The sequence below is a fragment of the Chlamydotis macqueenii genome, chromosome 9 (genome assembly GCF_036417535.1).
Source record: "Chlamydotis macqueenii isolate bChlMac1 chromosome 9, bChlMac1.mat, whole genome shotgun sequence".
NCBI lineage: Eukaryota > Metazoa > Chordata > Aves > Otidiformes > Otididae > Chlamydotis > Chlamydotis macqueenii.
The window spans coordinates 1,368,772-1,440,860 of record NC_141564.1 but is presented as its reverse complement, the minus strand read 5'-3'; the positions used below and the strand labels follow the sequence as shown (position 1 = coordinate 1,440,860).

Sequence of the window (72,089 nt, the reverse complement as noted above, 5' to 3'; positions counted from 1 at the left end):
ATCAAATAGATCACTTATTATTTGCTCATTTCCACATTAAGTGATAAACTACTTTCCTCCACCTTGATTACTCAAGTATCTCCTTGCTATGCTTCCTTCCTTGGCAGCTGCAATTGGGTTTTAGCCTGAGCTTTCCAACTTTTCCCTACCTGCCCATGAAATCTGTCCTCAGCAAGCAGAAATGCACCTTTCCTGGTTTTTTTTTTTTCCCCTCCAACGTAGTAAATCACGCTCTTCGGGATCGTTTTGCCAAGAGCAGCCGCGCTGCAGAACAACCCTTGCGCTGCACAGAGGGATTGGATTACGGCACGGAATAACCACGTTAGCAGCTGACAAACCGCGTTACCTCCGGCTACAGCCGATGCGAGCAGACAGGGCCGTCGGTTCAAGGGAAAACACCACCCACCTCGCCTCAAAGGTTTCTGCGTTTGGACAAGGCTTGAGGTGGGGTGACACTGATGTTGTGACTCAAATGTCCTGCGCAGTCAAGAGGAGCCCAGAGAGTGCGATGAAGAGATGGAAACTCCGTTGAAATGAAACAAAAGCAACAGGTTGCACGGGCCTCACTGCCTTGAGCTCTACTGAGAACGAAGAGGATGAGAAAGTTTGACTCTTCCAAGATTTGGTTGCTCCTTCTCTGCTGTTACAGGAGACCCTGTGTCCCAGAGCGGGCACAGGAATGCTCAGAGCCGCCCATAAAACTCCAGCTCACCTGTTAATGGGACAAAAGGTTTCAGGCAAACCCAGACAAAATGGATGGAGGGATCCTATTCATCTGTTTTACAAAGGGAAAAAACATTGAGAAACAAATGTAAATAGGAACAAGCTGCAAGAAACGTTCTGCAACCTTAAATTAACGGTCTACGAGCACGGCAGGCGTCTCGCTGGTAGTTCTGCACGTCACTTAGCTGCTACAGTCATAGAATCCTAAGAACTTCCGCGGAAAACAAACGAAAATCCTCCAATCCTTAGGGAAAAGTCACAGTTTATCTCTAGAAAGCACGAAGCCGCAAATCTGAAAAGATGCCAAAGTTGACAGTTAACTGCCACATACTACTGAAGTCTTTTTTTTTTTCCCCCCTCCTTTTTCTTGAACTCTTTCTTCCCATTGCCAGGCCAGAGTCAAGTTTGGAAGGCAGTGAATGAATTCCACAAGTACTACAGTTTGTACTTTCACAAACGGCTCAAAAGCGGAGGTATCCGATTTCATGGCCCGGCGAGGAGGCTGGCACCGCCTCAAAGCGCGGCTGAGATATCTGTGCCTTGACTCTGAGGAGACAATAGCCTCTCCTGAAACAGCCCTTCCCTCCGAAAGCCGCTTTCCACACGCAGAGTCTCCGCTTCGGCAAAGAAATAACAAAACGTCTGGAATTTCACAACCTGATGCCGAGGCAGAACTTACCTGTGAAGTCTGAAGCAAATTAGAAAGCATCGGAGATCTCGAGATTTTTAGCGAGGTCTTAGGCCTGTCACAACTCAAAAAGGGGCTGGATTGGAATCCCAGATTTGCTTCCATGTGGAAAGCAGGTGGTTTCGACAAGCCTTTTTAGTTACTAAAAATAGCTCTGTGTTACCTTAGCAAAACTACATCACCTTTCATTTTTCTCTTGACTCTAGTTCAATTTTAAAGAGACAAATCTCAGAATATTTCAAGACAGGTCTCATAAAACCTTGCTATCCTGAATTATTCCGTATACAGCCATTTTTAAAAGACATCATTTTCTACTTTCTCCTTTGCTATTAAGAAAAGTCAACTTTCCCAACTTCCTGCACAGGTAGAACACGCAGGATTTTGTGTCCTTTTTGCCAATCAGTTTACAATCAAACCCTTCTCAAGAACAGTTGCAAGTGTCACCTCCCATAAAGGCAAGGGCATGCCGGTGGCAGGGAGTTTTACTAGAAATAGCAAAATGGAATAAGAAATAGGAATATAAAAACCCAGATATAAATATACCAAGAGCAGCAAAACTGACTAAGCAAATACTGCGCTGAGAATACCCTTCCGAGCTGCAGGTCAATGGAAAATTTTGATTTACCACTGTATCATGTGCAAGAGAGCTGCTACAATTCCAAACATGACAACTGGGTGATCGATGCCATTTCCCGTGTTCTTATATGTCCTAGTATTTCAGTTATTAAATGACAAGCTGAGACACAGCAATACTGGCAGAAGTGACGATAAAGCTGCTGAAAGGACAGTCAAAATTTGTCAAAGCGCGATGGAAACTATGGGGAGGACAAAACACGAGCTGCATTGATGCTTGGAGAAAAGTAAACCCCAAACCACTTGGGAATTTGAGCCAAGGACAAAATGAAACACTAGACACGTTCGTGAGGCGAGATGGCATGTGTTTGGACGGTCCTTGGTAGGAAAGCTTGAGTGAAAGGGAAAGGGAAGGCCAGCTGAAAGCACGGCACTAACGCTCCATCGTCCCCTCTCCCTCTTCAGAACCAACTGGAACAAACTCCAGACGGGGCAGAAACAACCTCAGCACTGCTGTTTAATCATTGCTCTCCTTGCTTGAGAACAGCAGATTTTCCACAGAGTTTCTCAGGAAAAGGAACTCACCCTGATCGCTTAACCCCATTTTATCCCGCCGATCCGGTGCTTTGCATCTGCGCGGCTGCAGCCTGGTCCCCGGGTGACAAACTCCTCACACGGCGTTCCCACTGCCACCGTCCTCCTCACAGCACCTCGGAAATGAAGGGCAAAGACTTTTCAACCAAATTAGTTCTATCAACTCGTGGTGGTTTTCCCCCGTGGGGCTGGGCAAGGGCTGGAGGCTGAGGAACCTACCCTGCTCTGTCGTTCCCACCCGTGACTGACGTAACTCCATCAACAAACTTCAGGGCCGTTACAAAAAGTGTGGGGTCTGCCTCTCAGAGCCTCAGCCTTCAAGCCACTTAAAAGGTATGAGCTGTTCTTAGACGATGCTACTAAATTTGGGAATCTGACTCCAGTACCGAACGCAAAGCTGATAAGCCCCACATCCAGTCCACCTCTTCCCGCATCCTTCCCAACAATCTCATCGCGTAACCTTTATTTTTCCTGAATGCCAAATGCTGCAGTAATACTTCAAGCCAAACACTGTAAGGTCAAGAAGCAGCTGTATGTTCTGTGAAGAACCCCACGGTCACAAAATTCAAAGGCAAAATAGAAGAAAGAATCTTTGATGGAAATATAGATTGCTTTCTCCAATGAGTCCTCAAAACCAGTAATGGGGAAAACAAGTTTTTAAAAAAAAAAAAAGAAAAGTAATTATCTTGAGATAACATTAAAATAAAAAAGTAGAATCTGAAAAGACAGCAGGTAATAAAGACCAGCTACAAACCACAGCACTGGCTACCGTTTAAACTTATTTAAATTAGGTATGCTGTCTCTTCTTCAGCTGCGGGGTCTATGAGCAAATTTTTTCCCATGAAACCATTCCCACCCCGGTTCGGAGACAGGAGTTACGGCCGAGCCATGTTCCTAACGATCATGTTTGGTTTGCCAACCGCATCCTGGGCTGCATCAAGAGAAGCGTGGCCAGCAGGTCGAGGGAGGGGATTCTGCCCCTCTACTCTGCCCTGGTGAGACCCCACCTGCAGCACTGTGTCCAGCTCTGGAGTCCCCAACATCAGAAGGACATGGACCAGTTGGAGAAGGTCCAGAGGAGGCCACGCAGATGATGAGAGGGCTGGAACAGCTCTGCTGTGAGGCCAGGCTGAGAGAGCTGGGGCTGTTCAGCCTGGAGAAGAGGAGGCTCCGGGGAGACCTGAGAGCGGCTCCCAGTGCCTAAAGGGAGCTGCAGGAAAGGTGGGGAGAGGCTGTTCAGCACGGTCTGTTGTGACAGGACAAGGGGTAATGGTTTTAAAATAGAGGGGGGTAGATTTAGATTGGATATTAGGAAAAAATTTTTTACAATGCGAGTTATAGAACACTGTCCCAGGTTGCCCAGAGAGGTGGTGGATGCTCCACCCCTGGAAACGTTCCAGGCCAGGTTGGCCGGGGCTCTGAGCAACCTGATCCAGTTGGAGATGTCCCTGCTTCTGGCAGGGGGGTTGGATGGGGTGAGCTTTGAAGGTCCCTTCCCACCCAAACCATTCTGTGATTCTATGATTCTATGGTGTGTCTCAGTGTGGTTACCTTGGCAAACAGAGACTCCAGCATTCCAAATCATTTTGATGAAACTTCAAGCGTGCTACGAAGGGAAAGTCATAGCTGGTAAATCACCTGGAAAGTGCCGCGAAGGACAGGGCTCGCTGGCCTCACCCTACCAAAGAGATAACACGGGGATGCTGAGCTGTTACAAGTTGGAAATGCTTACAGTAAACGCAGGGTGCTTTTTATTGCAAGAAGACATGGAAATACATACAGTGCACAGAATAGCAATACGACCCTGCAGCAACGCGCGCCGTGGAGCAGAAGGATCGTAACTCTTAGGAGCAGTCAGCACTTAAGTTCATAAAGTTACCGAGGTGGTTTTCACAGCATTCCTCTCTCTCCCTGTTTAAAAATTGTTATTTATGTGCACGCACATGTATGTGCACGGATGCCCCGCATGCTTTTAAACATGTGGGTTATTAACTTAAAGGCAAGAGTTCGCAGCAAGCAGGAGGAGAGAGCTGCTTCTTTATCAGACTGCCTCCTTTCAACAGAACAAAACAGAAAAAAACACTGCAAATCCTAAGAAAATAAAAAGAAGATAGACTTAAATCCCCAAACGAGCCATGATAGCTCAGGCAAACATGATTTTTATTTTTTTTAGGTCTATTGCTCTTTAATGGTGCTGTAAGAATTGCAGTATTTTTCCTGAAAATACAAGGCTTTTTGCAAGTAACTCACAACATCCAGGAATGACATAAATCATTTTTACAGCCCTGAATACCGTAAGAGGCTCGTTTCAGAAGTGCAGAAGTGCGGCAAACGGCTCGGTTGGCAGAAATGTGCCGCAGCCTCGGAGCCCGACGTAAAAGGTAGCATCTGCCATCGCTGCGCGCTTGTGGAAATCAGGCCAACTCGAAAACCCGGAGATAAAAAATAAAGATACTTTCTGTGTCTGTCGTAAGCAATTGTCACAATTACTTTATAAAAATCTATAGTTTTAAATAGGAAGTTCGTGGTTCTGGTTTGCATTGATGTAGTTTTCCCCACAAACATTCAGCTGCACCCCTCCAGCTTTTCAGTTGTCCTCACTAAGAATCGCAGACATGAAATACCCGCTTTTCGCCTTCCCCCAACCCAACCGCTGATGGCTCGGAGTTAAGAACAGCAGCAGCGAGCTGGCAGAAAGCTGGGGAAAGGAGAGCATTTGAGAATTAACGCTCAGATTTGCGGCATTATCCATAATTTAATATCTTTCATTGCACATGTATTATAAATAGGAACAGGAATTAATATGCAATGACTACAATGTAAATATAATCATAGAATCACAGAATGATTAGAGTTGGAAAGAACCTTCAAAGGTCATCTAGTCCAACCCTCCTGCAAGGAGCAGGGACATCTCCAACCACCTCTCTGGGCAACCTGGGCCAGTGTTCTACAACCCTCAGTGTAAAAAATTTTTTCCTAATATCCAATCTACATCTACCTCCCTCTATTTTGAAACCGTTACCCCACATCCTGTCACACCAGGCCCTGCTGAAGAGTCTCTCCCCACCTTTCCTGCAGCCCCCTTTAGGCACTGGAAGGCTGCTCTGAGGTCTCCCTGGAGCCTCCTCTTCTCCAGGCTGAACAGCCCCAGCTCTCTCAGCCTGGCCTCACAGCAGAGCTGCTCCAGCCCTCTCATCATCTGCGTGGCCTCCTCTGGAATCACTCCAACAGCTCCACGTCCTTCTGATGTTGGGGGCTCCAGAGCTGGACGCAGCGCTGCAGGTGGGGTCTCACCAGAGCGGAGCAGAGGAGCACAATCCCCTCCCTCGACCTGCTGGCCACGCTGCTGGGGATGCAGCCCAGGATGCCGTTGGCCTTCTGGGCTGCAAGAGCACATTGCCAGCTCATGTTGAGCTTCTCATCCACCAGCACTCCCAAGTCCTTCTCCTCAGGGCTGCTCTCCATCCATTCTCCACCCAGCCTGGATTTGTGCCTGGGATTGCCATGACCCAGGTACAGGACCTTGCACTTGGCCTGGTTGAACTTCATGAGGTTGGCACGGGCCCACCTCTCCAGCCTGTCCAGGTCCCTCTGGATGGCATCCCTCCCTTCCAGCGTGTCGACGGCACCACACAGCTTGGTGTCATTGGCGAACTTGCTGAGGGTGCACTCTATCTAAATGTAAATATTTGGCCTCTTAATTTCAGAGACATTGTTCAGCTATCATCCCTCAGATTGTCTTCTCCAGAGCAGATATCCCTCAACTCAAACAGCAAGAGAAGAGGGTTATCTAATTTATGAAGCAGCTCGCTATAGAGGTGAGAACCACGGACTGACCTTTTACACACACCGAGATCCAGGACGGCGAGCACCTGCGGGAAAATAGCTCCCCTTGGCTCAACAGAAACTGCTGAACGGCTCCCCGCCGATGGAAACTGGTCTGTTACTGGAATCTAGTCCTGGGTGAACACTTAACATACTCTGAAACACAAATACTTCAGCATTTCCTCCAACAGGTACCCATCTTCAAACACATCCCACAGAACACGCGCGTCACAACGGCAACAGAACGCAAACCGCAGCTTGAACCCCGTACAGAAACCATCGCTGCACGCCGTTCGCTAATGAGTCAATGCCTACTGAACGCAGACGTTAAGGCTGTCGTGCGATAAAAGTAGAACTGAGTTTTCAAGGGGATTTGTGACTTTTGGTGAGCTTGCACTCAGCACTGTTGGAGTATTTGTCGGTTTTATACACATTTACAGACTTTGTTAAACACAGTCACTCCGCAATGCTTTTTTCATTTCCACTTTCCTTATCTTCTACAGTTCCACCTCATTCCCTTTTGCCTTCTTTTTATTTTACTCTGAAGAACCTTAGTGCACTTTAGGTCCTTAGAGAAAGAAGAAAGTAAACACAAATAATTTAGACTAACCTCTGCACAGAGAAACACCACTTTGGACGCTTCCATGGAGACCTTAGAGCAGCCTCCCAGTGCCTACAGGGGGCTGCAGGAAAGATGGGGAGAGACTCTTCAGCAGGGCCTGGTGTGACAGGACGAGGGGTTATGGTTTGAAAATAGGAGGTAGGTTTAGATTGGATATTAGGAAAAAATTTTTCCACTGAGGGTGGTAGAACCCTGTCCCAGGTTGCCCAGAGAGGTGGTGGATGCCCCATCCCTGGAAACATTCCAGGCCAGGTTGGCCGGGGCTGTGAGCAACCTGATCTGGTTGGAGATGTCCCTGCTCCTTGCAGGGGGGTTGGACTGGGTGGGCTTTGAGGGTCCCTTCCAACCCAAACCCTTCTGTGATTCTATGATACAGCCCATTTCAGACACATTCGCCGATAGAACAGATCCCGCCCAGGCAGCCGCCGCGGACTCCAGACAGCGTTTGCCATACAGCTACGCAACAGATGCCACAACAGCGCCCGGGTAGTCACATTATCCGGTCTCCACAATGGAGCTTTTTGGTAGACGGGCGATCAACACGGATCCGTGCTGGTGTCCAAACTCTCTGGGCAAGGCCGAGCTGCATGCCCGCGCAGAAGTTCCAATATTATAGCGACCGCAGAAGCGGTCACTGGGAGTAGTTCAAAACGTTCTACAGGAATGCTTTGATGCTATCCAGAGCAGCACCAGTGGCCGGTAGCTAAGCTATAATTACGCTAGCTGGATCTGAAGGGCAGGGCTGAGTTGCACGAATTCCCTTCTCAGCTCACCCATTCCAGACCTCGATCAAGGCCAACGTTCTTTTGGGAAAGTTCCATTCCAGTGAAAATGTAAGCCTACAAGCTGAAAACCTCCTCAGGTTCAGTTTTGGTTTAAAATCCTGGGCAGCAGGACCTGTCACATCAGCCTTGCGAGCACACGTGCTCCACGGGGACGGCCAACGGCACGGTCACGGACGTGACCCGGGACGTGGCGCACCTTGCTCCGGAGGTCGCGTCTGCTGGGGGGAGATCAGATAAGGCCGGTCAGGAGAGGATCATCCCCCCCGTGCGAGCGGGGTTAAGTTCAGCAGACAAGCTCCACTTTGATCCTGCTGTTTCCATGGGCAAAGATCAGAGCCGTGCTATTTGTTAGGCTTTTTCCAACCTTTGTCCGCTACATTTTTTAACCTGCTGCATAAACACGCATCCAAGCCTGAGCCTATCGCCTGGCTTTCGGCTCATTCCAGTTTTGCTGGTGTGAGGAAGGGTTACCTCCCTTCCCCGCTCTCTAAACTGGCTCTAAACCAGGGGATCGACTAAACAATAATTATCATCTGGAACGTCTTTATTTGCCGCATGCCTCGTGATGCTGGTTTATGGAAGCCGGAGCACAGCATACTCCCACACCAACCCGGGTACGGTTCCCATTATCGTATAAAAACCTGGCAGGGAACCACAATTTTTTCCCCTCGCCCCCAAAGAATCCTTGTGACCATGGACTCCCTGTTCCTTTAAGCAGCCTCATTTTAAGCCTCACCATTTAAACAAAACGCAACACAAACCACCACACGAACACCTTGCGCACTGCTTCGTGTGGTGGAGAACTACCTTCTGTCAATTCAGCTCCCTAAAGGAAGTCCGGATACCTCATCGTGTTTCTGCACCTCAGTTCACTCCACCATACGTTACCCTGATCAATTTTGGCAGTGACAAATTTGGAGAAGTAATTGAAATTCTGACCATAGAATCATAGAATCACAGGATGGTTTCGGTTGAAGGAACTTCCAAAGGTCCAACCCCCCTGCCAGGAGCAGGGACATCTCCAACCAGATCAGGTCGCTCAGAGCCTCGGCCAACCTGGCCTGGGATGTTTCCAGGGATGGGGCGTCCACCGCCTCATACAGAAGCGTATTGTACGGCAGCAGAACCAGCACTCCTGACCTTTCATTTCCTGAGAAGGAGCACAGGAGGTAAAATGTGTTTCTGAAGGCATGTCCATAAGAGTTCCTGCAATTTGGGTTTTGAATTATTTTCCTTCTTAGTAAATGAAAACAGATACAGCATTGCAGTTAGAGACCCCAGTACTGCAATAGCACCAAACGGGATACTAAAGGTGGAATTAGAGGAGAGCACTAAGGCTGTTATATCAAAGCAAGTCAGTCAAGGTCGAAGGAGGGGATTCTGCCCCTCTGCCCCGCTCTGTGAGACCCCACCTGAAGCACTGCGTCCAGCTCTGGAGCCCCCAACATCAGAAGGACGTGGAGCTGTTGGAGAGGGTCCAGAGGAGGCCACGAAGATGATGAGAGGGCTGGAGCAGCTCTGCTGTGAGGCCAGGCTGAGAGAGCTGGGGCTGTTCAGCCTGGAGAAGAGGAGGCTCCGGGGAGACCTGAGAGCGGCCTCCCAGTGCCTAAAGGGGGCTGCAGGAAAGGTGGGGAGAGACTCTTCAGCATGGCCTGGTGTGACAGGGACAAGGGGTGATGGTTTTAAAATAGAGGGAGGCAGATTCAGACTGGAGAGAAGGAAGAAATTTGTTAAGCTGAGGCTGGTGGAGCACTGTCCCAGGCTGCCCAGAGAGGTGGTGGATGCCCCATCCCTGGAAACATTCCAGGCCAGGTTGGCCGGGGCTGTGAGCAACCTGATCTGGTTGGAGATGTCCCTGCTCCTGGCAGGGGGGTTGGACTGGGTGGGCTTTGAAGGTCCCTTCCCACCCAAACCATTCTGTGATTCTATGATTCTAAAATTTATCTTTGTCAACCATAGAAAACAACAGAGAAGAAACCAAGGAATGCAAATGGGAGGCATGGGAAATCTGACTGCTGTTCGCTGGGTGAAGTTTGCTCTGGAAAAGGATATGCAGGAACGCTGACAACAACCAAGTCTGCCAAGATGACAAAGGGAGAATTTGAGCACGTTGGACTTGTAATTGACTTTCTTTGAGTTTCACGTCTTGTTTCCTCCTCATTTATAGCTATTGAAATATTTTTAGGGCAGTATTGTAATATGACAGTGATCTGTGTCAGTTGTGAGTCATTCTGGCTTAACTCCTCTTTTGAAGAATTGGCCTTCACTATTTTCAGACTAAGCCTGTACTTCCTGTCATTTCCCAAAATAACTTCTGGCGATCCCTGGGGCTAGGAGAGCTGCTGCTGCTGGAAAGCGACACTTGAAGGGTCTACACAAAGATCACACAGGAATTTACTGGAGAGCACCTATCTGAACCTCTACGTGACATGATCAATCATTGATTCTTCCCTGACAAGCTTCTGGAAGCGGTCTCTACTCTGCAGGCACACAAATGTAGTAAGCAGCAAAAAAAAAAAACCAAACTCAAGCAAACAAACAAAAAACACCCCAAAAAGCCATTACATTCTTAGAGATGTTGATCACAGCTCTTCCTAAAAAATCAAATCTATTTGACACCAATTTATGTTCCCGTTTATGTGACAAATGCCCTGCTTAAAAGAACAACACTGCTAAGAAACACTCTGGCTTAGCAAGGATGCGTGGTTACGTCACAGTGATGGAAGTCCCGATCGGAAACAATTTCACGGCGCTGCCAGCTAGCAAGGCATGCCACAAACACGGTGTGTGAAAGGGACTCTGATCCGAACAGGAATCTCATGTTGGATCCCAGGAAAAGAAAGCAGCATGTCCTGTGAGCTGTTAGTCTGCCAGTTCCTTGCTTCTGCTCTTCTAAATCTTAATCTTCTAATAAGAAGATTCTTAATCTTCTAATAAGTTTAAGAGGTTGCTACGTTCTCATTTTGAGTAGTGTTACCTGTGTAATCATGTTCTAAATTGTATTTATTAAATGATGGGGTTCTTTTTGGAAAAAAAAAACTGATCTCACTTTTTGTTTTGGAGGTCTTACATCAAGTGAAATCATTCCATGTATCCAGTCAGGACCAAAATTACTCAGTCAGGTATACCGGGTAACCACCCCGCATCCCATCAGGTCGTCATTTGCCATCATTTCCAGCTGAAGATACCACAGAAGACAGAGCCTTTTAAAGCCAAAATAATTCTACGATGTGGAAAAACCGTCTTATTAAAAAAAAAAAAAAAAATGCTCCAGGTCCATCTACTCACAGCAAAATTGGAGAGGCCGTAGTTTCAGGATCCACTGCCTTCAGCGGCAATTGCAAGTTAAGGATTTCACACTTCCCCCTGTTCTCGGGTCATTTCAGTCCAAGTCAACTCCGCAAGACTGCTCGCAGCGCGTCTCCAGGAAGGTCTGCTGGTGTGCTGTGGCCCTGAGGAGCAGCACCTGCGTAGAGGGCAAGTTGTCACTGCGCCAGCACTGTTCCCGAAGTCAGCATACAGCGGCCAGAGGACACTCAGGTGCTAAAAGTGCTTCACAGAAAAAAGGAAAACAAAGAAAAAGTTTCAGGAAGGCATGAGGAGCTCACCAGTGAGGTGAGAGAGGAGCTCAACAATAAGAAGCTCCCTCCTTGAAGCACCCATGGGAAGAGGTGTTGAGAGGAGGAAGATGACTGGGACTTGTACAAAAGAGGCTTCTGTTTTGACAGGGCACAAAGTCAAGACATAAGCAGAGAAGAGCGTCACACCTTCAAGGAAGCTTTGAAGATCTTCATTTCATAGAGCTCCCAGCTCTCACAATGAAACTAATGGAAGAACAAACGCAGACACCCACACTGTACAGAGGCGTACAGTCATTGCTCATTCAAGGATCTACTCGCTTTAAGGGTCTGTATTTAATTTATAGAATCACAGAAGGGTTTGGGTGGGAAGGGACCTTCAAAGCCCATCCAGTCCAACCCCCCTGCAAGGAGCTGGGACATCTCCAACCAGATCAGGTTGCTCACAGCCCCGGCCAACCTGGCTTGGAATGTTTCCAGGGATGGGGCATCCACCGCCTCTCTGGGCAACCTGGGCCACTGTGCCATCACCCTCAGCTTAACAAATTGCTTCCTAATATCTAATCTGAATTTCCCTCCCTCTATTTTAAAACCATCACCCCTTGTCCCTGTCACACCAGGCCCTGCTGAAGAGTCTCTCCCCACCTTTCCTGCAGCCCCCTTTAGGCACTGGGAGGCCGCTCTCAGGTCTCCCCAGAGCCTCCTCTTCTCCAGGCTGAACAGCCCCAGCTCTCTCAGCCTGGCCTCACAGCAGAGCTGCTCCAGCCCTCTGAATTTTTTTCCCCTTCCAATCTTTTCCATCCTATAGCCCAAAGAATTTCATACAGGCATCCCGTAAGTTCACAGCCAGCTTATTTATGGAATCTTCAAAGTCCTGGCTTAACGAAATTGCTAATAAGCAGGTGAACAGAAGGTGAACTGGACAAGGGTGAATACCATCACTTTACACCCATGAACTAGCCTCAAGGCTTGCAGATTGAAAAAAAACAAAACACCAGCGGCTGCACCCAAAAGATGGGTTGGAGGTCGCACAAGAGATGGGCAAAAGATCTGGCCTAACTTTGCTATCTTCTGTATCACTTCTGTAAACTAAGCCAGCTTAGGTGAATTAAGTTGCAGAACAAAGCACCCCAACATCAATACAGCTCTATGCCACAGACAGGTGACGCGCCGTGCTTAGGCTGCTACCAAGTATCGGCTCCAGCTTACTCATTCCAAAAGCAAACGTGCAGGCTGCTCGTGTTCCCGCAGTCACCCGTCACTGCGGAGCGGAGCCGCGTCACCAAAATACGGCACGCGCTAGGTCGATGGGACCCATGGAAGCACCGACTCCTCATTACGCAGCCCCGGAGCGTCACGGAGGGCACAAATAACGGCTTTAGCCAAAAGTCAGCTGGTAGCCGGACGGACATGGATGCTTAGTCCTGAAACATGCGGGAAGCAAGGCTGCAGCACGAGAATATGCCGATAAACCTGGCCTCCGCTTCCTCATCTTCCTTCCTGAATTTGTAGCTTTGCTGGGAAAAAAAAAATAATTAATAAACACTAGGGGAGACATATGGCATCTTAAATACGCATTGAAGAGGTTAATGTCACAGACTAGAAGGAGGAAAATGTATTTCCAGTTCCACAACATACATACCAACTCAGCGTCAAACGGAGCCCAAACACAGCGATCCCTGCGAAAACCCCAGCGTGTAAGTGTCGCTGGTGCTCTGGGACACCGCTCCAAGTGGTCTTCCCAATCCCATTCATTTTCAAGCAACAGCCCTAAAAAATGCACTCAGCAGTTTCTGAAAAAGCTGCCCCAGTAATGGAACCAGAAAGGAACTCAAATAATAACTAAAAACTTCCACTTGAAAAAAAATCAAAGCAAAATAAACTCCCTGAGCCCCCGAGTTTTACTCGCTGATACAGGACTGATCCCCTTTTCAAACTTCAAGAAATGATAATCTCCTCTGTGGCAGACAGAACAAAGGAATTCATAAAACACGACAGCAGTACAGTACTGTATTTCTGAGGCATTTATGCTTTAATTTAAAATGGCTTGCTTCATAATGGTCTATTTATTAAAGTCTGCAATTTCTAAGAATAAAAATCTACGCAAGAAAAGCATCAAGAGTTTCAGGTCTGGTTACAAACGCACTTTGCTTCAAAAGCCTTTTCAAAACATTTGCTCAACAGGAATGTTTAATTTTACCAGGGAAAAAAAAAACCCCAATTACCATAAGAACAATGCACGTTAACATAATTAACGAGCTGTTTCGCTGGCCACAGGTTTCTGTTAACGTGAACGGAGACCCACCGGGTCAGCACCATCCTCCTCCCACCACCCGCTTCCACAATCACCACTGCCAATTATTTTTTAAAATACGTATTTTATGAAAATTTGTTCATATATGAATCACTGTGAGATACTTTTATCTGGAATAAGCGTACTCACTCACATATTTTAGAACTCAACAGTAGCGTGCAGTACCTACAAACCTATTATTTCAGTAATTGCTGGAGCACACAAATTATCTGAAACAACGCAAAGCACAACGGCCAGAAAATACTGCAGCATGTTAACATCAACACGAGCTAATATTTAGAAAGCAAATCAACACATGAAGCAGGAGGCGGCTGTGGGCAAAGGGTTGGAGGTGAGTTGCTCTGATGTTTTTACTCCAGAGCATATGCAAGTTGTCATTGCAACGAAACTCCATTAATAAAGAAAAAAAAAAAAAGCCAAGAATTCCAAAAGCATCCCCCTGGGCAGCGACAGGTCCTTCTCAGGCTGCAGCCTCACCGTCCTCATGTCTGCCAGCATCCCCACTCACCAATGTTCCCGGCGATCTGGAATGATTTAAATATTCTTAAGCTGTAAGTCCTTTCTTAAGTGGACATTTTGACTTGATAGGGTCAAAGCGGCTACGTATCTGCAATCGTACCGGGATTGAAGGGACTGGTAAGCCTCCAGCACAAGGAGAGGTGAAAAATAGCTGTGCGATGGCCCCTTCGTCTGCACCGCAGTCAGAAGAGGACATCGCACGAACCACAGCCTAACCCCAGCCCTCACACACATCTCAGGGAAAAGAAACCCCCTCCTGAGGGACTGGCAGCATTCCCGCTGGGAGAGCTGGTGCTCCGCGTGCCCACCTTGTCCTGGTAACTAGAATCCTGTCCAGCCTACACTCGCTGATGGAGCTGCTTCGCAGAAGCAGGAGGAGAGACCAACAGGGACCAGACCTGGCTTCAAGCTCAATTATCACTTCGGCAACATTCTACTTGGAAATCCATGATCTCGGCATTCTTCCAGACCCCAAAAGAATGAAGGCTCTGAAAATGCTCCGCACAAAGTAATTTCTGTCTGCACAGAAGCAGAGCCGAGTACAGGAGAGCTGCAGAAAAATTCTTCCTCGTCCTTCCTCTTGCACTGATTTCCAGTCATCTGGGCCATTCTTTTTAGATTTTACGCTGTCGTCTCGCGATGGCTTCCACTGATTTCACTCACTGTGAACTCTTCCACTGGCTTGAGCCAAAGGGGAGCTGTGTCCTGAAGATTCTCCGGAAAACCAAAACACGACCTTTAGGGAAATAACTCAAGGAAGCACACTCCCTACTACACCTAATGACGCTCGGCTTTATTCTTAGGCTGTGGTGATGCACAGCTCAGTTACACACAACCGAACATCAAAACAGCGTGGTGGGACAATCTGAGATATCAGAGACAGCTCACCAAGAAAAAAAAAAAAAACCCAGAAACACCACAGCAGATAAAACAGTATCTAGTTTATTACATATAGAAAGAGATTTCCAGAATTTACAAACACCCACATTGTCATTCCAGGGAAAGAGTCAATTTGAAAAGTTCACCCTTTTTTGTTTCAGTTTTGTTTTGTGGTTCTCTGTTGGTTGGTTTTATTTCTTTACAATATATACAGTGGAAGACTTTGATTTCTTTTGTCTGATTTTTTTTTTGTCAGTTCCTGTGCAATCGACGAATTCAAGTTGACGCTTGCAAATACCATGTACAGTAATGTTTGTCTTCGTTGTCGTTAATACAGACTATTATTTTTACAAGGAGTAGAAAATTATTCTTCTTTTGGAAAGAACTCAACTCAACGTCGGGGTTATCTTACAACTGATAGCATCAGTAAATATGACTGTACAATCAAGGCCCGGGGACCAATGACTCGTATTATATTATTTTCTGAATTACAATCTTAAAACAAGAATAGTACCCTACTCTATTCTTAGAAGCCTTGTTTTAAGCAGGTTTCCCACTCTGTTTACAACAGAATATAGTATACCTCAGTTCCACATCAAAAAAGATGTGCTGTAGGAAAAGTTACATTTTAATTAAAAAAAAGTACATGTATAAATCCAAACCTATGTTAAATATTTAATACTCTTCAACCAACATGAAGGTTTGTATGTAATAATTTACAATGATGATTTGTCGTACAGGATTTCAGCAGCAAATGAAGTTGTGTCAATGTGCTAGTAAAACACCCGCGCTCGCCGTGACGCGGCGGCGGGCACATCAGTTCACTGTGGCCAGCTAGGTCCTTCCGGTGGAGGATGAAAGTCAGACTGGGTGTCCGGGTGTCACAGTGCTTCTGCTTGGCACAACACGGGATGTGCAGCTCAGTCAGCTAACTCCTGAGGTTTGTGTAAGGTAAACAAACGGAACTGGATGCATCGTACCCACGTACAGAGGAGGAGGAGGAGGAGGGGGAGGAGGTGAGGTCCTAGTTGTGATAGCATGAAACGTTTATAGTCTTGATACCCATGAGTTACAAGAAGGATTTGCTGAGGTTGTATAGGTCATCATTCTGAAATTAAGAGAGACAGAAAATTAGCGTCATGGGCACTTTAAAAGCTTTTCTGTAATTATTTCCCTCCCCCTCCATTTTCTTCCCCTTTAAGAGAGCGATCATCCAAACTGAAAACGTTAGCACCTTGAAAAATTACGGCATGCCCAGCTGAACCGTACTAGAGCATCTGAGTCCCTTTTGGGGACTTTAAAACAGACGTTGGCAATAAAATTCAGAGCAGTCAGAAACACGTACAAAACCTGTAAGAGATTCACCTCGGCAGAAACAATGTGAGTGTCCATAGCGATTAACTCTGACAGGCTCCTGTGCCGACAGAAAGAAAAGCTCAAAGCATTAGCCTGCTCTTGGCGTTTTTAGCCACTGCAAGAAAGATTTATTAGATATCAGGCCTCCTGGCAGGGCTTCCTAGCCACCTGCAGAAGCCACCACTCGCGCGAGGATGACCAAGCGTTACCACAGCCCATTGACACACAAGTTACCAAAAAAAAAAAAAAAAAAAAAAAATCGTACAAGGGCTCCGATCACAAGCCCATCAGCCCCACGTCCCCTCGGCACTCTGGCAGCAGAGGCCTCGGCCCACGGCCGGGAGCGGCATCCCCGCGGGAGGGCGTGGGGTCGAGGTCGCAGGCCGGGACGTGGCGGGTTACATTTCAGAAGTTTCACCTCAAATCTGAAGAAGCAAGGCTTCGATTTCACATAAAAGTGTGACGATTTCTACACTCAATATTAACCACGCTCCTGAAGAGAGGTAAACAGCGCGTTTTCCTCAGCACAAATAAAGGCTTCCCGTAGACACGCCGAAGTAAAAAAGCTGAAAAGCCCTCCTGTCCTATATTCTTTAATTGCCCAAGAAACAGAATTTACTTTGTGTGGTCCCTCAAGTGAAAGGAAAGCCTATCCCTGCAAATGATGTGTGGTATGCTGTGAAAACTCCCCGGAGAACGATCTCAGAGATCTCTTATTTGCTTCCAGCTTTCTCCTGCACTCACATTGCGATCTACTGGAATGTTCCTGCCCAAATATCTATATACAGCTTCACATAGCTTTGCAGCTCTCAGCTATGTTGGACCTAAAATTAGCCGGTAACGCCGTACTTCATTAAGAAAGAGGAGCGACAAAGGAGCGGACCAGAGGGTGCCCACGTGCAAGGCCCCACGGCCCAGCACCTACAGGGCAAGCGGAAGGAAAGCCAGCAATAGCTCTTCAACATCATCCTGCTACGAGATTTTATGTACATAAATAATGATTTGCGGTATCAGGGCCCAGGATTATGCCTCTTCACCAGTATTCAGGTCATCTACACTCAAATATACCACGTACTGAACAAAACAGCCTGTCCAATCCAATTCCTCACCAGTTCAAACAACATGGCCAAGAAGTCATCGCAACCACTACCAGCGGGCATTCCTTCCCAGATTCAGACGGCAGGAGACAAAAGGAAGAGGGAGAATAACAAGGCTATTTGAAAAACAATGCACCTCCGAGAGGAATTCCCTAAGAAAATCCCACTGAGGAAAGCCACCGTTACAGAAATCCAGATGCTCACGTATTAAAGCCTTGTGCACGTGTAAAAGGAGTGAAAAACCACAGCAGGCTGAAATATCCCGGAGTCTGAGACTTGGGATGAAGAGCCAGAATCCCGTAGGACACGAATGGTACAGGCTGCATTTCACACAGCCTTCAGCTGCGGAACGAGGGGACGCAGGGGCACGGAGCAGTTCTAATTACACCTCCAGGACCTTCAGCAGCACAGCATGGAAATCTGTCGCTCTTCGATTCAAATTTATTGGTAGCTTTTGTTTTCCTCTAATTTTGTGGAGGAAGAACAAATGAGACTCCTTGCTACAGACCATCTGAAATTACTGATCACCATTCCTGGTTTTCACATTCCAAATTTCTCTGACGAATCTCCTTCACCCAAGAAAAACGGCGTGACTGGGAATGTCAACCTGTGCCGCTGCCACAGGCCAGCCTTGCTGTTCTGTCCAAACGCACAAAGATGCCGAGAAACCCACCACTCAGAGCAAACCTGCTCCTCCAAGGTCGCTGGAAATACAGCCAACCAAGGCCTTGGATGCAGGGAATTCGTGTTTGTGCAGAACTTACAGCCAAAACCGCCCATGCTCAACTTCAGCGTACAAACGCTCTTTGCTGGACTTAAAAGAACATTTCTTAAATTTCTGACAGAGCAATCTGAACCTCCTCTCCCCGCCGTGAGCTGTTACAGCGTGTTTTAAGGCAGAAGGATCGTATCTGGCATTTTCGTCATTGTTTCTGATCAACAGCCACCAGCATTTCCTTAACACCACACCAAAACGCTGCAGAAGAAGTGTTTTCACAGGGAGCGGTAGGACTGCGGCGCGCTGAGGTAAGGTCGTTAAAGCTGCTGACATCACCGTTGGCAAGCAGAGGAAAGGGAAAACCTGTGTTTAATCTATTTCCTGTTCACCGCAGGCTTCAGCTGGAGTCCCCAATAATGCACTTTGTGGTTGGCTTTATGGAAAGAATGAGTGATGCAAGAAAAACGTACCGAAACAAGCAGGCGTCTTCAAAAGTTCCTACGAGGTACCTTTGAGAAGCAGTCCCTGCTCAACATCTGGAACAGCACACATGCAGATAACACTCACGCACGATCCAGCTGGCACCACGCTCTTCTCAAATCTGTTAGTCCAGGCTGGATACGACACGGCTAACGGGAGTTCCTATTACGGCCGACGTCCCATTCTTAAATCCAGTAACTAAAAATAAGTTGATACTTCATTTTATTTCCATTATCGAGGAGCTGGAGAAGGAGAGGAGCACTTAAAATTTAAACTCTCTAAGAGCAGCAGAGTGTCTAGACAACTTAATAATATATCTTTCCTGAAGTTAGCACAATTTTCATACATAAAATAGATGTGCTGTTAAAATACACTTAAAGGGTAATCCTCACTCCTTCCTCACAATCCATTCTCTTTGAAAAGTAACCAAGGAAGAACAAATATATCAAAAGAAATGAAAACAATCTTCCAGTAAGAGACTTTCCAGTCACCAATTCAAACTTCCATTTGCTATTAAGGGCCAACAACATGTCCTGTCCCAAAAACACCAACAGAAACACCCTTCCAAAGGGGTGGATTCAGATTGGACATCAGGGAATTTTTTTTTTATGCTGAGGGTTGGGGAAAACTGGAACAAGGTTGCCCAGAGAGGTGGTGGATGCCCCATCCCAGGCCAGGTTGGCCGGGGCTCTGAGCAACCTGATCTGGTTGGAGATGTCCCTGCTCCTTGCAGGGGGGTTGGACTGGGTGGGCTTTGAAGGTCCCTTCCCACCCAAACCCTTCTGTGATTCTATCAAAGACTGGTTGAGGGCTCCCTGTCAACACTACTTGTTACAAATACAAGCTTTGAAAAGTAAGTGCATTTGGTGTTTCCTTCAGGATCATACAGAGGACCTATCCTGGTCGATTAAACAGCGATGTACTGCATAACGAACACATCCACCTAGCGAAGAATAAAAAGCTCAGGAACAAAAGCTGAAAATAGAAAGATCATGAAAATACAGCAGCGGACCGGTGCAGAATTTCACAAGCTGAGGTCTGCACCCTCTGTCTGGACAGGTATAACCACGCATCTTTTGTAACCTGACACAAAGTAAACACCCTCAGCAGCCCCGAACAGCTCGCTCGCAGCTCCTGTCTGGGTGACATCTGCACGAGTCACCACCCAGTGACAACCAAACGCCGCACATCTACTTCAAAGCTGAATTTATCCTGAATTTTTACTGTTTATGCTCTTGCGTTCCCCACGCTGACGATCGTAAGCAGCGTCTGTTTACATATTTCTTGGCATCACCAACATGCGCAGATATGGGAAGTATCCCATTCGGATAAATGAAAAACACCAATCAAAATGGAAACAAGCTCCAGGAACTCCTTTTCAAAGGGATGCAAACACATCGTCCCTTTCCCCAATCTCACATGGATGTGGAAAGAGTAAAGGAATGCAAGAACCACCAATGCTTGCTCTAGTATGTTAATTGCAGCCTGGGAACTAACAAAAGGAATTCAAAACAGAGCTAAACAAGGTAATTACAGCATTGCTGTTTGACTTGACAGGCTATAATCTACATTTAATAAGCCTCGATAAGCTTTTCTTCATTGTACCCCAAAACGCCTATTTCGGCTTTCTCCTGAACGTCTGCGAGCGGCGATTTGGCTTCACCAAGTCCTTTCCTCTCAGGCTGAGTGACCAGGTTTGGTGTTTTCAACCCCTTTTTTCTTCTTCACGTAGGTAATCACCCACCAATGGAGGAACCTGAGGAGCAGCACAGCGTTTCTGCTTTGGGTTCAGACAAAATTCACTCCCTTCATGTGTAACACTGAAAAAAAACCACATCCTCACCACACGGCAAAAAAACAAAAACTAAGAAACTTTTAGAGCAGAACCAAGTTCTTACATTGAAGAACCCTGTGGGAAAACATAAAGTAAACCACACGCATTCTTCAGATGAGCTTCTGCCCAGCAAAGAACTTTTATGTTTGATTTTAACTTCCCAGGGTGCCAACCTGATTTCAACTCACTCAAGACAAAACCGAACCCATCCCTGAGGTCAGCAGGAACGGCCGCTGCGGCAGGCAGGAAGGCCGGGACCCGGCGGAGGCCAGCGCCGCGGCTGGAGGTCACATCTGCCTGCTGCCACCTGCAAAGGGGAGGAAACAAGCCGGCTCTCCGCTCTGGTACCCAAAGATACCAGAAAAAGGAATTCACGGAGTTTGCATGGAGAAAAATCATTTAGGGGATCTCCTGCTCTGCTACACAAAACCAGCAGCAGTCCAGGGTCTGAACTGGCTTGACCCAAGTACTGCATTTCTGATTACACAGTTAATCTCTTCCATTTTGGGAAAAAAGTTACTGAGTTTTTGCTTTGCTTGAAGACTCAAAGAAACAAGATATGACTAAGTCTAGAAAGAGCGAGCTTAAATTCAACAGCCGGCTTTAGAAAGAAACTCTACAACCTTTCCTGCAGTGATACAGCCAAGTGCTAAAGCAAACCAACTGTCTAACGCTTGCAAGTTACAAAAACCCAAGATGCAGCCCACAGATTTTTGTTTTCTAAGGCCTGAAGCTCTGGATCTTTCCCCTTCCTTTACTAACAGCCCAGCTAGAGGTGGAGCCCAGCTGACATGAAGAGAAATTCCCTGGGTTTCAGGACTGAAAATACCAACGTTGCTATGAAGCCAGGGAATAGAGGATCTCACGAGATCAATACTCCAGGTTCATCCCAAATCTTCTCACGATGCCTCTCTCATACTCCCAGCAGCATTGTTTGTGATTGATGTCCCTCAGACAGCCCGGGGTCTTCTCCCCTCCACCAGACCACAATAATGAGGAGGGATATCCAAACCTATGTGTGTCTGTGTCATCTAGTTCAGAGCTTCAGCCTTCACAGGGCAGCGCTGCTTCCATTTCCAAGATTCAAAGAAGATCGCAGATTCAATGACCAGGGTAATTCATTATTTTGGAATTTGCACCGTTCAGTTCAGCGAGTTTTCAGAGCCTAACCCTGCAGAACGTGGGTCATTCGTGCTTCCCCCGACAATCCAGTAACCCACTCCCAGCTCAAGAAAGCAACGGTGAAACGCGCTTCGTACGGCCGTGTCCTTGAAAGGGGAAAACACCGCTTGGCATTTAATCAAACATACAACCAAACACGGCCATCTTCTCCTGGGCTTTCCTGACCTGGGTTTATAACACTCATTTGCTGCCAGATTTACTTTTCTCTGACGTGTTAAAAACCCCTACGTAATCAGCCTGAGCTACCTTGAAACTAATGATACACGCTAAACTGGGAGAGTTCCGCCTTAAAGCGAGGATCCACACCGGTTCGGCTTGGCTGGAGCCATTTTCCTCCCAGTGGATGAGGGGAAAAAGCAGAAGAAAAATGGCATTTAGCAGGAAGACACACAGCAGCCCCGCGGGGGATAACCTGGCCAGCTGACCTCCCCTTTGAAACCCCGCCAGCACAAATGCAGTAGCTCGTCCGCGGCACTTCTGGCAGCAGGACGGGAAGGAAGCTCCGCAGCGATTCGGGATGAAACGCTTCCTCAATTCCCAACAACAGTGCATTAAACAGCAGAAAGGGATAACAGGGAGCTGCTGGAAAACACGGTCTGGAAAACATGGCAGGAAAACACAGGAGCGGATAAGAGCAACCGAAACGTCATAAAGTTGAGAGAATTGTAACAAAAAGGCAAAAAGCAACAGTAAAGTTTGTCACAACTTGAAGCTGGACTAGAAGATAATTATTTAACCCCAGATTCAGCTTTCCACCAAGATCCCACCAGCAGCCTGCCATCAAATGAATGACATTAACTGCCTCGACCCACTGCTTTCTCCTTTGCAGATCAGGAAGGTAACAAACCCCACGGGTCTGGGACATCTGACAAAAATTTGTTTCCGTAAGAACGTATTTCCACGTACGCCCATATACACTCATCATTTATCTCTGGTTTCTAGTAATTCCCACCCCTTTGACCTGACCTTTTAACCTTCTCTCTGTGCCACAAATTGCAGAACTTCTCCAGGTGGAGCTGTGGGGCATTTTCCCCATCCTAGCCCTTCACACCTGACGCGCAACATCCTTCACCACGTAAGCTGACAACCGAAATCCAAAGCACCAGCCACGCTCCAAAGCTCGTCAGCAACGAAGCGTTGGGGTTGGGGTACGCAGTTTCGGGTAGGTGGATAAGCACACGGCTGGATGCAGAAAGAGCTGCAATCCAATTCTGCTTCTCGGTTTGATTTGCTGTATCATTCTCCTCAAGCTACCTTGTCTTGGTCTCATGTATAAACAGGTAAGGCACCTACCCCATCTATTTTCCACAGGAAATTTTCTGGTGAGGAGGAAGAAGTCAAGATGTCCCAAGCACACCCAGTCACCGTAACATCCAGAGGATGAGGTTAGTGCCCGTAGCGCGGCGTCTCAACCGCGAGATGAGAACTGCTACTCAACAGAAGAGCTCAGACAGCTGGGTGTAAGTGTCCACAGCGCCCACACGATGACGGATGCTGGGCAGCACCCGGACAACTTGCTAGAAATCAAACACTGGGCCAGCCACGAGTTGATGAGAATAAAAATAATTTTAAAACTGCTTCATTCCCTGAACACCACCTACAAACTGAGCAAAAATATGTTCTGTGGGGGAAATATTAGTGTCTTACTACATGGTCTTAAATGATGAGAATGCAGAAGTATGAGGGTGGGGGGCAAAAGTATCAACGCTTAAGAAAATAAATAGCATTTGAGAATTTTCTGACCACGTATCTTGCCAAGCATTATTCCATCTTTAAGGAGATTGATAAAATTAAGTGTAATTTGCATGCAAATAGAATTTTTAGCTGGAAAAAAGCTGGTAAAGCAAGAGCTCTACGTTCCTACTCCCACTGACCTAGCAATTGAGACACCCTGGACCTCTATGGGATTAACCTCAAAAACAGCGCTGAGCACTTGAACGAGCTCTGCGGTATGAACTACTCACCGTACCAGATAAACACCCAAACACTTGTTTGGGGATAGATTAGGTTTTCCAAACAATTGTCATCCATTTGATCTCCAGCAACCACAGTAACAGGAAAACAGTAATACAGGGGATGAAAGGGCACGGAGGAGGTGCGATTCTGACTCCGAGCACAGTGACACAGGGCGCAGCGCCCGGCTCTCCGGGAGGGGAGAGCCCTGTTTGGACGCAGCTGTGAATTAAATCCAAATTACAACGCCCACTCAGACCAACCCAGTCTTTCACTGCTGTTCCTTTCCAGTTTTCACTCAGTGAACTCCTAAAAGCCTGCATGACTACCGGTATGATATTTTAAAGCTACTAACAGCTTAAATGGACTGATCTTCCCTTGCTCAGCTGCCCTCATTTCAAATGGGAAACTCATCAACACCCACAATGTTAACACCAGTTGAGCACTATGAGGCTGTGTAACGGCACAAAAGTCAAAGTAGGTAAAAGTTTTTCTCATCTCAGAATTTGCTTTCAGACATTTTAATTCAATAGCTCTTACTTCAAGTCTTTTTTTAAAAAAAAAACAAGTGGAAATTTCCCCATATAACGATCAGTATCAGCGAGAATCTCACCGATTATAGATAGCGTGTTACTGAGACACACGTATTCCGTTCGTGGTCACATCCAGCATTCAGGAGAAGCCTTTAGAAGCTATAAGTCAACTGAAAATTAAAAGCATATAGTAGATTAAAGGCTTGGTACGCACACAAAAGGATCTGTACCTGTTATCACGTCTCGTTACGACGTCTTGGTTAATCAATGATTGAAAACTTTCACTATACACTGACCTTGATAAAATATATTCAAGTTCAGCCTCATTACATTGTACGACCGCACTAGATCATCTCAGGAAATGTAAAGCTCTCCATGTTCCCGTAACCTATGAGAAGAACTCGCACCATCGGCCACTCAGTCTTCCTAACGAAGAGAGGCATTCTTAACTCCCTTGGACGGCTGCTGGTCTCAGCGATTATAAAAGTCATCGAGGCTACATTCAAACCTCTCCTCAAAATAAATTATATCAATCACCCTTTAATATCAACTTAATTCAAACAGTTATTCAAAATACACATTGCACAGAACAAGGTCTCTTCCCTGGGTCTCTGCCCCATCCCTGGAAACGTTCCAGGCCAGGTTGGCCGGGGCTGTGAGCAACCTGATCTGGTTGGAGATGTCCCTGCTCCTGGCAGGGGGGTTGGGCTGGGTGGACTTTGAAGGTCCCTTCCCACCCAAACCATTCTGTGATTCTAAAACCTAAAACATGCGAGAAGGAGAAGCAAGCAGGATGAGGAAAAAGGATGAACATTGGTTATTACAGAAGTAAGGGTCCTCCAGACAAATAACTGAGTTGGAATGACCTCGTGCTTCCTTTCACCATCAGGTCCTCTCACACCTGCGTACTGAGGTCTGTGTTATAGCTCAGCCACACCGCAGAAAAGCCATTTGGTAAAACACCCTGAAAATAACTGTTCTAGGCACATCAATATCTCCTCTTCCTCCAGAGCGGCTGCTCAGCCCTTGCCCAACCGGCAGCTAAACGTAAGCCAAGCCAGGGGCAAAGCAGAAACAGAGAGCAGACCTTCTGAAGAGGACATAAAATTCCGTTTAACTTTGGCAACGGCAGGAAATTTCAGATACAGCAAGCTGTCCTTCTGAAAAAGCCCATGGCCGAGTGAAGGATTCCTTTTCCGAGGCGCGGTTTCAACCCACAAGGAGCACGGAGCAGGGCGGTCAGCACCCACCATCAGCCCCCACAGCCTTCTCCTCAGCAGCCCCATCACCGCCCGGCACACAGCGCGGAGGAAAGGCGGCGCAGGGCACAGACGGGCCGGTTAATAAATGTAAGAGAAATCAACGGGAGACGGGGCTTCACCAGCTCCACCGCTGGCAGAGCATCTGTTTGTACAAGTGGTTGTGCTCCAAGCAGTGTTTTATCACTATTAGCGATACGTTACGCAAAGAATGAATTAAACTCTTAAATATTACATGAGATTTAACGGATTGTGTATCACGTGCGGGAGGTCAAACAAGGAGGGCAATGTGCCGATCAGCCTTACAGACAGAGCTGAAAACCACAGGCCTGCGCTACACTTCAAGGAGCAAGCGCAGATCAAACATGTGCCTGAGGTGGGAGAAGGCAGCCTGAAAAGCAGAGGGAAATGATAAAATACGATTTACAAAATAATAATTTAAAAAGTCAGTGGTTGTGACAAGCAGCAGTGCAGTTTTCAAGGTTCTCGTCGCTCTGATCTTGCTGTAAGGGTAATCAGAACCACAGAAAACACCTAGCAGGAACCGACTTCCACAGCCAACGCTCCGCAGCCAGGATGCTTTATAGCACAGCCACTTCCAAAATCTTCTCTGCTTTCAACAGCTTTCAGCTACCTACATGAAATTCTCCCTGTACCCCTCCCCTTATCCAACAGAATATTGCATTTGGTTTTTAAGTCCTTGCGTACGTTTGGAATCTGGAACACAGGAAGAACAGCAGAACGGGTCTTGACTTCTACCTTCCGTCTCTGCCTTCGTGCCAGAGCCACAAATTCTAACTCTCATTTTAGGTCTAGCTCTCTTAAATGAATGCTGTAAGTTAAAGCTAGCATTTTTGTTACAAAACTTCCATTTTCATAGCCTTTTGGGAAGAAAAAAAAAACCTAAACCACAACCATATACAGCATGACAACCAAAGAGATCTCAGTCTACGTTATTTTGCCCGCCTGTTTTCCAGCAACAGCAGATTTTTTTGTATTAGTAGAAGTTTTTTGAAGGTACGTTTCATCATTTTAAAATCACATAAAGAACAGAAGAAAACAACTTTGCAACCATGTTGTCCTACTGAAAACACAGCTATCTTTGCCGTTCAGAATTTATCAGCAGGTATATTGCTTATCACACTCTTCTGCGACACGAGCTTTCTACTTATCGCACGCGTTGTACAAAACGTAAGAGCGCACCACCACTGCCTAAGTACATGTTTGTACAAAAAGGAGCTGCAGCAGGCTATAGCAGCATGAAGGAAAAAAAAAAAAGTTCAATTGTATTACTGCAAAAAAAACAAAAAAACCCCTCCCAAACCAGTACAGCTCCCCACCCCAGCCAAAAACCAGAACCAAACACACGGCCACCCGCAAATCTCCATGTTGTCAGACACAATTTATGGTTCTCAGTTCAAATTCCAAGGACTCTGAGAAATAACCTTTCAAACTTTCCTTTTTGTTTGGGATTCTCTCTTAGCTAAACTCCCAGTCGCTAGGAAAAGATCCACCAAGATCCATGGAAGCACACGCACAGTGGGAACCACTCACAGGTGCAGCAAGTCCTCCCATAAATGCAACTTTTCCAGGCATTTTTCAGTGATTCCCAGTACCGACGTTGCAAAGCACGGCTTTCAAACACATACAGCACCTGAGACGTGGCGATCGCTTCCTGCCGAACTTCAAGGTCACTTCAAAATTGGAAAAACATCAGAACTGCCCCAAGCGTTGGCTGGAGGAGATGGAAAAGGAGTAGTGTGCTCACCTCACTCAGGATGGTTACATTCTTTTAGACAAAGCTTCCCAGTGAACAAACCCTCCTCTTTTGCTACTATTTTTAATTTTGGAGTGTCCTCCAGATGGAAGACGTCCATACAGGCTTCCATGCTCTTATTTCCCTTTCTGTGCTCAGCTGCATTATTTCTCAGCTTAAACTTCCAAGAGACAGGTAAGGAACCAAATTTTTCTGCGCTGTTCTTTCAGTCAGAGCAATCTTGTGACAACAAAAAAGCAATGATACATTCCGACTTGTAAGATTTCAAAGCTGTGCATTTTAAACGTTGAACTGGCCACTTCAGCTACCTGATGCTCATGAAATATATAAAACGGACAATTTACGATTCCCAGTTCAAATTCCGAGGACTCTGAGAAATAACCTTTCAAGCTTTCCTTTTTGTCTGTGATTCTCTCCTAACTGAAATTCCCAGTTCCCAAGCGTACCTAACGGCCTGCCGGCTCCCCTGCGCGTCCCCGCACATCAGCTGAGAACTATATGTATCTACTTTTGTCAGTTTGTCTAGAACGGAGTTCTAGATGTATCTACTTTTGTCAGTTTGGGAAGACTACAACTAGGCTTGGGATAATGCAACTGAACTGCCAGTCAATAAAAAACATTTATTGGGGGGGCATGGGGGGAAGTGGGAAGATGTAAACTTCTGACTTTCACTGTATTTTGTTTCCACACGTTCACAGAATATTTTGAAGAAATTCAACTTATTCTTCTTTCCATATCACCCAAAGGCCCTAACAAGGTACTGAGAACAGCTATCAACACAAAACATCACAGCCACACAAATATTGCCATTTTTTCATGCTAAGCGCGTAGCCAAGAAAGAAGCAGCACGAGGAGCCTCACCTGGTTCTTACTCAAGTAGGGAAACAGAGGAAGTAGAGTTACGTCAATAAATCTCACCCTGCAAAGCAGATTTTGAGATGACAAAAAGAGAGATGCGTGCTTTTAAGTAACATGAAATCCAAGAGCATTTCGCAGGGAGCCAGCTACCCTTTCGTAACAAGTCTAAATGCCAATTATATCAGACAATTTCAGCTAAATATAAAAAGCCACAAATCTCACAGGTTGTGGTAACTTCCAATGAGGTGTTAAAGTTAACTCCAAAAGTGTCTAACAAGACTTCAGCCTCCTCATTATTGCAGAACCCCCAGAAAGGGACGACCATGCCCGTCCAAGCACCCCGTGATCTGTGGGAACAGAGAGGCTGAGGGGATTATGCGGATACTTCACATATTTCTCCAAGAGTAACAGGAAGAATTTTCCGCTCACAGAACTTCAGGGGTGAGAACGTGACTGCGCAAAGTATCAACGGCAAGACTTCAGTGAGTAGCTTCAGGAATCTCTGCGCGCGACGGGGCCTCTCCTGTGCCTCTAGCTGCCTGTAGGCTGCGGCTGCCCAAGAAGCCTTCCCAACACGCTACATTACGGTCACCCACCTCATTATTAGAGAAGAGTTATTCAGACAGCTTTTGCCAACTTCTCAAAGCTGAATAACCAAGCAAAGCTTCAAATCCAGCTTCCCATAGGAATATGGATTGGATTTCAGTTTCTGCCCTACAAATATCATTGGAAAAGACCCCAACTTCCCTAGAAACACAGAAACTGAACAAAGTTGCTTGGCTTTTCCAGGCTGTGAGCTCCAGCTCTCTCCTTCTGTGCTGATGAGGCTGTAAGGTTATCTGTAAGCATCCACCTGCAGAAGAGGAACGCCTACACTTTGGGCAGCAAGGCTGTGGAATGGGTACTGAGCGCCCTGAATTCACCGCTGCTGGCATGCAGTTTACAGCTTTACCTCGCCACAGCGAGGACCTCAGCATCCCGCACCTCCTCTTACGCTGTGTTTGTTAGATGCTCTCTCAGCATCCGCAGACACGTACTTCCAGCTCCCCTTGATCCAAAGATGTTGACACCTATCCCTGAGCGCTTGTTCACAATACGCGGGATCAGGCGGGCCTCCGCACGCCTCCCTGTGACAGAGGTGGGCTCCACGTTACCCTCAGAGGTTGGCCAGCTGACACCAGGACCCCATCCCTGCGCAGACCAAATTGCAGCAATATAATATTTCAAAGAGTGGGAGGGCTACTGATGGACCAACACAATCCGAGGAGCTTTACACTGTGGCCTTCCATAAAAATCCAAACAGGTTTGAGGAAGACTTCACTCCACGCCCCTGACTTCTCTCACTCTTCACAGCTGGATTTCTAGGGAGCAAAAAGAAGTCACAAAACGATCTACAGCACCATCATCCTTCTTTCCCACCAATGTGTTAAGAGTGGGGAAAGTCCATGTCTCCAGAGTCGCTCGGGCAAGTGCATCCCAGAAAGGAACAAGAAGCCAAGGAGGGTTTCTCAATATGCTTGTTTTCCCCGGCTGCATGCTGTGACTGGAACCAAACCAACCAAAATCCTAACGCTCCTAAGCTCAGGTCTCTGGTGTCAGTGCTCATCATGTTACCAACCACTCTGTCTGTATTTTCTGCTAGCGCTCTTCTTCCACCCACCAAGAATGGCTTTGAGATCACCTCAAACTCCTTCAATGCAAATTAAAAGCATCAACATTTAAGAGTATTGTCACTGCATTGAGTGGAAACACTAGACTCTCAAAAATGAACAAAAAAAAAAAAAGATACACAGCTGGCTCAAGCAGTAAATATTAAAGACTGCTGATAGATTAGTAAATGTTGATATTTTTCATCTAAGTATTTCATAATTTAATAAGAAAGCATTCTCTTGGCCAAGGAAGAAAAGTTGGTGGGTTTTTTTTTCTTTTCGGTTGGTTGGTTCTGAAGTTATTGAGCAAGCTTTACGTTATACACTTCTATTCAGTATTAAAGGGAAGAAAAAAAAAAAGAAAAAAAAATCAACTCAATCTCCTCCTCCTTCCCCAAACAGAGGCTCTTTTCCTGTATTCTAAGAAGTGTATTGCTGAGACTTACGGTCTCTCTCAAGGCGAGACTTCCATATAACTTCGGATTAATTCACACTTTGGGTGATCAGATTTTACTGCAGAGTTATGGGAAGAGAAAGAGGGGATGGGGAAGGCAGAAAGGAAGCAGGACAAGCTCTCACAGGGCTCATATTTGGTGTTCTTCCAAGACAACTATGGCCCAGCAAGACAAATCCCGATGGATACATCCAGATGAGTAACGCCTACTGCTAGCGTAGCCCCGTCGTGATGGATTCTAGAGCAGCTTGGCGCTAGACTAAGATGAAGCTCGACTGTGTCCAGATTTAGATATAACCCAGCTCTTTCCAGTAATGACGTTTTCCTGCCGGATAAAATACGTCGCAGAACTTGACATTTAAAATGGGACATTTATTTCTCTGTTGTAAGAAACTGAAGTTAAAAATAAAACAGAACCCCACCACTTTTGAAAGGAGTGCTCTCCTCGTTTTTTCTATTTTCCTCATTCTGCCATTTTTAGCATTTGTTCAAATTGCTATTTTTCAGCCTTGCAGTCTCTCCAGTCTTAAAATGATGCAAAACCTCCAAGTTCTCTTTATTAATTTGTCTTTTAGATGATTTCCACCCAAATTAATTCTAAAAATATAACAAAGAAAACCACTAACAGCGCTGGGCTCACTGTCTTCCAGTTACCACTGGTTACCGCCCCGCAAGCCACTGCTATACTGAAGTGAACTTTGTGAGGATTTTTAAAAAAACACCACATTTATTCGAAAACAGTGTAATGTACTATCCCAGCCTCTAACAAAAGAGCTACTTGCATTCTTCAGATTATAAATCAACGCCTTTCCTCTCGCTCGGGAGCAAGGCCCACCCACTTACTTGCCCCAGTCTGTGGCATTGGTAACGCAGAGATGACGAGCGCGCACTTCTTGAAGCGCACCGGGACAGAACCGAACGCCGAGGGCTACGTCGCACCGATGAGGCGATAAAAAGTGTGTTTGGTGTCTTGTTGCGTAAACAGCAGCGTACCTTCTCCCCACCACAAACTGAGGACAGCTACGTCTAAATCAGATCTTATCACTGGGAGCCGAGCTCCATCCCAAACCTCTCCTGGTGACCTGAAAGGAAAATGATGAGTGTGACCCAGATGAATCACATTCTCAGATGAATTTCCCAGTATTTTTTTCCTGGCTAGGAAGAAGGAAATTTTTTCCAGCTTACTACGAAGCAATAGCCCTCCCAGCTTGCAGTACCGACAAGCTTCAGCAAGCAGATCCTGAGAGCTCGGGCTGGGTCAGACCGATGGTTCGTTTGGTCCAGGAAGCATCTCCAAGAGGGCAGAAAAGGTGATGTTCAGAGAGAACCCACGGACCACGCTCCGTGGCACGCTCCCCTCGCGCTCTGCTTGCTGACTGTGAACTCTCTGGGCCCTGCTTTGGACCTGCCTACAGCGCCTGTTTCCAAAACAGCTTCTGGCTGCAAGTTGCTGAATTCCCTACCTGCTACGTAAACAAACACCTTCTTTCATCTGTCTTAAACCGATTCCCAACCGGTTCCACCAAGCGTCCTGTAATTCTGGTACTGCAGGGTTTCCGTCAGCAAGAGTTGTGTGCTCGCCTCACCCACCGACATCGGGATTCTGTAAACCTCCATCGCACTGCACCTCTCGGCCTCTCATCCCCTAAACCAAGCCCTTTGGGCAACACAACTCCACACAAGCAGCGATACCCTCCCCGAGGGTTGAGGGCTGCCCTTCTCCATACCTTCCCTAAACTAAGAGCACTAACTTCTCACGATACGGACACAAAAACGGCGCCAGGCGCTCAGAATGCAGTGGGCACACCACTGTGTCCAACACCGCCACAACCAGACCTTTTCCTTGTCCGCAGTACCTTTTTGTGATGATGCCAGAAGGCACCGCTTGTGGCTGTGCGGCTTTTTCGGGCTGCTGCTGTTCCACGCTGGAGGACTGTCCATGACAACCACAGGGCCACTTTCCCAAGTCGCAACCCTCAGCTCTGAGCTCAGCATCACACAAGCATGGCTCAGTATTATTTTTTCCTTACCAGAAAAAACATATGTTTAAAAACCTACGTTTACCTATGCTAACATTTACCTACCATGCTCTTGCCCACTTAGTTACGTGATGGCTTTCTGGAATTCCTCAGCACTGACACAGCACCTGACTACCCAAAATTAACAATCATACCATTTTTCATCAGAACTGGAACTATTTGAAGGCCGGTGCGAGTTCACAAACCAAGCTGTTGGTCTGAGTGATGTCCTGGAGCCACAGGGTAAGGCAAGTGAGATCAATCAGGTGCACTAGAGGCAGTTTTATCATTGTGGGGAGATTACCAGAAACAGGAGATTTATTAAACAGGACAGAAATTGGGTGTAAAATTTAACTAAAACAAAAAAAACCCCACATACTTCACAGCTCCATGACTGACGACAGAGAACAGTAGAAATCCTTGTTCATAGAACTGTAGGCTGCTCATGGATAAAAAAAAAATTATTCTAATTAAAAATCACACTGAAGATTGAAGCAGATCTTCTGCTAAAGAATTCTGTATTTGGGCAAAGCTGAATCACCACAATACCAAGAGAAACTAAACAAAAACTTACTCAAGTTCGAGGGCTTATCAATTTTTAAAGTTAGTTCCATCAGGAGAAAGCTATTTTTTCAGCTGTACCTAGCAGTCCTGGGAGTCTGTTTCAGGTTTCCTGGCACAGACTGCTTCCTAAGAAATATAAATATCACATTCATGTTATATTTTTAATCTTCAAAGAGGCTTATACATTGCACGTAACAACGAGCATATACCATACTTACTGGAAAATGCCCCAACCCTCACCAAAACCAAAGAGCCCCACTAACTTCCAGTCTCCAGGGTGCAAATGAATTTCTGATTCCACCAGATTTAGGTTTGAAATCTGCTTCCTCCGTCTTCCCCTCCATGTGTGTGTTGGGATTTTCCGAATGCTCTGCTCAGCAGATCTGTTTTCAGAAACCCCTGTTCCCTAAGAATCTTCCATTTGGGATCAGGTGACGGATAGGTACTGACTTTCTTTTCTCGAAATTCTGAATGCTAAGAAACCTTAGGGCAGCAGCCCAGAACAAGTGGTTCTGGCGTACCTGGAACCAACGGGGCGTTATCTCCTGCAACTGGAAGCACTGCACACTCCTGGAGAGTGGCGAAGTCCAGTCTGCCATCTGTCCTCTACTTTCCACCATGGTAACTCTATTTTCCCAGTATGAATGTAAAGTAGGAGATAATGAATAATAAAAGGAGAAAACCTATAAATGAAGAAAACCTACTTTTGGTTCCCAAATGAAAAACCTTGTAAGCTTCCGTGCACTGTCTCTTAAATAGAAGTTTTTGGGTTTGTTTTCCTACAAGTCAGCCAGTCAGAAGTTAGAAAACACGTGAGCAACCTGATCTGGCTGGAGATGTCCCTGCTCCTTGCAGGGGGTTGGACTGGATGGGCTTTGAAGATCCCTTCCAACCCAAACCCTTCTATGACTCTATGATTCTTTGTCCCGTAACAGGTACGGCAAAGTCACGCTAAATACACAGGAGCTTCTGAGCCTGATGAGCAGTGACGGCAGCAAGTCCTCCCTCCACCACCGCGACTGTCCAGCGCCGAGTACGGAAGCTGTGAGCGTGCCGACAGCTATGCAAAGCAACATCACTCTCCTTCCCAGCTCTGCTCAGCGAGGCACCGGCAAATCTGCCGAATAAACTACCAGCGTATTCTCCGTGCATCCAGCACCAACGAGCTGGATGTTAGAAAACACTCCAGGAGAAAGAAACAAAGCCAAAAAATTTCCACTCTTAAATGGAAAGAAAAGTTATTTAAATGACCTTGCTATTAGTAACCTACTGCCACAGAACAAGAAATCTCTTTCTGGTGCTCTCCTGCCAGAAAGCTGATGTGGGAGTTACGGTTCAGCTTCTTTCCAGGTCCTCCACCAGCGTTGGTGGCCAGAGGGTCTTTCTGAAGGAGCCAGAGCTGCCTTCCAGTGTCCCAAGCTGAGGAAAAAGGCAAACCAGCCTGTGGATGGAGTGGTAGAGTTCAGAACAGGAGCAAACCAAAGGCTAGCCAACATGGAAAGCATCAGCAAGTTTGGGGAAGAAGGAAGAAAGAAAAAGGAAGGATTTGTGCAATAAGGAATTTCACAAAGTAGGTTTTAATGCTGTTGCAGTGCCTGCTTACGGCAGAACAGCACTAAGCTGCATGGCGCTACGTGGTGCAGCCTCTCCATCCCGACCACAGAATGAGCAGCTCCAAATTCCTCCGGCGAGTACCAGGCAAGAGCAGTGCAGCTGTATCACTGTTTCTTCACATAATGTGCTTTTATTTTCCAGTTCTAAATAGGGAACGGCGGTTGCCTCAACATTTGAGTAAAAACAATTTTAAACATTACTAAAGGATACAGTTCTCTTGGGGGAAAAACCAAACATTCCTACCTATACAAAATCCTATCTTCCACTCTCCGTACGATTTCAATGAGCCTTGCACTCAGAATAAGTCTGCTTCCATTTTTCAACAAAAGGTGCAAATAATTAGTCCATTAAAATGAAGACATTCTCAAACGCTGCTCCTTTCATCCTCCAAACTCCTTCCTGCCTCGCCCAACTTTAGCTGTTCTGTGCGCTTCCATCACCCAACGCATCAGAAAGCCTTACACGCGACTCCACGAACTGAAGAAAACACAAACTCCACCGCTAACGTCACATCACGCCTGCTGCCTTCTCCTTACGCACAGCTTAAGAGACACATCTCTGACTCCGAAACTCCGATACAGCTTCTGTTTCAGTTCTTCAAGTTTTATTTTCTGTACAACTTTCGTATGAAGAATCTATTTTCAAAACATTTTGACACCTGTATAGGCAACAACAACCTGTTAGCGTGCGAGATGCCCGCACACACGTATTTGCGACGCTAGCACGTGCTGAATCAGGTTTTTGGTTCTTCACCCTGCGCACCCCAAGTCTGCTTAGCTTAGTAAAGCAGAAAAGACTGCTACCATCACATTGACTTCGCACATATATCCAGTGCTCTCCTAAAAAGCAACCTGCCCACCTAAGTCAGAGGAAACAAATAACATCAGGTATAACTTGTTTGAGACAGGCAAAGCTCATCTCTCCTCTTTCCAATTCTCTGCTCTATTAATTGGACCAAATCTTTTGGTTTCCCTAATCTGCATTTGCCAGTAAAAACCATCAGATTTAAACTCCCTTGAAAACAAACAGTACTTAACAAGACAAAACGAGGAGGTGACAAGTGAAATTGAGACGCTGCCCTAAAGCCGCATTTATAACTTGGGTACTTCTTGTTTGATACCTCTGTCCCCAGCGGCAAAGAAACATTCCCAGTCATTCCCAAGGCTCTGAAAGGCCGCCCCAGAACGTCTAAGCGGAACGCAGTCCATCCCACGCACCTTCAGGGGTCACTTCCCAGCGGTCAGTCTAGTCTCAACTCACAGCCCAAACGCCAGGATGGAGGATGTATTTACCCTCTGCCAACCAGCAGTGGTTACGTGGCTTTTTCACTCATATCTGTTCTATTCCGTTTAAGTTAATAATTAATTTGAGGTTCTCTGAACAAAGACTTTCATCTACTAAGGCATTAAGTTATTAAGGGAGAGGAGGCATGCAATGACGACAGCACATCTAGGATGATTATCTGTCACCCCTACACCTTTTATGAACTGGTTGTGCTTGACTACAAGGTAATGGACAGGGTATAGAGGAGTAAACTTCAAACAGTTGCATCCAAGAAGTTTCAGCAGGATCACACTACGCCGTTCTGTCAGTCCTTTCAGAGGATAATGATAACGGGCTCTGCTGGTAGATCAGTACATCCCGGTTATCCAGCCTCAGGAAACCCATAAAACATTTTGGAGACTGCATTATAAGAGATGTGCCAACACCGGTTGCTGAAAAGGCGCTTCTGTAACAGGAACAATACAGACCCTCCGCACCACAGGCACAGCTGGGACTGCACGCGGCACAGCTTCTCAGGAATTACGCTCACAGAGGCGGAGCACTCAAGTTTCCTACCACAGATAACCCCGTCCCTTGCTCAGTGAAACATAAGCCGTGTGGTTTGCACTAAACAAACACAAGATGTGATGGTCTAAGGAACTGGTGTTTCTTAGCACAGGATGGGAATTCTAGTGCTAATTAAAAACTCTGGAGAAAAAAAGAAGAATTACAGCGTGAAACAAGTTGCCAAGTTGCAATTCAGCAGGGCCTGTTGTGACAGGACAAGGGGTAATGGTCTCAAAATAGAGGGAGGCAGATTCAGACTGGATATTAGGAAAAAAATGTTTCCACTGAGGGTGGTAGAACCCTGTCCCAGGTTGCCCAGAGAGGTGGTGGATGCCCCATCCCTGGAAACATTCCAGGCCAGGTTGGCCGGGGCTCTGAGCAACCTGATCTGGTTGGATATGTCCCTGCTCCTTGCAGAGGGGTTGGACTGGGTAGGCTTTGAAGGTCCCTGCCAACCCAAACCCTTCTCTGATTCTATGATTCCATGAAAATAAATGTATATGTATTGCCAGTGATAATTAAAAAAAAATATTGCACATGCACTTTTAAAAAGCAAAGTTAATGTAGTGCTTAGGAGCAGCGTGCTCACCAGCCCGTGCTGACTCAGGAGAACACGATCCTCCGTCCATCCCGGAGCAGGGTTTCCTCCAGCAGCCGATTCCTCCTCCCTGCTCAAAACTCCTGGCCTCTCCAGCAGCAGCCCAAACAAAGCTGTCAGTTGGCCTGGCAGCCAGCTTTAGTTATTTAAAAATAACAACTTAGGATATGAACAGCGCACACCTTAACAAAGGGGGCGAGGAGCGGGAACGGCAACCCAGCTGTGCCGAGGCGGCAGCTGGATCCCATTTGGCAGGGGGGAGCTGCGGCAGCGAGCTCGGGGCGAGGGCCTGAACTTTGCCCCACTTACTGCGCTCACATCCCGCAGCTCCGGGCGAGGGACGGGAACCACGCAGCCCCAGCGCTCGCGGGCAGCAAGGGATTTTTTCCACATTTAAGGCTTGTAAGCGACACATTTCCAGCTGAGGATCCAAAGCAGCCAAGCAGGTAGCACCAAAAGGAGGATTTTTGTCCTGCCTTTCAGGGAGCCGCCTCAGCCCTGTCATGAAAAACATCCATGAAGGAAAAGCAAAGCTGAGCAGCAAATAAACCTCATTTAACAGCTTTCCTGCGCTTCCGACGGTGTCTGGGACCCTGCAGGTCTCGACTTGAGGCATTTAAAAACGTCTAACACCACCCACAACAAAATACTTTATCATTTCTAAACCACAAAAATATAGTTAAAAGGTTGAGCTAGAAATATTTTTAAATTAACTTAGAAAGGCAGGAAACGAGACCACAGCTGAAGTGAAAGGCAAAGGAAAGCTGCATAAAAAAAAAAACCAATCTCCACTGATGCCACAAGTGTAACGCTTCAGTTCCCCGTTAGTTCCTCCGAAACGGTTTATCAGAGCTGTACAGGCAAGGAAAGCTGACACATACCCTCCAGCCCCCCGGGTCACCTGCTCACAAGATACGAAGCATAGCCTTCTGCTGCTTCTCAGAAATCTTTTTCCATCGTTTACGTGACCCCATCCTTAAGGACACTTCTGAAAACAACGTTCGACGCCTTCTGACTCGCAGCCAGCGGTTTCACCGGCCGCCAAACACGTGCACTCCAAAACACTCTGCAATCTAACTTGCAAATACCATACGGGTGTATCAGCTTCCCTTCACGGTTTATGGCTTCTTACATGAGGGGAAAAGCCACTCCGAAACAAACAGAATCAAAGTTCTGCCCTACCTCATGGAAACGACTCCAGTGGTAAAAGGACTGAGACTGTTTTGCCCAAAAAGTTAGCCCAACTGTCTGTCCGTGGGACAGACAGTCAACTGTCAAGTGAGGAGCTTTCAGCAAGAAACAGAGGGGAACTTCTACTGGCAGTGGGTAAAAACATGAAAACAGTAAAAATTGAAACTAAAAGGAAATACAGAGGGGAGAAAAACCCCCAAAACCTTTCTACCCCGTGAAGTACAAGGTGGAATTTAAAAAGTCTTCTGTTTCCGAACGATGGCTTTGGCACCAAGACTCGTAATTACCCCATATTTTCTCCCTCCCTCTCACCTTTCTGCAATTCTAAGCTCATTTTGGAGCTCTCTGAACTCCTTCCCCATGGCAAAGACGCGAAGCGAGTTTTCCCTGGAAGGCCACCCTGCCTCCCCCGCTCTCTTTGAAGCCTGGCTATCAGTGCTGGTACCTGTTAAACACAGCTCTCCCTCCCCACGGTGCGAGCCGTCCCACTGCGCCTTCCCAGGCCTCGTGCCCGTCCGTCCCAGTCGCCCGGCTGGGGCTCCCTCTCGGCTGCCCCCAGAAGAGGAACCTCCCAAGCGATCTGGTTTTGCCCTCCTTGAAATCACCGCAGATTTAAACTTAAATGTCTGCTGCCACAAAATTGAAGAATTAGAAGCTCTTTCCCCCTCTTCCGAACGCTGCCGTTCCAGGTTGTTTTAGGGAGGGTGACCAGATCTGCTGCCCTGCGAAGCGGCTACGCGAGCAGCAGCTCACGCAGTGCACACGCCACACTAGCCGTAAAGTCGTCACAGGGAGAGAAAATACTTAAATATCTGTCATTTGCTTTTTAACTAAATATCACTTGATGTTAAAAAGGATCCAGTTCTTATTAAATAACGAACGATGTGCTATTCTTAAATATCAGCGAGCAGAGACAGCAAGACAGGTTAGAGGGCAACGGAAGCAATCGCACACGTGCTTCGAGGTTAAATACAGAAAGGAAGCCGGTGTACACATCAGATTCCTGGTTACAACCCTTATGATGTAGGCTTGAAAAAAATCCCTCTGCCAGCACTTCTGGAGAAGTTTTGGCCAAAAGAGGATGGGGGAGGAGAAAGCGCGACAACGTACGTTTTGCGAGCAAAGTGAAGCTAACTGATGCGGGGTTCAGGAACAGGTTGAAGCCCAGCAGCGGCAGAACGTTACTAACTGGAGCGATCACCGGTGACAGCGATGATCCATACTGCCTGGACCACGGCTGCACGCGGGAACCTCGGCCACAGCTGAAGGCCTCACTTTATCCGCTGCTGGACAAACACCGCGAAATGACAGCCCCTGCCCCAGCAGATCTCTTGGGACAGGAGAGACAAGCAGATAGCCGCACCGGCTCAGCGCTTGGATGGCCAGGAGTCACAATGCTCAGAGCGGTAACTTACAGCGGCACGGCTTCTGTTAATTTCTTCATGGCCAGAGCCCTTAGATCACACGGTTATCATTTCCAAACTCAGCCCACTGAGCCTGCTGCAGAGGTCACCCATCCCACAGACAAATTTCAGGTTTGTCCTTTTTAAGTAAAAATTTCATTAACTAATTTTGGTCTTTGGGACCCGCTCTTTATTTGGCATTTCCTGAAATGATCCAGAAGGTTTCTCTTTCAAGTTCATTATTTCCCCCCCCTCTACTTCTCTAGGCCTGAAACATGAGGAAACATCTTTTATTTCTCCTTCTCTGAAAGAACGCCTTGAGTTTTAATCATTTAATCCTTGTTACAAAAACAATTAAGCAGACATCTGTTCCTATCTCTCAAATAAGTAGCAAGATGGTAGAAAGTCCGAATCAAACCACTTGCTCATAGATCTGAGAAATAAACCCCAGAATCTGCCTCGTGGCACAAGAAGCGCATCACTTCCAGTGCTTAACAGCAAAGTGAATTACTGATCTGTTCCCTGCACGCCCCAGTGCACGTCCTACACTGGGCAAGGTAAAATACCAGTTTATCTGCTGCTGGTAGTGGCAGGCTTGCAGAATTAGCCTCAAATATTGTACCTGTTGTACTAGAGAACCGTTAGAGAGTGTAGGGAGACATTTCCCAGTGACCAAGAGATTGTCTGTCTCCGCAAGCACAGAGAGAAGGCAGGTGTCCTTCCAGGACAGCTACTCAAGAGAACACAAACCAAACCACCACCACCACACCCCTTCTCTCACTGCATAACTCAGCACAATCATCCTGGTTTCTACTAATAACTGGAATTCTCCTCAAAAAAAAATCTCCGCAGAACTCTCCACAGCTGAAAGACAGGAAGATCACTAGAGCAATCCACCCTCCGAAGCAGAAACTCAGGTTCCTAGCCAGCGGTGCCCAGTGCCATCAGCAGGTACGAGCAGGACCATGTAAGGAGATGCATACCCTCCTGGAGCAGGGGCTGAAAGCTAAACAGGAAGCCGGGGAGCTTCCAAAAAATCCACTAGACTAACCATAAAGGATGAGATTTGGCTGCTGAACATCAAATGGGTTTATACAAAAACAAAACAAAGGAACCTTTGTGCAGCCCTTAGGCTTAGAAAGTTTCTGCGATCCTACCGCAGGAAAAGACGGAGCCCCTTCTGCTTTACACCATCAGTACCAGGCCTGGTGGCACAGTTATCGTCCTGCTCCAGTGAAATTAGCACGCTGAAAAACGAACAGAAACGTCGCAAGGATAGGACAGTCACTGTTCCATGCCTGAAGCCAGCACAAGCTGTCCTGCTGCTGCCCTGAGTGTTCCCACCTACGCAGCATCCCCTCCTCTGCCCAGCACCAGGCACCGCAGAGCAGCGCTTCACGCCGTCATTTTCTTTTTGCCCAGACCAGCCGCTACTGCACCTGCTATTAAAACACTTGTATTAAAATGCTAACTTTCTTAATCCACACTTTTTGTTTCTCTGTGCAAGCCTGTACGCAGCCAGTCTTTAATATCGTAGCGTTTTTCCCTTGCTTAATCAAAGCCTTGTGTGTGAGGACACTGACGCACGATAACTTGGCATTACTCAGCCAAATCAGAACAGCCTCTGTTCACAAAGAGAAGTGTAAAACAGATATTACAAATCCATGACATACACGTCAGAAATATTTCACAAGTGATTTTCATTTCAGATCTTTGATTTCTCTTTTGCTCTGGAAAACAGCGCTCTTGGGGCGACTGGCTGCAACAGCACACAACGCTGACCGTAACGCACATGTACACTGCCACAGGAAAGGAAGAACAAGGAAAATAAACAGTTCAATGGCGTTGACCATCAGCTTTTAAATACCGATAAAGGACCTGTCGTGGTTTTGTTTAGTGAGGGGGGGCCTAAGGTGGTAGCTTCTGTAGGAAACTGCTAGAAGTTGCTCCCCTTTGTTCAGTGGACTCGGCCAGGCCTAGGGCGGACCCGCTGCCGGCCAAGGCCGAGCTGATTGGTAGTAGAATGTTCCGTGATAACGCCTCTGCGATAACGTATTTAAGAAGGGGAAAACAGAAAAAAAAAAAAAAAGAGAGAAGACAAGATGTGAAGAAGCTGAGCGGGGGCGGAGGCGCAGAGGGGGAGGCGCAGGCCTCATGGGCCTTGCAGGCCTCACCCTCTGGCCTCTCGCCAGGCAGCCAACTGGGCCCGACTCGGTCCGGCCCGGCTGCAAGAAGTGGAGAGGAGATGAGAAGTGAATAAGATGTAAAAAGATCCCGAGAGACATCTACCAGCCTGTTGTGAGGAACGGCTGCAGACGCCAAGGTCAGTGAAGAAGGAGGGGGAGGAGTAATGCGGCTCCTGGCCAAGATTCCCCTGCAGCCTGTGGTGACGACCATGGTGGAGCAGGTTGTCCCCCTGCAGCCATGGAGGCCCACGGAGGAGCAGAGATCCACTTGGAGCCCGTGAAGGACCCCGTACCGGGGGAGGTGGATGCCTGAAGGCGGCTGTGGCCCGTGGAGGGCCCGCTGGGACAGCCGTTCTGGAGAGACTGCACCCCATGGAAGAGATGACCCACGCCGGAGCAGTTTCACGAAGGACTGTGGCCCGTGGGAGGGACCCCACGCTGGAGCAGGGGAGGAATGTGAGGAGTTCTTCCCCCAGCGATGAAGCAGCGGCGTGAAACAACATATGATGAACTGACCGCAACCCCCATTCCCTTCCCCCCCCCCCGTGCCGCTCAGAAGGGGAAGGTAGTAGAGATAATGTTAAGCTTGGGAAGAGGGAGGGGTGGATGGAGGTTATCTTGTTCTCTGTCTCATTATCCTGCTGTTTGTAGTAATAAATGAATAGTTTTCCCCAAGTCGAGTCTGTTTTGCCCGTGACGGTAACTTTAAGGATTTCTCCCTGTCCTTATCTCAAACCTCGCGCCGTTTTTCCTTATATTTTCTCTCCCTGTTCTCTCGGAGGGTGGGGGGAGTGAGAGAGAGACTGCGTAGTCTGGTCCGATCGGGGCTGAACTACGACAGGACCCAACAAAAAGAGCACTTCTGGACACGCAGTAGCACAACAGCACTGCAAACCCTACCCACTTCCCCCCCCTACTGAGGAAACCCCACTCCAGGGAAGCCAGTGGACGTTCCATTAGCAATTCTGGAATGATACATTCCCTCCCAACTGCGTGCCAACGAAGTCATCTCTTCCTGCTGCCTTCAGGATAATGGTACAAAGGACTACCTGGCTCAAAAATCTGACTGTGGTACAGAGAAATCAAAACCAAGCCTTCTTCCTAAGGCACTGCAATTCCAACTGCAAACAGACCCAGAAGCAACGGCGGACACAGAAGAAACCCTGGGGAGGTGTGTCTCAAGTAGAAGAAGGTGAAGCTGCTTCAAATGCCAAATGGCTGGGCTGGATAGCCCTTGGAGAGGTGGAAGAAAACTACTCACCCATCTGGATCGGTGGACTTCCATGAGTCTAGGAAGAGGAGGAACATAACCCAAACACAAAAAGTCAAGGGCATGCAACACAAAATTTAAGGTTCTTTTTCCAAAGATGTAGGAGACCTGTGCTTGTGTTCCCTTCCGCATTTTTTTGGAAACACCCTAGACACACCTTTATATTTACAAAAAAGAGGGAAAAGAACTAAACTTCCCTCACTTCCTTGCTCAGAACATACTCATTGTTTGAATGAGCCACTAAATTAACTTCAGCTGTAGAGAAAATGACTCATTAAACAGAACAATCAAAAATTTCACTGGAGAGAGGCGGAGGAGGTAAGGAGGAACTTCAACCTTCCCCCTCTCCTGCCAAATAAATGACACAGTAGTTTGAAAAAACAAACAGGACACAGCAACATTTCTTAATAAATAAGGCTTAAACCAGAAAGCTACAGAAAACTGAGAAGAAAAAAGGCCAAGCTGCAGATGAGCGTAGCAGCTCTTGGAGCGTTTTAATCCTCCAGCTGTACTCAACCACATCTGGAAACGCTGCGCGGAGCAGCAGAAAGGCAGAGCTATCTTTAAGAGGTTACTTCCCAATGCAGAGCGTAACGTTAGAAGTTCAACAAGCAGTTAAAAGCAAGTTTTGTTTTACAATCATGCATCTGCTGGACAACATGTATTCAGTTTTGCATCACACCGCAGGGGACAGCAGGCAAACAGCTTCTTAATAAAAGAACAAAGATTTTCTTCCGCAGACTCATCTGAGTTGCTGTAAGAAATGTTTCAGGGAAACTGATGTTTCCTTCTGTCGGAGCCAGTTACTTACCAAACCCTCCTATAATCACTAAATCCAAATGAGAACTGGGGGCAGGAAGGTGGGGACCTGCTGTTTCTCACACGATGTCTTGAGCAGCTGTACCAGAAGGTCTGAGAGACAGCTGTCTGAAGCCACGACACGTACTTTTCCTTCTCACCTGAAAAGGTTTTCCACATACATATGACCTTATCTCAACGAGAAAGTCTAATTTGTCAGTGTGGGTTTGGGGGTAAAGGTGTGTTTGAGAAGACGGCTAACACAGACAGCTAACTAGCACGAATACTAAAGCAGCAGGTGCAGGTTTGCCAGTAAAAGGCATATTTTCTCAGATACCACTTGCTATTTTTCTCCTCAACAAAAATCAAATACACCTATACTGCACTCATGCTTAAAAGCAGTACCTCCAGGGCCAGCGAAGAAGCAAAGCCTTTTCGATAAAACCGCTCTGATTCGAACCAAACTAGGAGCAAGCTGCTGCCTGGAAAGATGGTCCCATATCCCCTCCTAAATACAAGTGCTCCCCTGCGCCATCACAAGCACAGAGGATGCCAAACCAACTCTTCAGAGGGAAATCTGGTCAAGGAAACAGCAACAAGGAGACACCTGGACAACACAAGGAGAAACCTGGTCAAGGAGACAGAAGGGTGGCCTTCAATTACTTCAAGCTGCCGGCAAAGCTGCGCCCCGCACTCTGCTTCTGAAATGGAATGATCACCCATACTTGTCACAGCTCTTCCTGGCCTTAAATCCGTCACACATCCCTGCGTGAACCGCGCCTGGGGACCCAGAACAGAGAAAGTCACAACAAGGGTGGAAGCTGTAAGTGTGACTATAGGACATGCAGATAAACCAGATACCAGTGGTATCACTCTTGATTTCACAAAAGCAAACCAAAAAAACCTTCAAAAAGGAAGAGGGAAGATGGGTAAAAAGCCACTATAGGAGTGCATCGGTTAAAAACACAAACAGGCTGCAAAGCTCCCGAAACACCAGCGCTCCTACAGCGCACGGGCTCTCACGAAGCGCTCTGCAGTGCTGCTCATTCTAGGCGCGCAGCAGTTCCGCTAACAGTCCTTCGCCTGTACCTGTTCCTTCAACCTAAACGCAAACGCGGAGATGTGACCCAAATCCATAAAGCACCATTAACATCACAGGAGCTGCGCGATAAGGGAGTAAAAGCTGGGGAGCTACTCTGACAAACACAGGAGTAATCAAGCTCGATTCAAGAGAGATCAAACACCTCACCAGTCTTCAGGAGAAGCATTTTTGGAGAAGATGAAATACCCAAGGTAGGAGATAAATTAGCCATTGAATTACAGATCATTTTGTAGCACTTTAGAACTCACTCATTACTATAGCTAATTAAAATTGGTGGGGACTTGCTATTAATTCAAACAGAACAGTGCAGTAACAGCTTACAGAAAAAAAAGAAAAAACCTGTTAAAGGGACACACTCTAAAGTGAGGCGCGTTGCCCTTGTCCCACCGGCTTCAGGCCGGCACAGCAACTTACATCAGCTGAAGATTCCTCCCATTCCCAGCGAAAATGAGGAACACTTCACGGCACGCTCATGCAGAACCTTCATTATCCAAACCTTCCTCCAAAATACGTTTACACAAGTGTTACCAACATCTTACACATGTTTTTTCCTCTAGCAATTCTTGGCACATCGATGCTGCCCGCTACCGCAACCCCACACGTTATCAGCGTAAGTCATTTCACTCACACCTAGGTTTAAATTTTTATAACAGCCTATCAAGCGACGAGACTATGAACCATTCAAGCCATTAAAACCCAATCACATCAACGGAAATCTGAGCTTCCCAGCATTATTCCCATATCTCCTTCTGCCCCGAACCCCCTCCTACACAACTCTGCCTCCTCAAACCTTGTGAGACGTCTCTCACAGAAGCCCCGCTAGCCAGGCAGCCGATTTTCACACCCACTTCTGCACGATCGTATCGGTTCAGATACATTTAATTATCATGTATATACTGACACTCCGCTTCACGGTGGATTAGTTCAAATTAAAGTGATTAAAATAATCAAATTTAGATTAGCAAATGAGGAAACTTATCTTCTTAGGTTCCTAACGGTCATTCTCAAGCAGCGATAACCCCTAAATCGCGCTGATCCGCAATATCACCTTTTAATTCAGCATTTGGTGTCGTCCCTAGTCAGACAACACCCTTAGTGTGTACTTGTGCAGATTCTTGACATAAAATTAATGACCAATGCAGGTCATTATTTACTAGCTGGTTAAATTCTCTATTTAGGGCTTTTTAAAGCTGGGTTTGAATGAAAATCAGGATGAAACTGTAAAATAGTATGCTCTGTATTAAAAAAAAACCTAACTAACCAACCAACTAAAAATTAACAAAATATCCTGAAGACATAAGGAAGGCGCTTAACAAAATTTAAAGATAATTTGGTTTTTTAAAGATAACTTCCATTTAAAGATAATTTGTTTTTTTTTTATAAAGCCTCCCCTGTACTTAGCAGGTGAAACTGAGTGGGCTTGGCTGCTACAGACTTCAACATGCCAGGTTTAGTGGAGTTCACGGGTTTTTTAAGTAAAAACCGTTAGAAAGGAAATCCATTTTCCTGTCTTTTCAGTCTCGGTTGATCTCAATCAACTCTGAATAAGCTACTCAGGTAATCAGGCTAGTCATATACTACAACAAAAATAATATTTTTCTGGATACCTACTGAAGCAGCTGCTGTTCTCAAAAATGAGTTTTTAGCACTTCAGCCCCCGACTCCGGATACTTCACCAGTCATGGCCACTAGAGCAATGGCTTTATTTCCTCTAAACACTTGACAGGCCTGCTTTAATTTAGGTAATATTAGTACATTACGGCAGATTTCATCCTGAACCCAGGTTTATTTTTGAGAAAGCAGTACAAAAATTACTTGAACCTGAACTACCCTGCTCTCTCAACCTCGTCGTGCCTTCTCCAGAGATGTGCTACCACCACCCCAGGGCCAGAACAGAATTTAAAAGAAATGTAAATATTTGCTCTCTTCCTGGGAAAGCACTACAGAGAGGAGGGGAAAAGAGGGAATGTGCTGCGGGGAATTGCCTCAGGACAATCAGAGAGTTTTATCAAGCTGGTAAGTGTCCACGTAGGCAATCCCTTCGCTGTGAGGGGTGTTTCCTAATTAAAAATACGCACCCTATTTTCCAGAGCCTTCCTGCTGAAGAAACATCTCCCCACCGCCGCCCAATTAGATCAAATTGGGTGGCTGGCCGGGTTTGTTGTGCGCAGGATAACACAAAGACTCTCCGAGTTCCTGCTCAACAAAGGCTCGTGTGAAACAGGCTTTGAAGACACAATAACATTCCTCTTGCAGAGTTTCAAGCCCGGAGGCTAAAAGCACCAAGTAACCATTCATTCTTCCATCTTGAGATGCATTCCTAACCCAGTTCAAAGGCTTGAAAAAACATGCCCTCGCTACATGCCTGCACACCTTCTGAAGGGCTTCTCCCTTGTATCCCAACGCGCCAGGGAAAGAAGTTTCATCCAGAAAAGAATTCAAATGTGTAAACGGGGAAACTTTATTCTTAAATGGATTAATGTAGCTGACCAACTTATATGCAAGAGACTCTTGAATAGTTGAAACAATTCAATGAAACAAAACTCTCAAATACGTTGAACGACAACGTTCATACGCCACGCACCGACGGGAGCGGACACCAGTCCTCTAACTTCTGCAGAGGCGGCCACGGCAGACAGGGGCGCACACAGCAGTCGTAAAAGGAAGATGGATGATTTGGAGCTGCTTGGTTTCCATCATGCCTCTTCTATTTAGTTTCATCTGCCTCTGTTTTCCTCTAAAACTGGTAAATCACACATGGCTATCCACCCATAGCCAGATATCTAAGGAATTCAAGAACATTCTGCATCATGCTCACCAGATGATGATAAAGTCAACAACATACAAGATTATTTCCAAAATCCTGACACTAGAACAAATATTAATGTTCAATGAGAAAAATATTTACAGTTTTCAACCTACAGCTTCCTAAACAAACTAAACTCCTCTTTATACGCTTTATTTTGTCATTTCTCTGAAATCTGAACGCCATTATGTGCAAAATGAGGAAATATAAACAGTTACTAAATAATACGTCAGCCTAACTGTAGCTGCCATTTACTGGTACGGAGCAGAGAAACAGCGGGAGCAGGCAGATGAGAGTAAAGGGGGCTGAGATGAGACGAAGTATTTATTATTCTGCAGTTTAGTTGCCACTACTTAAAAAAAAACCAAAAAAAAACCCCAACTCAGCTGTGCTGTGCAGCACAGCACGGAAGAGCAAAAGTGGACCAAGTGCTAAAAATACCCTAACGCAGCAAAGCACGGAGGAAAGGTACGCTGTGCCCCTGCATCGCCAGCAAAGAAGTCAAAAAGAGAAATGGGGTAAATGCAGCAGGTTAAAGAGAGGGCATTTTTTCCACTTTTAACAAAGAGTTTCCTACTTGCCCAAAATATATTTTTGTCCTCCTAAGGATTTCAATAAGCCGCTTTTGTTTTTACCAGGTGAAAATGGTTCTGTTTGAATTTACTGTCACTGCAAGAAGGTGAGTATTGCTCATTTCTCCCTTTGCGCGGTCACCGTACAGATCTTCGTTCCCACCAAAACAAGCAGTACGTTACCTCACCGACACCTACCAGTCATTTCAAATCCTCTGGACAAGCTGGGCTGTCCTACCTCTGTCAAGGACTTTGCGGCTGGGCTACCTGCTGCTGGTCACCTCCAGGAAATATAACTGTACTGCAACAGGACAATCCTCACGGATGTGTTCCAAAGTAGAGAAAAAAGGAAGAGAACACTGCCCTAGCCTCAACTGACTAAACAACTTGTTAGCTTATTTCCTCATTATTCCATGACATTCCCGCTCCACAAATGCTACAGTTTGCTATTTTGAAGCAGCAAGTAATTCGGAATTTGTGCTCAGGAATTACAGGGGACGAATCAGGAATGCAGTAGTACTTTTCAAGGTATTTCAGCAAAATCACTGAACACTATGCTTGGGCACCAGCACTCCCGCGGGGTGCAGCTCCCAGTCTGTCTCGGAATCTGAGACGTCCCCCCTGTCGCTTGCTCCCTGTTCTTTAGGGCTTAACACTTCCTTTTCCAGCACAGCAATCCTCTCTTCAAAACGAAGGCCAGCTATGCTGAAGATGAATTTCCATCCGGTGTTTTAATCGGAAAGATTCCCTCACCGACACCCATCGGCTGTCACTCCAGATGTCTTTCTGCATCTCTCCTACACAGCTTCAACCGCAGCATTTCAAGCTCCCCACCTCCTTCCCACTCCTCTACGATCGCTTAAAAACTGTGAGATCCCAACTGAGATACGCCGTAAGACGAGCAACTAACTCAATCTTCTACCTCCAGTTACAAGTTCCAAGGTTCTTGATTCTCTTGACCAAGACGTCTGCCTCCCCCACAGCTCTGGGCACAGTGCTCAAACATGGACGTTACTAGTGAGGTACAGAGGTCCAGGATCTTGTGAGGAGAACGGAGGGCAGCTTTGTGTTGGGTTTGGATTTGTGTTTTCTATTTTTAAGTCTACAATTCAGCGAAGTAAGGGCAGAAGGAATGCACACAATTCCTGGCTCGTTCCCTCCGCTCCATGTGGCTGAGCTTTTTCCCCCTTCAGGAACTGTTCCATTGAAGGAAAGCTCCCACAGACAGACTAGTTACACGTTTTATTGACTGGCACAGCCAGATTATGGAGTTCCTACACCATTGTTACGTCTTAACAAACCTTTCTGCACCACACTGAAAGCCAGACCACTGAAACTGGACCAGGCTGATAACTAATTCACTTTTTTTTTTTTAATGCACACAGATTCTGTATTTCCAGGAAAGCTTGTCCAGTGCTTAGGTGCCCTAGTGGGTTACAAACATCCAATCTACGCAGACTGAGGAGGGGGGAGAAAGAAGAAACGTAGTAAATTAAAGTTGTAGATGCTCCCAGACTACCGTCTTCCTGCGTTTTATACCAGCCATCAACCAGAGAGTTCAGCTGTGCAAGTAGGCTTCCACAGCTCTGCCGGCTGCAAGGCGCACAGCGGAGCTCCGTTCCTCCCAAAATGTATCGTATTTGAGACTTTAACAGATCATGTATTCCACACCCCCAGCTTCCCAAAAAATGGAATTTTACAACAGTTGACAAAGCGTACAGAGGCGAGTCGCGTGTGCTGCGCCACGGGAACGGTACGTCTCACTGACGCCAGGCCCTTTCACCAGGCTCCCAAATTACTACAAGCAGTTGGGCGCACACCAACTTGCGCTGTGTCTCACCTACCTGATCAAAAACGCCTCTGAAGAAGATACACTTTGCAATTACCCAAGGTTAAATCTCTAATAATAGTCTTCAGAGAACATGACCTAGATGTGTCAAACACGATCAGAGAGATATATATCAAGACATCTTCTAGTTAGTTAAGAGTGCCAGGCTTATTTAAATCTCCTTTATCTGTTCACACCTTGGCTTTTGTTATATTTCCCACCATTTCTGTAAGCGGAGGGGAAAGCTGTTAAACTTGAGAATCTTTTTTAAGTTGCCTACGCCTCTCCGTTACCTCCTTTATCTCATGTATTCAAAATTATAATCATCACGATCACCATTTATCAAAACCCCAGAAGGATGTAAAACAGAGCAACGCTATTCACTTTCAGGAAGCGGCACTCCAACGTATCCGATTACGTACAGACACCCAAAAGACAGCTTTTAGCACCTTCACAATTGGGAATTCAGATGTATCTCTTAATAGATTTGTGTTCCAGCTCTGACCACAAAACGAAAAAACACAAGATCTGCTGTAAAAAGCCACAATGACTTCACCATTTGACGTTTTCTTTTACAAGATATTCTTCAAACTAAACAATTTTTACAGGAATCTATACTTACTAAAGCACAAGACAAACTATAAAACTAATGAACTTCATTTTTAATCAGATTTGTAACTGTCCAAGTAGCGTAAAGAACGAAATTCTGTAGTTAAAAATCCTGTGCGAATATAGTTCTCCTTTCATTACATGTATTTTAGGAAAACAAGGGGGTGTAACGTTAAAATTCACTCATTTATCTGGAACTTAACTCAGATTCCCACCTGTGGTTTACTGCTGTGGTTGTGACAGGGATGCTACCAGACCAAGCACTCCAGAAAGAAGAGCTGGCGGCAAGTTCTGGTTACCTTACCATGCACATCATCCTGTTAAGGCCAGCAAAATATCCAAATAATACCTATTTTAAACACCTAATCACAAGGAAGGACACACGCACTCTATACTCATCCTCAAACCTTCACGTACAACCATCCCAGATCCCTTCAGATCACCAACACCTCGTGACTCTCTCCATCCCTGTCACCATACCGCAGGTTCTCCACGTCCCATCAGTAACGCATCCCTCTTTTCCGTCCCCCACCCTGCACCCCAAACTCCCCATGATCGTACATCAGCATCCCGCAGTCTCTCCTCCAGCCAGAGCACGCACCCCATGAGCAGCGTTATCCCCATCCCTTACGAGCACTGCATTTCCCATCTCCATCAAACAACGCAACGCGCTGAAGATACTGGTCCAACAACATCCCTACTCCACAGCTGCCTGCTGCATTTTATTGAAAAGCTGTAATTCTTGATTTACGAGCGTTATCTGAGGAAACATAGGATCTCTCCACAGTTGCTAGTTAAAAAATGAGCGTCATCCTTGCCCTGCAACGTCCCGTTTCATTTTCAAATTTAAAACACATTCAGAAACCTGTTTATACACTGACGACATATGAAACCTATGTGCTAAAGGAGTCCAGACAATACCCCATAATGATCTGAATTGGTTTATAAATCATACAGTTCTGATTCTTAAGCCAGGAAAATAAAAAAGAAAGGTCCCAAGACACTTGTTAAAGTCAAGGTGCGGATGGGGAAACAATCAATGCTCAATAATCAATACTACAGTTTAATGTAGCTAGATTAAAGGAACTGATCTACTGTCTAAATTACCAAACAAGACAAAACACCAAACAAACCAACCCCCTTCCCCAAAAAAAGCCTCTCAAAAACTGCAAACACACTAATTGTAAGCTTGTGGTCTTGTTGAACAGGACAACTGCAAATATGCAAGTATGTGGAGACACAGGCTCAATTTTGGCAAATAATTAGGTGTGGGGAAAAACTGGTGTGTGCGCGCAGCGAGAAATGCACTGTTTTGTCTACAATAATACCCAGAAAGCATGGAAAACTTTCATGACTTACTGGTATTTACCTTGGTGCTGACCAAAAACTTCTGTTCTTTCAGTTCTGAAAACAACTTCCCCCAAAACATTCATTTTAATTGTACACATCTTGTTTTGGTGTTTGCTGCGTTTCAGTTGTTTCACCTTTAAGTTTTTAACTTCAGGAAACAAAACCAACTATTGAAAACCATTGAAGAAATAAAATTAAAAAGCAAGCAACGTCCCAATTAAAAAAAAAAAAAAAAAAAAATCCAGGTGCGTTATACAAGAATGACATGAGTAATTTTCTGTTGACCACCACGTGTGTTTTCACAAGACCCAAACAAATGTTTAGCTCTTCCCCTCAGCAGTGCTTTGCTTTAACTGGAACCAGACAAAAGGCGGAAGAGCCATACAGGTGCCACTGCACTGCGCTCCTGCTATGCTGTATCCCGCTCTCTCACGTCGTCAGAAGAACCCAAACCGCCCATGCACGGGGTGAAACAGGCGTCACTACAGCTGCGAGCGAGCCAAGCTGCCGCTTGCTCACGCTGCGCATATTCTATTCGGTGTTATTAGCACTCACTTTCACGAGTTCCCAGCCTCACCAACAAAATGGAAATGAGGCAGGGGAATAATGGCTTCGCTTTGAAGCACCGGAGATCAAAGCCTCATACCTGGATTCACGCTGCTATTCCACTACAGCCTTTCCTGTTTCTCCGGAGCCAATGTCTATAATGGTTTCCTTTTTGGAATATTTTTTTACTGTGTGCTCAGAACACAAACTATCAGTGGTTCATCTTCAAAACCCCTGCTCGTTCTGGAAGCCTTCTCTTCTCACAGCAATCCCAAAAGCAGGATCCGCAGCGTATCCACACCGCCTGCTCACCTGTGCATGCAAAACTCCAAGCAGGATGGAAATGGCAACACCGCTCTCCCCCATCCCCAGCTCCCGCCTCGCTCTCTCCGCCTCCTGGCCTGGTGTTTCCCAGCAGGATTTGCCACTGCAGCAATGCAGCCTTCCAGCTACAGCATAAAAGTCCGCTCCTCAGAAGGACCCAAGCACCAAAGAGTCACGCACAACCGTTACCTAGTTCTCGGAAGCATTTGGGTATGGGGGCATGCAGGAATGCAAAAGAAATGTTTTTTAATTAAATCTGGAAAACAACGTGATTATTTCAGCCAGTATCTTTAACGTTAGGAGAAGGAAGTACACTTGAAAGAGGTTAAAAATACTTCAAAAGGTAATTCCTGGGCGATTTGAAGGCGGCTACTGTCTCACCAGCCGGGATGAGTGTGGAGGAAGCTGGCAGAGGCAGCACAGCCCGCTCGTTGGAAAGGGCATGCAAAGCTCCAGGGAAGTGGAGCATCCTCACTGCACATGGAATTTTCAGGAGAACGCTTTAGCTGAAGGGGCTCAACAGCTTTTTCAGGCATGTGCAAACAGACTGTTCGCAGGCCTGTAAATCGCTCACCTCCAGGCAGGTTTTCCCAAGAACAGCATAAGGTACAACCTACATGGTTCCACCTCCAAAGCAGCAAAGGTACAAGGACGTGTCAAAAACCAGCTGTAAAAATGGTTTAGCACAGACAAAACGCGGTTGGGTTTCCTTTCCTTAACACACTCAAACAGCAGGTGAGCCAGCTGGGCTGAATTCTGCAAGGAAGTTTCAGCTGGTGGCGAGAAGTCTGGCCTGGGAAACATGAGTCCGAAGGGTTAATATCTGAGAAAGCTACAAGCAACCAGCACAGCCTTATGGTGGGAAGGGAAAGGGAACAGCCAGGGCTACAACCTCCCCGGATAATTATAGCCCGACTCTTCCCCAGCCTCCCAGCAGAAGCTGTGCTTGCTCAGTCCAATCCTAGTTTTGGGAAACAAGAACCGACTTCAAACAGCAATTTCTCTGTTAGACACCACCTTTCACAGCGCTGCTCTGAAAAACATCTGTGCGGTATTTTCCAGCGTGCTCTTCCGTGTCCTGATCCTCCGCTGAGCAGCACCAGCACGGCAGGCAGGCACCCACCTACCCCCACGATGGAGAACGCTGCCACAGCTTTTCTGCTAAAGATGACACACAGGAGTAACTAAATAAGTTGTCTATAGCAAAAGTAAACAGTGCATTTGGAAAAAAAAACCCTGTGTAAGTAAACAGGCACACTGCTGCTCCCCCCCAGACCTGCATTCTCACACTCTTGCACACGTTTATTGTTTATCCCCACGCTGAGAGAGAATCTCCTCTCACGCTTGCTCCCCCAATCTGAGCACACAACAGGGGAAAGAAAAAAAAAAAACAAAAATAAAAACCAAAAAGCAGTGATGCTCCAAGGCTGCCCTAGGCGCGCGCGGATTCCCAGGGTAACGGCGGGCAGAAGACAGTCTAGACAGGCTCTTGCAAGAGCATCCCAGCAGAGAGAAAGGGTGTGGCAGCTTAAGTCTGGTCACAGGCAAGGTATTGCAACAGCTCCTGTCAGATAGCCACAAAAATAATCACTTCCTACGCATTACAGTTTGAACCAGACCAGCAATATCTGCGCTGATCTTAAACCTTACCCTGAACTTTGAAATCAAGCTGGTACTCATAGGTCACGTCAGACCAACACCTAACATCGCGCTGCAAGCGCTAAGCGGCAAAGGCCAAGAGATTGTTTTGCTTCTGTTCAGGCTACAAGGAGGGAAAACACGTAAAAATGGTGAACGCACGATTCCAAGCATCATACCAAGACCAGCCCTCAGCATTCCCCCGAGCCAAGGGAACAAGTAATACAAACAGCAAGCTTATCACACTTAGGACATAAACAGCGGTGTGGGATTCAGCCCCTTAATGTCATCGTGCATTTTCGTAACAACTGCTTAAACCACTGCGACTGCTGCTGCTCAAGTGTGTAAGAATCTGCTAAAATCCAGTGTCGCAACAAGATCAACTGGGTAGCTACCTACCAGGGCCTGCCTGCACAGAAACGCCCTTCGCCTTTCGTGAAAGGGCTTCCACAGGCGCACCGCACTTCGTCAGCTCCGAACGAGGCGTACCTGGTACGCAAAGACGCATCACACTGCCCGCAACAACGCTCCTACTCATCTCACGCGCCTGCAGTCAACGCACAACAAGCCTGGCAGAAGTTTTCCCCGCATGAAAAACGAAAAGCTCCAAGGAGAAATGGAACGCATCGGTCAACGCCAACGCCAAGGTTCGCACGGCCCGACTCTTACCGCTGTGAGCACGGACAGCCAGGCGCAGCACCAGCCAAAGCGGCAGGCAGAAGGCTCTGAAGCCCGTTTTCAAATTCAAAGCACCTCCCAAACCAAACCGAATTAACGCCCATGGCAGCCCTGCGAGGCAGACGCTGCCTTCTGCACATGGGGAAGGCAGAGCTGGCGCGGTCGGCTGCTTTACTCTCTGGTCAGTGATTACTGACCAAGCCAGGATGACAACAGGAGCTTCCCGTTTCCAGCCCTATGCTATTAGCTATATGCTACGCTATAGCTAATTCACTTGTGTTTTGGTTTTTTTTCCCTGCCCACATGCATTTCATTCTGAGAAGTAAAGAAACAAGGCCACACGGTACACGAGGCACCGCATCCTCGCCTCAACCAGAGCGTCCAGCGTGCAAACCCTGGCCGCAGGCATGTGGGGGCCAACAGCTGGGACTTCCCCAGGGCCGCTGTGCTCCCGGATGTTTTTATCGCACGGTACAGATATCAAGGTCAAATCACTCAACGGAACCGATCTCACAAGTCGCGGCCTCCACCCTCCCCGCTCACAGAGGCACCTGGGGCCTTTCAGCCCCGGTTCCCGCTCACCTTTCCCGGCGGGCTCCCTGGCTCCTTACACCTCCTCCCGTTTCTGAAAGCTGATGCTGGCGTAGGCGTTGGAGTCGTCGCCGGAATGGCCAGGGGTTTTCGGCAGCGGCTGTTTCCCCGGTGGCAGAGCGGCGCCCTCGGCGGTGGGGTTGGGGTGGTGGCGGCGGTGACCCAAATCCCTCACCAAGTCCAGGTCAATGTAGTTGAGGCCATTCTCCGCGGCGGGAGCCACCCCTGTTTCCCGGCGGGGGGCTGCTTCCCCCGCAGCAGGTCGCAACCAGACGTTTTCGAAAGAAGCCGAGCTGTGCCGCTTCACCTCCTCGCCTCCCCCGGGGAAAGGAGCCCCGGCGGCTGCCATTCCGCGGGCAGCGCTCGGCGTGGAGGAGAAAGTCTCGGAGCTGTGCCGCCGGCGGCCGCCCTGCGGGTCGGCCCGGATCACCTTGGCGCTCTGGTTGCGGCTGGGGCTGAGGCTGACGCGGGTGAAGGCGCTGCCAGCCCCGGGACCCCCGAGCAGGGAGGAGGAGGAGGAACGCGGCGGCTCTGGAGAAACCGTCGGTGGGGGTTTCTCAGCAGCGGAGCGACCCACCCGAACGTCGGGGTAGCCGAGCAAGAGAGCGGGCGAGCAGGGGGAAGGGCTGTCGGCGCAGTCCGAGCAGGAGCCCCCCAGCCGCCGCATCGTCACGTAGTCTCGGCCGGGCCGGGAGCAGGGAGCCCGCGGTGGCCCCAGCTCCATGTTCACATACTCCTCGGCACCGTCCTTGCCTGCCGGTGGCAGGCCCAGCCCCAGGGCGGCCGAGGGGAAGAAGATCGGCTTCTCGCCGGCAACAAACTCGATGTTGACGTACTCACCAGGGCTCTTGGGCTCCGGGGGCAGGAGGAGCGGCGGCTGCTCCCGGGCGCGCGGCAGGGTGCTGGCCTTGGGGCCGCCCAGGGACAGGCGCGTGGGTCGCGCCAGGCGGCCCTTGGTCTGCACGGCTGTGTCCACCTTGCGCGGGGGCTGCGCTTGAGGCGGGGGGCCGCCACCGCCACCCAAGCTGTCGCTGCTGGTGGAGGAGGACGAGTCCTCGGCGGCGTAGAGGAGGCGGCCGGAGCCGAGGGCGGCACGGGGCTGGGGGCTGCCCTCCTCGCCCGCCACCACCGGCCCACCACCGCCCCGCCGGTGCACGTGCTTGAAGGAGCGCGGCAGCGAGAAGTAGGAGTAGATGGGTTTGTGGTGGGCCACGGCGGCAGCCTCCTCGACGCCCGGCTGCCCCGCGCCCCCGAAGTAGCAGTCAGGCGGGGTGCTGGTGGTGGAGCCGCTGGCCGGGGACATGTTGATGTAGTCGCCGCCGCCGCAGGGCAGCTTCCCTTCGTTGCTCTCCACTGACAGTTTCGGGTGGTGGCCGGCGCCGTTTGTCCAGATCTTGCTGTAGCCCGCAGAGCCGCTGTCGGGGGAGTAGCTGCCGCTGGGGGACATCATCATGTAGCCATTGGAGTCCACGGTGGCTGCAGGGTGGCGGCCCCCCCGGCCAGGGTTGATGATCTGCTGCGGGGCCGACACGCTCTTGGGACTCATGGGCATGTAGTCACCGCCCTTGGGGGGCCCCCCGCCGCCGGGCACCGGGGCTACACCGGGCGACATGGGCATGTAGCCGTCGTCCGTGTGCGGGGCGGAATTGGTCCGATGATGGCCGCCGTCCAGGGGGTGCATCTCCAGACACTCCTCTGGGTAGGAGTGAGTGGGCACAAAGGCCGAGTGGCGGTAGGAGGGCAGCCGGCTGCCGCCACAGGGGTAGGAGGGCAGCATCTCCGTGTACTCCTCAATGGAGGCCACCGAAGACTGCGAGGGTGTCTTCTGGTGGGAGATGGTGGGCGAAGTGCCTGCCGAGTGAGTCCGCTTCCTGAATGCCTTCTCCAGGTCGGCAACCTCCTCGCTACCGCCTCGAGGACAGCACGGCGTGCCGGGGTAGCGGGGCTGCTGCTGCTGCGGGTGGCAGGTGCGTGGGGCGAAGTGGCCGTTGGGGGCTGCCAGGCTGCAGCAAGAGGAGGTGGCCTTCCCCCCCATGCAGATGTAGTTGAGCTCTTCGTCGCCCCGAGCCGGTGGAGTGTGCCCCAACGAATCCGGGGTCACGCTGCGAAAAGAGCTACGAAAGTCACACGGGCTGGAACCATACTCGTCAGAAGAAATAAATCCGCCATCGCTAGGGGAGCCAGAAACTGAAGCGCTAGACCTTCGTGGAAACAGGCAGTCCGAGGTGGAGCCGTGGCCGCTGGTGCTGCTGGACGACAGGCTGACCGGACTGGTGGCCGAAGGAGAGCAGCGCGAGGAAGGCATCGGGATGGAGCGGCTGTGGTTGAGCGGAGGATGGAGCCTGGAGCTGCCGCGGTGCCTGTGCGAATGGGTCCGGTTGGCACTGGGACTAACCGGGCTCCCATCCACAGAGGCAGGCCTCGACATGGTGCCCTCCCCGTCGCTCGACGCTCGAACCCGGAAAGAGCTGGGTTTGCCACCCGCACCTCCGCCCCCACCACCGGCAGGAGAGGTGGCCGTGACGCTCTCGGTCCTGGACCGGCGACTGAGCCCCACTTGGCTGGGCGGAGGGTTGTTGACGTGGTGCCTGCTGCGGAGGGGCACAGAGATGGGGTTGGAACAGTTTGAGGAGGACTGGCTCTTGCTGCGGGGCCGGAATTCCTCGCTCATGGCTCGCATTGCCTCCAGGATGGTTTCGTGCATGTTTTGCGCTACCACCGAGTCATCCACCTGCATCCAAAACTCGCCAGGCCCCGTGACGGCCGAGCGCCCCACCTCAATGAAGAAGAAGTTCTCAGAGTGACCGCAGCGGCGGATGTTGAGCAGCTGCAGCACCACCGCAGCCGCGTCCGAATTCAGCTTCACAAAGCTGATGGTCTTGTTAGTCAGGCACAGGCGGTAGATGCCAATCAGGTTCTTTGTCTGGCCTAGGCCCTTAGGCTTCAGAATTACTTGCCAAACCTCCTTAAAAGCCGGGCCAGGGGCTACCTCCCCATAGCTGTCCTCACCTGCCTCCCCCAGTCCCGCGCTGCTGCCCCCAAAGGTGACGTCGCTGTGGTGGTGGTGGTGGTGGTGATGGAGGTGGTGGTGGCCCTTGGCCCTGTTGTGCAACTGCAGCAGGGCTTGGTACCAACTCTCCTGTTCGGGTTCGCTGTCGGCTGCAATGGCAAAGTGCTCGTCCTTGGTGTAGAGGGCCACCAGGTGCTTGTTCTTGGAGTCAGCCCGTTTATTGATGTTGAAGCAGCTTTCCAGCGGGATGGAGCGCTTGGGGGCCCCTGACTTGTGTCTCCATTTCTTCTCATTCTCGTAATACTCCAGCCGGGCGGGTCCAGACTCGCTGGCTGCCCTCAGCACGAAAAAGCGTTTATGCATGCTCTTGGGTTTGCGCAAGTAACCCACCTTTCTGACATCTGAGAAGAAGCCCTCGTTATTATCTGTGGGGCTGGCCATGGCGAGAGGCGGTGGAGCTGTTACTAGCAGTTCGCAAGACCCCAAAACAGCCAAGCCAGCCGCAAAAGACAACCACCTAAAATAAAAGTCATGCAATAACAATTAAAAAAAAAACCAAAAACAAAGAAGGAGCAGCAAAATAGCTCAGGATCCTCTTTTGAGAGCGGGACGGGGGAGGGACAGAAGCGGGACGAGACCAGCTGTTCAGAGGCAGAGGCAGCTTCCAGCTCCGAGTCAGAGTTTGCGTGGCTGTTTATGCCCGAACCGCCCTCGGATGGGTAAGCGCGTCCTTAAAAAGTCCGGTCCCGACCCGTCCAGACGCCGAGTCTCGTCTCGAGAGGAGCCGGCGGGCAAGAGAACCGCATCCTCCCCCCGCCGCCGGGGCCGGGGCCGGGCTGGGGGTCTCCCCTGCCCCCTCGCAACTTGGCCTCCGCCAGCAGCGATTTCTCTGGCAGATTAAATAATCCTCCCCGGGGGCGGAGACTGTTTTGCAAAGTCCGGGGTTTGCACCCAAAAAAATACACGCTGCTTTCTTCCCCCCCCCCCCAAAAAAAAAAAAAAAGAGAAAACCAACAAAAAAAAAAAAATCCGCCCAAAACGCAACCCCCCCCCCTTCCCCAAATATCAGCGCCGAGGCTGCTGCTGCTTCTCCCGCCCGTGCGTGCGGAGGAGGCCGGCGACCCCATTCAGTCCCCTCGCGTTAGGCGGAGAAAGTGCCATTTCCACGCGCGGCGCGGCCCGGTTTCCGCGGCGGGAAGGAGGGGAGGCAGCCCGAGCGCCGAAGGAACGAACATCCTCTCTTCCTCCTCCTCCTCCTCCTCTTCATTCCAGTCGGCAGCGCCTCAGCGGCCGGCGGCGCGGCTCCTTCCCGTGCCCCAGGCCGGCGGGGGAGCGGGCAGGGCCGCGTCGCTTTCCCTCCCTTCACGGAGTTTCCCGGCGCCCCGCACCAAAACAGGCGGCGGGGGCCCGGCCGGCCCCCTCCTCCCGCCGCGGCTCACTCCGAGGAGAACAACACGTGACGGCGCCAGTGCGTGGACCATCCCCGGAGCCGGAGCCGCCGCCTTCAGCCTCCCGGCCCCGCGGCCCGCCCCGCCGCTCCCCCGCCCTCATTCAGCGCGGCCGCGGGGGCCGCCGCCACCGCTGGGCCCGGCCCCGCAGCCCGCACCGCCCTGCCCGCCCGCCGGGGGCCGCGCCCCCATTGGTGCCACCGCCTGTCCATCATGGCGGCGGCGGGGAGGGAAGGAGGGGGGGGCGGCGCGTAGTAAGGAGGCGTAGGCGCCACTCCGCGGTGTGTTATTTATAACCGCCGCCGGCAGCCTCCGCAATGTGGCGGCCGCCCCCCCGGCCTCCTCCCGCCTCCCTTTTCCCCCTCTCCGCTCCTCGGTGAACCCCTTCTTGCGGTTAATACGTGGCCCCCGCGCTGCCATGGCAGCCGATCCCCCAGTAGAGGCCGGGTAAGGCTTTTCCCGCGCAACGCCAAGACGTTCGCTGTATTTTCCCCGAATCACGCTGGATTAAACCGAATGCCCAACGTGATCTGCAGTTTACAGGGCTGGAGCTTACCGCGGGCATAACTTTTAAGTGAGAAACAAGTGTCGCAAGCCAAGCCGAAAAAATAAATTGCTCAATGCTGCCATCTCCAGGACAGTTCAAAATGGCCGCCGTTCCTCTCTGCATTCAGTAGAGAGGGCCTCCCTGCAGGTTTCATCTTCTGTATGGGCTGGCGTTTTTTTTTTCGTTTTGGTGTTTTTCTTTTTATTTTTTGCTTGGTTTTTTTTTTTCTCTCTCCTAGCGCCATTTCTCCTAGCAAGCGACTTTAGATCTCTAGTGTGCCCTTTGCCAGTACTGCCCAGCTGGAGCAGGCTGTTCCCCGGCTTGGCTGGAGGCGAAAGTGTGACAGCAACACTCCCACCTCACTCTGAAAGGTTGAAATGCAATACAAAACAATGCTTTTGTTTGGATTTATGTAGGTCCAAACATGGAACAAGTATGTTAGAGGCTTTAACAGGCTGCCCAGGGCACTGGTGAAGTCACCAGTCCTGGAGGTGTTCAAAGAACGTGTAGAGGTGGCACTCCAGGACATGGTTTAGTGGGCACGGTGGTGTTGGGTTGATGATCTTGGAGGTCTTTTCCAATTAAAGATTCTATGATTTTCTAATGCATCTGTATTACAAAGTTTGTTGTCAGGGAGATCGCGGACTTGAGACGAGAAGTTAGCTAGTCAAAGGGTGAAAAACTCCCCTGAAACAGTTGCACAAAAACATGGCGAACCCAGAGAGGAAAACAAGGAGCACTGCAAGCCACCCTCTCATCTTATCCTACAGAGAACACCATAAAAGACAGCATTGTTTAAAGGTGTTTACCAAACACCGATGACAGTTTGTAATGTAGGAGCAGAGTCTAGCTGGTCAGACACAAGGAATGAGAAGGAGGGATAATAGTAACTCATGCTATAACAATAACCTGTATCATCATCTCGTCCTTTCCTCCACACTGTAGTTCGACATGAGAAAAGCAAATACTGGAATTGAAAATGAATCAGTTATACGCACCTTGAGATAAAGCTTACTAGAAACCAAACATGTTTCCATCTTCAACAATCAGAACAGAAAATTGCTCCGCCAGCCCATGCCAGGGAGCTGCAGGACAGAATTGCAGCCTCAAGACGTATAAAGATCCGCTATCGCGGCTGTCATTAATGACGAGGCATGTTTTGTGGGCAGAGGGCACTGGCACTATACACACATGTTGCACTGCACATGCTAAAAAGGCAGCGGGTCCTGTGGCAAGAGGATAGGAGGATCTGGGGGTGCTGGTGGATGAGAAGCTCAGCATGAGCCGGCAATGCGCCCTTGCAGCCCAGAAAGCCAACGGCATCCTGGGCTGCATCAAAAGAAGCATGGCCAGCAGGTCGAGGGAGGGGATTCTGTCCCTCTGCTCTGCTCTGGTGAGACCCCACCTGGAGTACTGCGTCCAGCTCTGGAGCCCCCAACATCAGAAGGACGTGGAGCTGTTGGAGAGGGTCCAGAGGAGGCCACAGAGATGATGAGAGGGCTGGAGCAGCTCTGCTGTGAGAAGAGGAGGCTCCACAGAGACCTTAGAGCGGCCTTCCAGTGCCTAAAGGGGGCTGCAGGAAAGACAGGGAGAAACTCTTCAACAGGGCCTGGTGTGATAAGATGAGGGGTAATGGGTTTAAAATAGAAGGAAGCAGATTCAGACTGGACATAAGGAAGAAATTTTTTACACTGAGGGTGGTGGAACACTGGCCCAGATTGCCCAAAGAGGTGGTCCACCCCTGGAAACATTCCAGGCCAGGTTGGGCAGGGCTGTGAGCAACCTGATCTGGTTGGAGATGTCCCTGCTCCTTGCAGGGGGGTTGGACTGGGTGGGCTTTAATGGTCCCTTCCCACCCAAAGCATGCTGAGATTCTGTGATAGCTCTGAAGCCTCCTCTCCTCCTCTCTCCACAAGCACGGGAACACGTTTGTGCACAGAGTATGTCGTACTGTTTTTTAACTAATCATTTTGCACATAGTAGGTAAAGTTATTAATTTTAAATAATAACTTGTATTCGCTCTGTCCCATTCTTTCCCTTGGCAAGTGATACACTGATACGCACAGTGGGATGATAACAACCACCTGCTCTGCACTGTGCTGCACAAGGGAATATGGATTTGAGGGTAAAAGCAGGAGAATGTCCTAGAATCATAGAGTATCTTGGGTTGGAAGAGACCCATAAGGATCATCGAGTCCAACTCCCTGCTCCTCACAGGGCCACCTAAAACTAAACCATATGACTAAGAGCATTGTCCAGACACTCCTTGAACTCTGACAGGTTTGCTGTCCTGACCGCTTCCCCCGGGAGCCCATTCCAGTGACCGACCACCCCCTCTCAGAGCAGAACCTTTTGCCAGTGTCCAATCTGAGCTTCCCCTGGCACAGCTTCATTCCATTCATACCACGTCCTGTCCCCAGGGCGTGGGCAGGCAGCGTGTTTAACTGGGCTCCATTCATCTTGGGAATATTCTCTTCGATAACAACTGATTTTGCACGTACAGTGAAATTCAGTTGTTCTCATCTGGTTTTCCAGAGGATTCAGTAAATGCCCCAGAAACGTTTTCAAACTTTATATACAGATTCACGTCCTTCATCCAGCAGAAATAACAGGCAATAACTAATACTTTCAGCGTATTTTGGAAACTATTGTTTTAGAGATAGTTTGTGGCATACCTGACCACATCTTGGAATTGTCTTCTGGCTCTTTGGGTTCCAAAGTTCTGAAGTACTGCACTTCTCTGTAAGGTACGTAAGCGTGTGCACCAGCACACCAAAGAGAAGAGGGTGCCCTTGCTTTTTCTGTTTAAATACTCCCCCTGCTTTGACCGTGAGCTGTTGGGAATTCAGGCTGTGCCATTAATTGGAAAGGGGCTCACATAGGCCAATATCCTGGCAGAAAATCAAGACATTTCACGCCCTGTATAAATACCCGTGGCCATCACACTGCATCGCTGTCTGTCTCTACGAGACATTCCGCTTCAATAAACACGAACGACACAGAGGTTGCTATTTCAGTATCCGTGTCCGAACCCTACCTTCCATACAACCCTGCAGCACCCTCCATGCCCACATTCCGATCACACACCTCAGAACACAGTGGAACTAACCATTACTTTGGAAACGGTGCAATTACTTGATGTAGAGAAGAAAATAGTACAGTAGAACAGATAAGGATCAAAGTTCCCACTTTTTATCCGCCTTAGTGAGCGGCTGGAGATGAATTTAGCACAAGGTAATCCCACAAGGCATCAAGTGCTTGAAACACTTGGTTCCTACTGGGTCACTACTACAGCTGGCAGGGCAGACAGGTAAGGGCCATGAGATAACCAAAACCTGCCTTTTGGTAATGCTGCCTTGGGGGAACGGCACGTCAGGGAGACCACTGGGAGCATCGAGACGTAATAAAAGACGTGGCGCTGCTCTAAATTACAACGAAGCCACCTTTACCCATTCACATATAGACTCTCAGCTGGCTGCAAAAATAAATAAATAAATAAATAAAAAGAGGGTTTGGGTAAATTGGGATTTTTTTTTTTAACATTTGAATGAAAAAAAGGAGTGAAAGTAGGAGTTTAGACTAAACACGCACCCTTAATGTGGTAAGAATAAAAAACCTCGCTTCTCATTTCTCTTTTCAGGTGACTGTCATGGGTTGTTGGTCTTTTTTGCCCCTACTGTCACCTGCTTTCTCTGCTCTTTTTCCCCAGCCTTTCCCCTCCTCTGACACACCTCCGTGCACCTGGCTCACTTTTCCACATACCTGGCTGTCCCATTAAAAGGGTGTTAGTCTGGTTGTCACTTTTAGGGTCCCCTGAAAGTCTCACTCACAAGGAAACATTCCCCAGAGGAAACATTCCCTAAAGGACAAGTTACATCCCTGTAAGCCCCTAAAAAAAAGCAGCACAACTTGTTCGTCAGCTTTGTCACTTCACCTTCCAGACCCAACTGACCAACAAGTCACTCTAACGCCCGCTCCCAGCTGCTCCTCAGACACCTGATCCCATCTTCCACATGCAACTCTGCAGTTAAATCAGCTGTAAAAAATATCTAGTTCTGGGCAGAATCTCATGGAAAAATTACAGGTCAGGAAATCACAACTTTCTGAATTCCACCCCCCCCCCGCCATTTCCTTCAGAGTTTGAATCAAGTTGGCCGGGCACAGGAAGAATGTTGCTCTGCAAAGGAAGGGGAGCTGGGTGCCAAGGGGCAGCGAGGCAGGCGGGCTGTCACCTCCCCAACAGCAGCCCACTCCTACTGCACCCCAACAAGGTGAGCGGGGCAAACCGGTGACAGAAACCAGAATGACAGAATCTGTGAGGCTGGGAGGGACCTCTGCAGATTGTCTAGTCCACCTCCTGCCCCCATTTTAAGCAGGGTAAAGCACAAGTTGCTCAGGTCCTGGTCCCATCTGGTTTTTAAGATCTCCAGAGATGGAGATCCCACCGCCTCCCCGGGCGGCCTGCCCCAGTGTCTGACCACCCTCACAGCAAGAAAGATTTTTCTTACAGTCAGAATTCCCTGTAGTTCAGTTTGCGCTCACTGCCTTTTGTCCTGGCACCGGGGAGGAGAGCTCGGCTCTTTGTCCCTCCCATCACATGGACACAGTTATGTTCTGGCCCTCGTTCCAAGGTTGATTTGATTGCATATTTTATTTGTTTAAGCTCATTTGCAGTATTTACTTTCCTACATTCAACAGTAAGGATGAAACTTTCGTAACTCCTCCATCTAAAATAGCGTGGCTGACTCGGAACTAGTTAAGTCATTACTTAATTAAACAAGTTGTTTAATTCCTCTGCTAAAGGAATGGTAGCGATATTGTGATAACAATGGAAATGCAAAACAACAGCTCTGACATCCCCAGCTTCTACTGCCATCTCTTTGAGGCAAGTCAAAAACACATACAGAATGACTGATTAGAATCTTCAAATGGATTACATGGTGAACAGTAAGCGTATCTGATGGTGAGCAGCTGCATTCCCCATATCACAGTAACCAGAACTAGAGCACTCTAAGTGCTCTAAGTTTCCATACCTCACTCAGTAGGATTGTTTCTACAGGGTATTCTCCAGTTCACGTGTAAAACAGTTTTACTTGTAACAGCATTTAGACAGAGCACACATTCATTACATTAAGTATGTTCTAGTGATCAATTAACCAGCTTTCATCTTAAAAACACACTATTAAGTCATACAGATTTTTTTTTTTCTACCTCCCTGTGTACTTTCATATATCTCTGTTTAAAGAAGCCAGAAAAGATAAAATATCATCCCTATGCTTTCCATTGGGGAATATGGATATCCCACTGCAGTATGACTAAACTAACAGGAAGCTAAGCAATACTTTTGGATAATTCCCAGACTACACCGATCAACTTTCAGCTCTGCATCTATTATCTTTAGATTTCCATTTTGTAATACACTCAGAAAAGGTTTCAATGCTTCACAGACTCTCTCTTTTTGGCTTTAATTCCGTCTCCTTCGCCACAGACAAAATTGCCTCGAGCATGAATTTCAAAAGGGAAGTTACAGAATCTTTTATCCAATTTATAATAATTTTTGCCTGTGCATAGCTTAAAGCAATGGTCTGAAGCAGTTTTGGACTGAGGAAGGGCATTTCATAAGTCTGTGGGGATTTGTTGTTTTTGTTTGTTGTTTTTTTTTTCCCCCTGCTGTGGCAAAGTCCACAGAAGTATGAAAAAAGAAGGTTTTGCCCACGGTTACTTGGTGAGAGCAACGAGCCTTGGTCTTGTTCAGAGTCAGCTTTTTTTTCATCTTTTAGGTGTCACAGTGTTTAACCATGAGCGATAGACAAAGCAGAAGGTAACGTGCATGTCATTGCCTGCAGTGGTATTCAGCAATTACAGAAGAAAAGGAGAAAAGGTGTTGATCTCTATAGGATCCCACGGGCGAGAACCTTCTGAGGAGGAAATCAGCTGTCTGCTTGCACTTCTGGAGAGGCGTGAACGGAGCCAGGCTGTGCTGGCCCATCCGCTCATACTACACGCCACCGCAGTGGGTTAACCACACTTTGGGGTCCACTGGGTCAGACACCGCGTGGAAAGCGTGCAGCGTGAAGTCAGAGAGCCTTCCTTTGGCCGTCAGAAAGCTGCCGGTGACCGGCTGTCTTTGCTGCTAGTCCTCGCGCTGCAGTCTGGTCTCAGGGCAGATGACTTCCAAGCAGGATGCGCAGCTGGTGTTTGATCGTTACTGATTTCTCAGTTGTGTTAATCAGGGACTGAAAACGGGATAACAGAGTAAAAGAGTAAGTGATGGTTTCTAGAGGAAAAAAGTATTACTTGTGTTTTTCAAAAAGTATAGCAGTTGAGCTTATCTAAAGACCCAACTTATGTCCAGTGATAGTGGACAGAATTTATTGATTTTTATTGACCGGGGAAAGCATGGACTTATTTCACAGGCTCCAGCTGTGATTCCGGGTTCCTTGAGCTTTCACTCGTGCGATAGGATCAAGCGTAATCATGGCCTGCTGATCATAAATACTTTCTGGGCCTCTGCTCTGTCAAAGACTTACCAAAAGTTTAAAGAGTTGCGGAAAAGCCTCATGACACTGTGTGATGCTGGGCAATGAAATGGTAAGTGGTAAACGTGTGCAGGAGAAAGCAATTCTGACTTTACATAGTCAGTGACAGGCTCCGAGTTAATTACGGCTACTTCTGAAGAAGCTCTCAGAATTGTAAGAGGTAGCTCTACGAAAACATCAGCTCGTTACTCTTACGCAGTCTAAAAGCAAACAGAACATTAGGAATTATCATGTAAAGGAGAGAAAAAACAAGTAGAGAACATTTTTTTTTTTTAGAGGTATGATCTATTGTGCACCTGGTCCTTGCCTACTGTGGAAAAATTCTACCTGCTGGTCTTGAAAACAATATTAAACAACTGGAAAAAGATAAGAGGAGATGATCAAAGACAGCTCAAATTGAACTAGCAGATTAAGATTTTTCAGGCTGGCAAAAAAGCGCCCAAGAAGGGAGGTGACAGATATGCAGACATATCATTACTGGCATGGAGAAGGTGGAAAAGGATTGATTGTTCCAATGAAAAAGATAAAGGACATGGCCTAAACTAGACAGTTCAAAACAAAGAGGAAGTTACTTCTTCAGAAAATGTCAATGTGAAATTGCTGCCACAGGATGCTGTGAGTTGGGAAAGAAAAAAAATAAAAAAAAAAATCAGTGGACAGATATTTGTGGAAAGTCAGTCCATGCAACACAAAGACTGATTTTGGACTCAGCTTAATGAAAATTCATACTCATGGCACACGGTGGGGATTAGTAATCTAAGTGTATTCCAGTTCTAAACCCTTATTATTCCAGTGCTTCAGCTTCTTCTTGGCCAGGAAGCCCAATCTACTAACATTCACTTCCTAGCTAGTAGGAAGCAAAATAAGTCCATCCCAAAAACATCATGATTTGCAGACAGTTAATTCCAGTACGAGATTGCACTGTAACATCTTCTGAGATCACACTGGCGATATTGCACCATTACTTTTCATTAGACAGCTTCTGGAGCTCAGATCCCGTTAAATCCCCGTCATCCCTTTTGTGTATTTGTAAAATAAAGTTTCCTACATTTAAGAAGCACACAGAATTGTTAACAGTGATATTAATTCTACATTATTTAAATGGAAACATTTAGGAATTTGCCAAATATCCTTTTAAGTTACTGCAGTAAGGAATCCACTGACTTTTTTAAAAGAACTTTTGGACAGGGAATGATTCAAAATACAAATTAAATGACTTGCTTAGAATCTCACACCTCTCCTAACCCAACCATCCCAGCAGTTTCTGGGATGAGACCCAGAAAACATCCATGTGCTTCTGCATGATGCAAGCAGCACTGATGTAGTAATTTCACTATTTACGTGTTGTTTTCATAACACCTTTCACACAAAAAGCCTAAAGGGGGCCTACAGGAAACTTTATGTGTGGAGAAACTCTTCAGCAGGGCCTGGAAACATTCCAGGCCAGGTTGGCCGGGGCTGTGAGCAACCTGATCTGGTTGGAGATGTCCCTGCTCCTGGCAGGGGGGTTGGACTGGGTGGGCTTTGAAGGTCCCTTCCAACCCAACCCAACCCATTCCATGATGCTGTGATTTCTGCTAAGCATTTTAACCATTACCTCTGTAATAGGCCCTTACATCAGCGATCAAGAAGTTGCAAGGTAAAACGCTCAGGCAGAAGCTGCCATCCAAAGTCTGCTTTTCCTTGATTTCTAGATGTGCCTGTAGCTGATTCACGTGCGGATCACGAGCTGCTGTTTTTCTGAGATCCCTCTTTAAACTTCAAATATAAAAATAGGGCATAAGCACACTTATGCATGTTAATTGCTATGCTTTATGTTTTAATTTGCCCCAGTTGCCAAAAGGTTTTATCTGCATTTGGGGAGGATTTTCAGGGAAGATGGAGGTTGTGTATGAAGCACTAAAAAAAAAAAAAAAATACTTTCGTACATGCCCACTGATGAGTAAGAATGCCTGCAAATTCATACATTTTATCATGCAAAAGAAGGCACTGGGAGAATGTTAATGCCATTTTCACATTATTCCATTTTCTTCATACTTTCAGGACTGAAAATTTTCATGACTGATCTCAGATAAAAAGCATGTTTAGGAAATCTTCGACAAAATCCAATCAATTGTTTTGAGTTCTGTCTGCAAGAAAAATTAACCCATACTACATTTTTTCCTTTTTTACCGCTGTTCAAATGTTTCCTTTTCTAGCCTGCTCTGAATAGCCTAGTCAAAATCCATTAATTTCTCTCAACTCCTACTGCTGCTTAGTGCAGGTTCGCTGTATATAAAATGAAAGGCACCACATGCATTTCAAATGTTACCACAGTAATTACCAGTTGAATGATACATGCCAAATTAAAACAGTCATTTTTGGGGGACATGGCTGAAGAAACTGGGTTCAGCCTAATGGAAGTTAATAACCGCTGTTCACTTGGAACATCATTACTGTTATTGCTTGGATAAGGTCAAATTTAATTAATAGGTCCCGAGCAAGACTATTCTCCTAAATGCCTGCTGATCCTGGTTCCTGCAGCTATTTTTCAGACTCAGCAGAGAGGAACCACTGCAGGTGCTCCTCCAGAAGGACCCAGGACCAGGGATGACACCCACCAGTCCCGTGCAAACACTCCAGATGTGCTGAGCAGCTGAAATGGCACCAGTCGCTCGGGACTGGGCTCCTGCCTCTAAGCATCTGAATGGCTCGGTCACTCCAAAGAGGCGATTACAAATATTGATTCCTCAGATTAGAAATACGGGTCTGATTCAAGAGCATGGGATAGCTAACTGAGTGGGAAGTAACGGGATTTGGGGTTTTGAAGTTCCAGAGTGCCAAAGAATATGGATTATGTTTCCCGAAACACGCACATCAATGGGACTCCAGTCAATGGAAACTGCTCTATCTGATGGAGGATCTCGTAACGGTAATAGCAACTTCTGGTTTTTTAAATACAAATGAGCAAGAAAATCAAACATGAAGAAATGTTAGGTTTATCTGCCTTCTTAAAACATTATTTCTCTATTTACATTTTAGTGTGTCACGTGTTTTAGACCTGAGCAAGAAAATCAGACCCTGGCCCCAGAAAGCCAGCAGTTTTGCCTTGTAGGCTAAAATTTCTATTAAAAAAATATTATTGTAGAATTGTACATAGATTAAGTTACTGAAATACTCAGAGTTAGTTTATTATGTGTCTAAGAGCTACCAGGTTCGAAGGAGACTAATAAAATAATGGTTTTGTTTTCCATCTTCAATCCTCCACCTGAGGTGGTCCGAATTAGAGATGACTTCAGGACCATCATAAAAAAGGTCCAAGTTTCGTCTTTTATGAGCAAAGCAGGCAACTGGAATGTACGCAGCTAAAAGCTGTTTTACCAAACCAGTACCTACATTTATCCCTAAATAGATCTGTCAAACAGTGCTGTTAAATAGCAATTCTTCAAAGTACTTGCTAGCAACAAATTTAACAGATACTGGAACTTCCTTCCAAAAATTGTCTTTTGAGATTTTTTGGGGAGCTTATTAATAGAAAAATATATCCTTCTTTCTGGATATCAGAAATGAGCAGATAGGAAACAGCCTGTCATCCAAGCGTGGTGTTGACCTAGCCGTAAAACAATTACTGAGCTCATTTTTTAATACTGAAAAAATATTTTTTCTGTATATCAGTTCAAATTCTGTCTCATTAGTAAACTGAGGAGATCCAAGTTACTGTTAATTCCAGGGCCAAGGTAAACTGTTTCTGTTTACAGTGAAACCATTCCAGCAGAAAGGAAAGCGGAGCGCATAGAGGAAAAAAAGGAAATACTAATTTATGCACGCATGTTGACCTGGAGAAGCCATGTCCGTTGAATTAAGCAAAGTCTCACTGAGTAGAATGAGGGAAAGATCATTAATGGTGAGGCAAACATTGCAAACCAACCATTGACTTCAGAGTTTAATTTTTTTTTTTTTAAATTCTGGTCGCTCTTCTACCAGACCTTTCCCACGTCACAGCCCGTTTACAGAGCCTCTGAAGCGACACAGTCCGGATAAAGCGGCTCTGCCCCTTCTGCATGGGGGTTCTCGGGCTCTCCCACTCTCTCCCGTTTTCCCAGCCAGCATCTGCACTCACCCCACGACTTGCACCTCAACAAACCCACAGCTAGAATTATAAATAAAAAATTCCCACTAGCCACGACTATTGGCAGTTGCTTTTCTCACAAATTAGGCCAAGTTATCTAAACGAAATGGCATCTGGCCTCCCTGGCGTGTATGCTAAAATTAGAAAAAACGACTTGCTGCCCTAATACTGTACTCAGCGTGACGCAAGTAACACAAACAGAGCAGGATTTCCACCTCTCACAGACTGCTCCCATAAATTTAAATTACACAATTGAGCTGACGAATCCATTTTCTTACAACAAAATAACATTTTTATGTTAACTTTGGACACCGAAAGCCAGATCTTTAAAGCAATCCAGGTGCCTAATTCTCATTAATTACAAAGAGAACACGGTTTCTTGCAAGAAAGATTGCCCACGAAAACGCTAAAAAGTAAAATAAGTAAATTTCTTATTTTTGCTCTGCATTCACAGATGACCATGCCCACAAGGATTAAAGAATAGTATTTATCGATACAATAAGTTAAATACATGCATACAGCATTTTACTCTGGAGTCACTGCTCTCAGGTGGTTTTCCCGTGCTGAAAATTATTTGGCATCTGTTTGGCATGCGCGGCGCTGCGGCAGCTCCGGCCATTCAGCAGCCTCTGCTGACAAACAGAAGGTCCCCGTGCCTGTTATCCTCTGCT

The 72,089-nt window shown here is 47.5% G+C and overlaps 1 protein-coding gene across 1 annotated transcript; it reads right to left on the bottom strand.

Annotated features, from left to right (window-relative positions):
• Positions 1-15,142: 15,142 nt before the first annotated feature.
• Positions 15,143-59,810, bottom strand: IRS1 (insulin receptor substrate 1). Its single transcript, XM_086754793.1, has 2 exons — positions 55,758-59,810; positions 15,143-16,208 (listed from the first exon to the last, which is right to left on the bottom strand). The coding sequence occupies exon 1, from the start codon at positions 59,215-59,217 to the stop codon at positions 55,783-55,785; it is 3,435 nt and encodes a 1,144-aa protein (XP_086610919.1). The 5' UTR covers positions 59,218-59,810; the 3' UTR covers positions 15,143-16,208; positions 55,758-55,782.
• Between the last annotated feature and the right edge of the window lie 12,279 nt (positions 59,811-72,089).

Excerpts from the sequence above, each read along its gene's own strand:
- IRS1 (XM_086754793.1), bottom strand. The coding sequence starts at position 59,217 with ATGGCCAGCCCCACAGATAATAACGAGGGCTTCTTCTCAGATGTCAGA.